This window comes from Coturnix japonica, chromosome Z (genome assembly GCF_054131305.1).
Source record: "Coturnix japonica strain WE chromosome Z, WE-NBRP24, whole genome shotgun sequence".
Taxonomy (NCBI): domain Eukaryota; kingdom Metazoa; phylum Chordata; class Aves; order Galliformes; family Phasianidae; genus Coturnix; species Coturnix japonica.
The window spans coordinates 26,069,620-26,141,708 of NC_140702.1; the positions used below are offsets into that span (position 1 = coordinate 26,069,620).

General features: G+C 43.6%; 1 protein-coding gene across 1 annotated transcript; it reads left to right on the forward strand.

Annotated features, from left to right (window-relative positions):
- The first annotated feature begins 23,999 nt into the window (after positions 1-23,999).
- Positions 24,000-36,415, forward strand: SLC25A46 (solute carrier family 25 member 46). Its single transcript, XM_015849461.3, has 8 exons — positions 24,000-24,321; positions 26,071-26,113; positions 28,611-28,668; positions 29,145-29,222; positions 29,893-29,993; positions 31,932-31,988; positions 32,420-32,477; positions 34,190-36,415. The coding sequence occupies exons 1-8, from the start codon at positions 24,069-24,071 to the stop codon at positions 34,766-34,768; spliced, it is 1,227 nt and encodes a 408-aa protein (XP_015704947.1). The 5' UTR covers positions 24,000-24,068; the 3' UTR covers positions 34,769-36,415.
- The last annotated feature ends 35,674 nt before the right edge of the window (positions 36,416-72,089 follow it).

Below are 72,089 nucleotides of genomic sequence, written 5' to 3' on the forward strand. Positions count from 1 at the left end.
CCAGTCAGCCAATTCTTGACCACTTCACTGTCCAGTCATCTATACCATATTTCCTCAGCTTTGTTATAATGATGTCATGGGGGACACTATCAAAAGCCTTACTGAAATCAAGGTGGATTACATCAACTGTTCTCCAGCCATCCAAAAAGCTAGTGAAATCTTCATAAAAGGCACCAGGTTGGTGAACAGCAAGTTCTTAACTTCAGAGGGATTCTAAGAAGGTTCATTTCGACCGTAAGCCAGCCTCCCTCTTTCAAAACCCTCTTTCAAAAGGAGAAGAACAAGTCAACAGACACTCAGAATGGGGTGAAATTTTTGTTGTTTATTTGTGTTAATTTCTGCCTGATTGAAAGGGAGAATGGAAAGGGGTACTGATGGATCGTTGGCCAAATAGGAGCCAGCAGATGGCATCCTGGCTCGTCTCGGGCATGGTGTGGCGGGCAGGACTAGGGAAGTGATCCTGCGCCCGTGCTGTTGTTGTGTGAGTAGCAGTCCCGGCTCTGTCCTGGAAGGAGAGACGATGCTCCCGTCCTCTCGAGAGCTTGGCTGCTGTTCATCGGGCTCTTTCCGGCGTGCCCAGGTCTCTGTTGTGGCGGGGAGCCCAGAGCTGGGCGCTGTGTCTCAGCGGGGCTGAGCGGAGGGGAACGGAGCGATGTCGTCGAGCAGCATGCTTGGAACGCTTCTCCTGGCGCGGTGCAGGGAAGTGCTGCCCGTCGAGCTGAGAAGAGCACAAGAGCCGTGCGGCGCCTCGGCCTTGTGCCCCGTCCCCGCGCTGTCCCCGGCTGAGCTCGGGCCGCCCGCTCAGCAGCAGGGCCCGTCGTGGCCGCGGGGCTCGTCGCGGCGCCGCTCGTGGTCCCCGGAGCCCCACTGCCGCTCTTGGACCTCCCTCAGCCAGTCCTCGGCTTCCTCGGCGTCCCGGCGGCGGCCGTTGGGCTCCGGCCGCCAGGAGAGGCCGCGGACGAGCCGGAGGGGGCGGCCGGAGGGGCTGCGCCGACGAGCTGGCGACACGCTGCGGGAGCGGGAGCGGGAGCGGGAGCGGGAGCGGGAGCGGTGCGGGGATCTTTCCCGCAGCCGTCGGCTCCTCCGGAGTCTTCTCCGCGGCCGGCGGGCGATGGCGGCCGCTGGGGCCGCTGGCGGCGGTGGCGGCGGTGGCGGGATGCTCACCGGAGCGCCGACGAGCTGGCGGCACAGCGGGCAGTCGACCCCGTCGGCGGGCCAGTGCTCGGCGCAGCTGGCGCACAAGGTGTGCCCGCAGGGGAAGACGCGGGTCGGGGCTTGCGGCGGGCCGAGGCACAGGGGGCACGTCGCCTCCTCGTGGGCCTCTGCCGGCCGCGCCTGTGCCTCCCGGCTCCCGCTGGCATCCGCCTCCTGGCTCATGGCCGCGGCTGCCCTGGCACGGAGGTGCTCGCACAAACCAACGGAGTCTCACCCACTGGAGGCTGCCTCCGGGCCTCGGCACCTCTCGCGTGCCGCGTGTGTGTCCCACCAGTGACGGGCACCCCGTGTGCCTCTGGCAGGACGTCCGGCGTTCCTTGAGCTGGATCCTCTCTCGGTGACTCTGGAATCAGCTCGCAGGACTCTCACTGGCAAGGCTGGCAAGCTCTCGACGTCTCGTGTTCCGGCAGGAAGACGCTGACGCCTCGAAAGTCCCCAGCAGGACTGAAGGTGGGCTGGGTGCTCGGCGGCACCTCTAGGCACCTGCCCTATTGTGAGGTCACAGGGCGACTGTGACTCTCGGCTGACATCACCAGGCACGCAGCTAGAGATGGACGTTTGCTTCCCGGCACTTGTGGCCATAACAGTTCTGCTGTCTGCTTGCCAGAGTCCACCCAAAGACTTTCACGGGGTTCGCTTAGTGCAAATAGAACAAACGCGGGTAAACTACATTTGAGTTCTGTCCATTTACTTTGACCCTTTACCACGGAAAGACACATTTGCTGTAGTCTGGTTGATCGGTTTCAGTATATTTCAGACGATCACAGAATCACAGTGGTTGGAAGGGGCCTCCAAGGACCATTGAGTCCAACCCCCCTGCCAAAGCAGGCTCCCTACACCAGGTCGCACAGGTAGGCGTCTGGGCGGGTCTTGAATATCTCCAGAGAAGGAGACTCCACAACCCGCCCTGGGCAGCCTGTCCCAGTGCTCCGTCGCCCTCACCGTAAAGAAGTTTTTGCGCGCATCCGTACGGAACTTCCTATGCTCCACTTTCTGGCCGTTTCCCCTTGTCCTGTCTCCACACGCTGCTGAAAAGTGCCTGGCCCCGCCACTTTGCCCCCACACCTCAGATATTTTAGACCTGGATCAGGTCCCCTCTCAGTCTTCTTTTCTCAAGGCTAAGCAGAGCCAGTTCACTTAGCCTTTCTTCTTAGGAGAGATGCTCCAGGCCCTTCAGCATCTTTGTGGCCCTCTGCTGGACTCTTTCCAAGAGATCCTTGTCTTTTTTGAACTGGGGAGCCCAGAGCTGGGCACGGTACTGCAGATGAGGCCTTACCAGGACAGGGCAGAGTAGAGAGGGAGGATCACCTCCCTCGACCTGCTGGTCACGCTCTTTTTAATGCACCTCAGAATGCCACTGGCCTTCTTGGCTACAAGGGCACGCTGCTGGCTCATCGACAATCTGTCGTCCACCAGGACACACAGGTCCCTCTCTGCAGAGCTCCTCTCCAGCAGGTCATCCCCCAGCCTGTACTGGTGCATGCAATTATTTCTCCCTAGGTACAAGACTCTACGCTTGCTTTTGTGAAACCTCATCCGGTTTCTTACCGCCCAGCTCTCCAGCCTGTCCAGGTCTCGCTGAATGGCAGCACAGCCTTCAGGCCTGTCAGCAAATCCTCCCAACTTCGTATCATCGGAAGACTTGCTGAGGGTGGCCACTATCCCCTCATCAAGGTCACCGATGAAAATGCTGAACAAGACCGGACCCAGCACCGACCCCTGGGGAGCTCCGCTGGTCACAGGTCTCCAACCGGGCTCTGCAACACCAGCGACAACCCTCTGCGCTCTGCTGGTCGGCCAGTTCTCAACCCACCTTGCTGTCCGCTCATCTATCCCACGCTTCCTCAGCTTTGTTATCAGGATGTCGTGGGAGACAGTATCAAATGCCTTCCTGAAATCAAGGCAGACTACATCCACTGCTCTCCCATCATCCACCCAGCCAGTGACAATGCCACACAAGGCTACCAGCTCGGTCAAGCATAACCTCGCCCTGGTGAACCCACGCTGGCTACTCCTGATAACATCCTTTCCTTCCAGTTGTCTGGAGAGGGCATCCAGCACAAGCGCTTCCATCACCTTTCCAGGGACAGAGCTGAGGCTGACTGGCCCGTAATTACCCGGATCTTCCTTCTTGCCTTTTCTGAAGACCGCAGTGACATTGACTAGGCCCCAGTCTGTCTTCAGGCACCTCCCCCGTTCTCCAAGACCTCCCAAAGATGACAGAGAGCGCTTCAGCAGAGGTGACTGCTCCCTCAGCACCCGTGGATGCACCCCGTTGGGTCCCACGGGTTGATAAACATCGGTGTTGCCTAGGCACTCACGGACCACCTCTTTCCTGACTGAAGAGCAGTCTTCCATTCCCCAGACCCTCTCGCTAACCTCTAGGGTCTGGGATTCCTGAGGGACAGCTTTTTCACTGAAGACAGAAGCAAAGAAGGCGTTCGGTATCTCCGCCTTCTCAGGATCCCCCGCGACCAGAACACCCGTCTCCCTCAGTAGGGGACCCGCACTCCCCCTGCCTTCCTTTTAACATACTTAGAAAGCCTTTTCTATTAGCCTTTATCACTTTTGCCTGATTCAGCTCCAGGTGGGCTTTAGCCTTCCTCGTCGCACCCCTGCAGGCCCTGACAACGCTTCTATATTCTTCCAAGTGCTCAGGCCCTTTTTCCACATTGCATCGACCTTCTTCTTCCCTCTGAGTCTGCACATGAGTTCCTTGCTCATCCACGAGGGTTTCCTGCCACCTTTTCTCAATTTCTTGCTCACAGGGACACACCGATCCTGAGCTTTGGAAGAAGAACTGTTTAAATGCTGACCAGCTCTCACAGGCCCCCTTGCCTTCTAACACCCGAGCTCGCGGGATGGCTCCAGGTAGGTCCTGGAAGAGATCAAAGCTGGCTCTCCTAAAGTCCAGGGTAGCAATCCTACCTTTTGCTTTGCTTCTTCCACTCAGGATCTTGAGCTCCACCACCTCACGGTCACTACAACCCAAGCTGCCCCCGACCTTTACTTCCTTCACAAGTCCTTCCTGGTTAGTGAGAATAAGGTCCAGTGACACCCCTCCCCTCGTTGGTACCTCCAACACCTGCAGCAGAAAGTGGTCTTCAACGCATTGCAAGAACCACTTGGACCGCGCGTGCCTGGCCGTGTTGCTCACCCAGCAAATATCTGGATAACTGAAGCCCCCCATAAGTCCAACTGTTGTGGCCAGTTCTCCTTTCTCATTCTTCAGAGCTGGTAAGCTCTCTTTGCCCCGTCTCTTCTGACCACTGCATTTCTAGAATTCCTTCTTGTTATTTTTCACATCCCTCGCCGAGTGCGGTTCCATCTGTGACTTTCCTTTCCTGATCCCATCTCTGCATGTCCAGGCAGCGCCTCTGTATTCTTCTGGACTGTCACGTCCTTGTTTCCACTGCCTGCGCATGTCCTTCTTGCCCCTCAGTCTGAGCGGCAGGCCCTCACCGAGCCAGGCCAGCTTCCTGCCTCCTCTACTTGTTTTCCTATATTGGAGGACCGAGGGCTCGTGCACTCTCAGAAAGGAGTCCTTAAGGAGTTGCCAGCTTTGCTGCACTCCTTTTGTCTCCAAGGACGGCTTCCCAAAGGATCTCACCCAGTAATCCCTTAAAAAGCCTTCAGTTTGCTCTCCTGAAGTTCAGGGTCCTGACTTTGCTTTTTGCTGGGCCTGCTGCCCTCAAGATCTCAAACTGCACCCCAGCGCGTGCTCTCTGCAGCCCGGGACAGCTCCAATCTTCACCTCTTTCATGAGCTCCTCCACACTGGTGAGCACCACGTCCAGAAACACGTCTCCTCCGGTCCTTCTGCCTAATACCTGCATCAGGAAGTTATCCCTAACGCACCCGGGAGTCGCTGGGATTGCTTGCAGCTTGCCTGAGTTCAGTATCCGTGGCTGACAGCCGTGACCCTGCCAAAAATCAGCCCGGGAAAGTCAACGGTCTGGTCAGTGAACAGCAAGTCCTGTTCTTAACTTCAGTGGGATTCTAAGTAGGTTCACAGCAACGGGGAAAGAGGTAGGGAAAGGTATTTCGACCGTAAGCCAGCCTCCCTCTTTCAAAACCCTCTTTCAAAAGGAGAAGAACAAGTCAACAGACACTCAGAATGGGGTGAAATTTTTGTTGTTTATTTTAGTTAATTTCTGCCTGATTGAAAGGGAGAATGGAAAGGGGTACTGATGGATCGTTGGCCAAATAGGAGCCAGCAGGTGGCATCCTGGCTCGTCTCGGGCATGGTGTGGCGGGCAGGACTAGGGAAGTGATCCTGCGCCCGTGCTGTTGTTGTGTGAGAAGCAGCCCCGGCTCTGTCCTGGAAGGAGAGACGATGCTCCCGTCCTCTCGAGAGCTTGGCTGCTGTTCATCGGGCTCTTTCCGGCGTGCCCAGGTCTCTGTTGTAGCGGGGAGCCCAGAGCTGGGCGCTGTGTCTCAGCGGGGCTGAGCGGAGGGGAACGGAGCGATGTCGTCGAGCAGCATGCTTGGAACGCTTCTCCTGGCGCGGTGCAGGGAAGTGCTGCCCGTCGAGCTGAGAAGAGCACAAGAGCCGTGCGGCGTCTCGGCCTTGTGCCCCGTCCCCGCGCTGTCCCCGGCTGAGCTCGGGCCGCCCACTCAGCAGCAGGGCCCGTCGTGGCCGCGGGGCTCGTCGTGGCGCCGCTCGTGGTCCCCGGAGCCCCACTGCCGCTCTTGGACCTCCCTCAGCCAGTCCTCGGCTTCCTCGGCGTCCCGGCGGCGGCCGTTGGGCTCCGGCCGCCAGGAGAGGCCGTGGACGAGCCGGAGGGGGCGGCCGGAGGGGCTGCGACGACGAGCTGGCGACACGCTGCGGGAGCGGGAGCGGTGCGGGGATCTTTCCCGCAGCCGTCGGCTCCTCCGGAGTCTTCTCCGCGGCCGGCGGGCGATGGCGGCCGCTGGGGCCGCTGGCGGCGGTGGCGGGATGCTCACCGGAGCGCCGACGAGCTGGCGGCACAGCGGGCAGTCGAACCCGTCGGCGGGCCAGTGCTCGGCGCAGCTGGCGCACAAGGTGTGCCCGCAGGGGAAGACGCGGGTCGGGGCTTGCGGCGGGCCGAGGCACAGGGGGCACGTCGCCTCCTCGTGGGCCTCTGCCGGCCGCGCCTGTGCCTCCCGGCTCCCGCTGGCATCCGCCTCCTGGCTCATGGCCGCGGCTGCCCTGGCACGGAGGTGCTCGCACAAACCAACGGAGTCTCACCCACTGGAGGCTGCCTCCGGGCCTCGGCACCTCTCGCGTGCCGCGTGTGTGTCCCACCAGTGACGGGCACCCCGTGTGCCTCTGGCAGGACGTCCGGCGTTCCTTGAGCTGGATCCTCTCTCGGTGACTCTGGAATCAGCTCGCAGGACTCTCACTGGCAAGGCTGGCAAGCTCTCGACGTCTCGTGTTCCGGCAGGAAGACGCTGACGCCTCGAAAGTCCCCAGCAGGACTGAAGGTGGGCTGGGTGCTCGGCACCTGCCCTATTGTGAGGTCACAGGGCGACTGTGACTCTCGGCTGACATCACCAGGCACGCAGCTAGAGATGGACGTTTGCTTCCCGGCACTTGTGGCCATAACAGTTCTGCTGTCTGCTTGCCAGAGTCCACCCAAAGACTTTCATGGGGTTCGCTTAGTGCAAATAGAACAAACGCGGGTAAACTACATTTGAGTTCTGCCCATTTACTTTGACCCTTTACCACGGAAAGACACATTTGCTGTAGTCTGGTTGATCGGTTTCAGTATATCAGACAATCACAGAATCACATAATGACCCAGGTAGGAAGGGACCTCAAGGATCATGTCTTTCCAACCCCCCTGCCTAGCAGGGCCACCAAAGATTTACTAGATCAGGTTTCTCAGGGCCCTGTCCAACCTGGTCTTGTAAATCTCCAAGGATGAGGCATCCACAGCCTCCCTTGGCAGCCTGTTCCAGGGCCTAACCATTCTCCTAACTTCCCCCTAACATCCAACCTAAATCTTCCCTCTTTTAACTTAAAACCATTTCCCCACCTCCTGCTATTGTCAGCCCTTTTGAAGAGTTTACTCCCCTCCTGGGAGTAAGTTCCCTCCAGGTATTGAAAGGCTGCAATGAGGTCACCCCGCAACCTTCTTTTCTCTAGGCTGAACAAATCCAACTCCCTCAGCCTTTTCTCATAGGGGAGGTGCTCCAGCCCCCTTATCATCTTCGTGGCCCTCCTCTGGACCCTTTCCAAAATCTCCATGTCTTTTTTGTACTGAGGGCTCCACACCTGGACACAGTACTCTAGATGGGGCCTCAGAAGAGCAGAGTAGAGAGGGATGATCACCTCCCTATACCTGCCAACCACCCCTCTCCTGATGGAGCCCAGGATCTCATTTGCTTTCTGTGCTGCCAGAGAGCACTGCTGGCTCATGTGGAGTCTTTTGTACATCAGGACCCCCAGGTCCTTCTCAGCTGAGCTGCTCTCAAGGACCACTCCTCCCAGCCTGTACAGGTGCCTGGGGTTCTTCCAGCCCAAGTGCAAAACCTTGCACTTTGCTGTGTTGAACCTCATTAGATTCACCCGAGCCCAGCTTTCCAGCCTGTCAAGGTCTCTCTGAATGGGAATCCGTTCCCTCTACCGTATTGACCGCACCACTCAGCTTGGTGTCGTCAGCAAACTTGTTGAGGGTGCACTCAATTCCCTCATCAATGTCATTAATAAAGATGTTAAAGAGCACCAGTCCCAAGACAGACCCTTGAGGGACACCGCTCGTTACCAGCCTCCTCCTGAACATAGAGCCATTGACCACCACCCTCTGTCTGCGGCCTTTCAACCAATTGCTTATCCATTGAGTTGTCCACCCATCAAATCCACTTCCCTCCAATTTGGAGATGAGGATGTGATGGGGGACCATGTCAAAGGCCTTGCTCAGGTCCAGGTAAATGACATCAGTCGCTTTCCCTTTGTCCACCAATGCCGTCACTCCATCATAGAAGGCCACAAGATTAGTTAAGCATGACCTTCCCCTGGTGAAGCCATGCTGGCTGTCTCGGATCACATGCTCGTTCTTTATGTGATCAAGCATGTTGTCCAGGAGGATCTGTTCCATAATCTTCCCAGGCACAGAGGTGAGACTCACCGGCCTGTAGTTACCCGGGTCCTCCCTGCTCCCCTTCTTGTATATGGGAGTGACGTGACCCTTCCTCCAATCATCTGAAACCTCACCTGACAGCCATGACTTCTCAAATATGATCGAGAGTGGCTCGGCAACCACCTCAGCCAGCTCCTTCAGGACCCTGGGATGCACGCCATCTGGCCGCATAGACTTGTACTCATTCAGTCTAAGGAGGCACTCTCGGACTTGCTCTACCCTTACAGTGGGGAGGGATTTCCCTCCTTGGTCCCCACGTAGAGGTTTGGAGATGCAGGGCTTAGGGATGTGAAAAAGACTTGAATCCTGGCCACCAGTGAAGACCGAGGTGAAGAACTCATTCAGCACCTCAGGTTTCTCTTCTTCTGTTGAAGCCAGTTTTCCTTTTAAACTTACCAAAGTAGGTACGCCCGTTTTGGCCTGTCTCTTCTGGCCAATGTACCTGTAGAAGGTTTTCTTATTGTTTTTCACGTCCCTTGCCAAGTTCAGTTCTGCCTGCACCTTGGCTTTCCTGATCCCACCTCTGCAAGTCCGGACGGCATCCCTGTATTCTTCCCAGGTGACACAGCCTTGTTTCCAGAGCTTGTACACCCCTTTCTTTGCCCTCAGTTTTCTCAGCAGGTCCTTGCTGAGCCATGCCTGTTTCCTACCTTGCCTGCCCACTTTCTTATTTAGGGGAATGGACACCTCTTGTGCTTCCAGGAGGGCATCCTTGAAGAGCAGCCAGCTTTCCTCAACATCCTTGTCTTTGAGGGCAGTGCACCAGGGGATCTTGGCCAGCAATCCATTGAGTAGCTTGAAGTCTGCTCTTCTAAAGTTCAGCATCCTGGTCCTGCTCTTTGCCAGGCCCACATTGCTTGAGATCACAAACTCAACCAGGGCATGGTCGCTGGAGCCAAGGCAGCCTCCAACCTTGACGCCTTTGATGATCTCCTCAGCGCTGGTGAGCAGCAGGTCCAGCAATGCTTCAACTCTGGTCGGTCTGTCCAAAACCTGAACCAGAAAGCTATCATCAATGGATTCCAAGAGCCTTCTGGAGCTCTTGCAACTCACCATGTGGTTTTTCCAACAGATGTCCGGATGGTTGAAGTCCCCCACCAGGACAAGAGCCTGTGAGCCAGACGCCTCACGCATCTGGAGCAAGAAAGCCTCGTCAACAGCCTCCCCTTGATCAGGTGGTCTGTAGTATAACCCTAATACCAGCTGACCTTTATTAGTCCCATCTCTAATCCTAACCCACAGGCTCTCAACCTGTTCCTGACTGTTTCTCATAGGGAGCTCCTCACAGTTTATCCAATCTGTGACATAGAGAGCAACTCCCCCACCCTTCCTACCTCGCCTATCTCTCCTAAAGAGACTATAGCCATCGATGGCAGTATCCCAATTGTGGGAGTCATCCCACCATGTTTCTGTGATAGCAACAATGTCATAACTTTTCGAGTGCATCACAGTTTCCAGTTCCTCCTGCTTGTTACTCAGTCTGCGTGCATTAGTACAAAGACACTTCAGCCCGGCTATCCATCTTGCCACCTTTATAAGGGATCCAGGATCCACTAGAACAGCAGCATCCCCAGCATCCCCCTACCCTACTCCCTCCCTTTGCACTATGCCGTCATTGCCCATGGAGTTTGGTACAATCCCTCAAATGACCCATTCAACCCCAGTAGCCCTTATTTTGCCCCCTTCCCCCTTCGTTCCTAGTTTAAAGACCTGTCGATGAGTCCTGCTAATTCTTCAGCTAATATCCTCTTACCCCTCAGGGACAGGCTGCTTACATCAGCAGCCATCATGCCAGGTGCAGTGTAGATTGCCCCATGGTCAAAAAAGCCAAAGTTCTTGCATCTGCACCAGCTCTTAAGCCATCTATTTAAGAGTTGGGTTTTTTGGATCCTCCCTGTACCTTTCCCTGACACCACGGGTGCAGAAGAAAAGACCACCTGCACCCCAGCTCCTTCAAGTATTCGCCCCATTCCCCTGAAGTCTTTCTTGGTAGACCTCAGGCTTTCCTTATCAACTTCCTCACCGCCAGCTTGAAGTATTAAAAGTGGGTAATAATCTGAAGGCCGAATCAACCTAAGAATTATCTTTGAAATGTCCTTGACCCATGTCCCAGGAAGGCAGCACACCCCTCTGCGGGTAGGGTCGGGCTGCCATATAGGGCCCTCTGTTCCTCACAGAAGGGAGTCACCTATGACAATCACCCTTCTGTCCTTACGGGTAGAAGCAGTCTTGAGGCTTGGGGGCGACCGCTTCGCCTGAGGCAACCTCATGGGTGAACCTGTCTCCACACTCTCACTTGTCCCCCCCGCAAATTCCAGGGCCTCAAACCTGTTACGCAGAGGCACCTGAGGAGCCGGGGATAGTTGGGATGGGGGATGCCCCTTCCACCAAGCAGGTACCCGTTTCCACTCCTCCTCCCTTCTCAAAGTGCTGCTAGGGGGAAGAGAGGGCAGGGGGCTCACTGCAGCGCTGTCAGCTGGCTGGTTTCCATTTACCACCTGTTTGTGAGGTGGCAGGGGCTGACATGCTCCATTAGGAGCCTCAGCCGTATGCTGAAAACCTGAGGCTGAGAGGGACTGACACCACCAGTCAATCTCCCTCTCACACTCTTTTATAGTCCTCAGCCTCTCCACTTCCTCCTTCAGGTCAACTACGAGGCTGAGCAAGTAGTTCACCTGGTCGCAGCAAACACAATCACTGCCTCCCTCACGGAGCACTGCAAGGGCCAGGCTCTGGCACTCAGTACAGCCAGAGACCTGCACACCAGCATCTCGGGTTGGGGGCTCAGTCTGAGTCTCCTCAGACATTTTGGCAGCAGCCTTCCTATAAGGCATGTGCAGGACCTCAGTCTGGGTCTCTGCAGCCTTCTTGGTTGCTGCCTCCAGTTTCTGAGAGCTTGGGACCCTCGTCTGGGCCTCCTCAGTATTTCTGGCAGCAGCCGTCCGCCGGGGAGCACCCATGTCAAAGCAGAAGACTTACCAGCACTGAAACAAGAAGTCAAGAGGTGCACGAGCCCTGCCCCCTCCTGACCGTCTCTGGTGGGCAGCGGCTAGTCGCTACCCTCCTTGTGCCCGTTTAGATCTCCCTCGGTAGCCGGGGAACGCCCACACGCTGCGTCAGCGGCTGCGTCAGCTCCCGCGAGAGCTGCGGAGCTCCTCCTCTACACGGGGGTTCCCTGCTTGAAGGAACCGCCCGAGTTCCCCCTTGAACCACGCGATCAGTCGGTGCTGATCGGTCCGGGACGGCTCCGAGTCAGGCGACTTCGGCAATCAAAAGGGCTTTTACCGAGTACTCCACACAATCACAGTGTGTAGTACAATCACAGAATCACAGCGGTTGGAAGGGGCCTCCAAGGACCATCGAGTCCAACCCCCCTGCCAAAGCAGGTTCCCTACACCAGGTCGCACAGGTAGGCGTCCGGACGGGTCTTGAACATCTCCAGAGAAGGAGACTCCACAACCCGCCCTGGGCAGCCTGCCCCAGTGCTCCGTCGCCCTCACCGTAAAGAAGTTCTTGTGCGCATCCATACAGAACTTCCTATGCTCCACTTTCTGTCCATTTCCCCTTGTCCTGTCTCCACACGCTGCTGAAAAGTGCCTGGCCTCGCCACTTTGCCCACGCACCTCAGATATTTGTAGAACTGGACCAGGTCCCCTCTCAGTCTTCTTTTCTCAAGGCTAAGCAGAGCCAGTTCACTTAGCCTTTCTTCTTAGGAGAGATGCTCCAGGCCCTTCCGCATCTTTGTGGCCCTCCGCTGGACTCTTTCCAGGAGATCCCTGTCATTTTTGTACTGGGGAGCCTAGAACTGGTCACGGGACTGCAGATGGATAAAGTATGATATTCAAGACTAATACAAAGTATTATAAGTGAATTTGTCATATGAAAGAGAAAAACTTACATATCAAACCAGAAGCTAATCTCAATACATTCCAGTGCTTAGCCATAATCTATCTTATATTTTTAATATCACAAGTTTTTAGTAAAGCTGGAAGTAGCCTGAAGGAAGAAAACTTCAGAATCTGTAACTGACAATGATAAGCTATCCATGTAGCAGACAAAGTCGGCCAATAGCCTGGATAACATGTATTGCACATACATCATTCAGTTGCTAATATAGTGTGAGATTAGATTGAAGGTGCCCTTGGTTTTGTCCAATCATATAAAAATATCAGCAGTCACATTTCAAAGTTTGGGAATTATTCACTATAATAATTATGTGGTTCTAATTTAAGCTGATTTCCTAAAGAACAGTTAATTTTTAGGTGTGATCTTAAGTATCAGTATAAAGAAAAGTATATTTGATCTGTGTTAGTGTACTGTGTTCATTACTATTAAAAAGCACAAAACATTTAGGCTCTGATACAGAACATGTTTTGATAAAATAACCTTTTGCATAGTGACATACTGTAGTAAAATAAAAGGGTTATTCAGATGTTTATTTTGTTAATTTTGGAATTATAAATATTGTAATATGTTTCAAGAGAGACACCTCCAGGGAAAAAAATTAAAAAAAAAAAAAAAAAAGAATGGAGATTTGGAGATTTAAGGATTTAATTCAAGCAAGAATATTAGGCTATTTTATTATAAATTGTAAGAATTCTAAACTTTCTGCATATAAGCTGAACTTTGGCAGGAAACAGGACTTTGGCTTGCACAGGAAAATGTCCACATGGGTTTTCAGTATCTCCAGAGAAGAAGAATCCTCAGCCTCTAGGCAGCCTGTGCCTGTGCTCCATACTCTGATTGTAAGGAAGTCTTTCCTTGTGTTACTATGGAATGTCCTGTGTTCCTGTTTCTGCCCACTGATCCCTGTGCAGTTGCTGGGCACCAATGAAAAGAGCCTGGACTCATTCACTTGAATCATGTCCTTTAGATACTTACAAGCATTGATAAGATCCCCTCTCAGCCTTCTCTTCTCCAGGCTGAACAGACCTGGGTCTCTCAGCCTTTCCTCACACAGAAGATATACCAGGCCCTTTATCATCTTTGTCACCCTCCTTTGGACTCTCTAGGAGTCTTTCTTGAACTAAGGAGTTCAGAACTGGACACAACACTCCACATGTGGCCTCACCAGGGCAGAGTAATAAATCAAATATAAAGGGCAGAGTAAAGGGGAAGGATCACCTCCTTTGACCTGCTGGTTTTAATGCACCCCAGGATTCTTCTTGGCCACAAGGGCACCCTGCTGTCCCATGGACAGCCTGTTGCTTACCAGGACACCCAGGTCCTTCAGTGCAAAGCTTCTTTTCAGCAAATCAGCCCCTAGCCTGTACTAATCCATGTAGTTATCCCTCTCCACTTGTAGAAGTCTTCATTTGCCCTTGTTGAATTTCATAAGGTTCCTCTCTGCTCTACTCTCCAGCCTGCCAGGTCTCACTGAATCCCCTTCTGGTGTGTCAGCCACCCCTCCCACCTTTGTGTCATCCGCAGACTTGCTGAGGGTGCACTCTATCCCTTCACAGAGTTCACTGATGAAACAGCAAGATGTCCTCAAAGAATGGAGGATGATATGTCATGAAAGTACTGTACTGAGCATGTGACTGTTCTCCTCTGAGAGGGGTTGAGTGGAATACACTGTGCTCCCACTGAATTCCCAGCCCTTAAAGCTGCGATTGCTGTGGTCAGGCACTGGCATCACAGCTCTGTTGCAGTTCCAGAAACCTGCAGAGCTGAGGCTTAGGATCCTGTGGGCCCATTCCAAGACCCTGCCCAGAGCCAAGGCTGCCTGGGGCTCTGTCCTGGGATTTTTGTGAGCAGTTTCTGCTCACAAAAGAGTAAGCTTAGGTTGGATATCAGAAAAAAACTCTTTACAGAAAGGGCTGTTAAGCGCTAGAATAGCCTCCCCGGGGAGGTCGTTGAGTCAGCATCCCTGAATGTGTTTAAAAATTGCTTGGATGTGGTGCTCAGGAACATGATTTAGTGGAGGGTTGTTAGAGTTAGGGTACTATGGTTAGGTTGTGGTTGGACTTGATGGTCTTTAAGATCTTTTCTAATCTGAGCAATTCTGGACACCTTTACCTTTCAGGACTGAATCCCAAAGGACCCTCCCTGTCACTGTCTTGAAGTGTTCAAAGTCTGCCCCCTGGATATCCAAAATAGCAGTTTTGCTCACCTTCCTCATGACTTACCAGTGAAGTTTTCAGAAAGCCTATCAGATAGCTTGTCCTCAAGTGCAATGAGACCCTTTGGCACAAGGAGAAATAACTTCAAAACTTCTAGATTCTATTTTAGAGAAAAAAAAAAAAAAAATTTATTTTTTTTTAAATTGATCCTATAATCAATTACAGCTGTATATCACATACATTTGCTAATAAGTATATTCCTGTGGCAAATCAGTATTTGCAAGCTGATATACTAAAGGCACTCTATAAGTGTAAATTCTTTATTGCAAAAAAGATTAATGATAGTTTCACATAATATTGCTGTATATTTCTCCTTTCGGATTTCAATCACTTTATTGTAAAAATCCATTACATCTGAAAACAAAATAATTTAAAGTGCAGAAGAGCAATCTTTCACAATAAACTCATAAAAGTATTTTAGATTTGCCTATGTGACTCTATGGGAATATATTTATTTTACGACTCTGAACAATTCCATTAATTTCAAGAGGTTCTCTCACAAAACTAAGAATAATTATTTCCTTAAGTAATTACATCAGAGTGCAGGTATACAGATGGATCAATCTGTTATCCTGAAGGACTTCATGAAGTTAGAGTGGATGGGATAACTCACCTTTTTCAGACTAGATTTCAATTCCTGCTATCCGAAAACATTCACATATTTATAAATATTTATGAACAGGTAATTACTCTGGCTTCAGAAAGACTGCAAGCCTGTGTAAATCTATGCAAATACATATTTACACAGAATCAGAAGCCTATGAAAGAAGCAGAGCACAAGTTTGTTCTACAATGACTCTGAAGGAACTACTGCAAGAGCTAGGTATCTGGTGTTAAGCAGTGGCAGGGAATGCTGACAAGTTGAATTTATAGAGCATTGTAAGTGATGTGACAAGATTAGAGAATTGTCAGATGGGAGTATTAGTAAAGTCTGAAGTTTCTTTCTGAAGTCATTCTATGTTACCTGGCAAATATCTTCTCATGGTAGCTGTGGTATTATTTAAAGTAATAGTGAGATAGCAATAACTGAAATTAGCAATAGCGAGTAATACAAGCAGCCAGTGGACTTCATTTGCCTTAGTCACTAGATGCAAGTTTCTTACTGTGATAATAGCATTTCAAGCTTATTTAACACAAAAAGCAGATAATATTCAGTTCTAAACTGATTAGGAAAATCAGACTGTTGAGGTAGGAAAATTAGAGGTAATCATGCTTGAAGACCATCCAGGGATCAGAGGCATAATGTGCAGCTCCAGTTTTGTGTGGGCTTAGCAGGATAGTGAAGACAGAAGAAAGCAAATGGATGGGCTGTTGCTACTCAACTGCAGCCACCAAAAGGAGACAGCATGCAGGAGGTCAGAGGCTTCCTACATCTGTTAAGGCATGGAAAGAGAACCAGATGCAGACCAATGCAAGCGTTACCTGTTTGGGTGTAAAGTCAGGAGGAATGAAGTGAGAGAAAACCTGAATACTAAACCCAGTTGTGATGAAACAGCTCACCCTCCCCAGCCTCTGCACAAAAAGGGCAGCAAGAGGGTTATGGTCTGGATTTTGTCTTAGCCATGCTGCATAGAGGTCCCTGTCCTGGCTGCATGTTCTGGGGACATAGATGATCACAAAAGCAGCCAGTGGTGCCGAAGCTGGTGGCACAAATATCACTGTTCTGTTGTACTTTGTGTCTCTGTGCTACTCTGCATTATATTCCACTAAAACTTGCCCAAATGAGAAAGCAAACACCTGCAGGAGACCCTGCAAGGCACCAGGTGTGACTTCCTTCCATAGTGTGTCCATAGCAGTAGTTGGAAGCTTTTCCGGGACCTGCAGGACAGTACAAAAACTGAGAAAGAGGATGTATAGAAGTTCGGAAGGGATTTCTTCTGCTTCTCTTTCATCTCCCAGGTGGGAAGCCATCCTCAGGGGTGAAGAAACAAAGAGGTCTCTCGCCGTAGAGACCTGCATTCCACCTATCATTACTTATGCAGACTCTAGAAATCTGAAAGGTGCCTGAAGTAAAAATGAATCTCAAGTCATGTATGAATCAAAGATTCCTACAGCAATTTTATTTATGTTGTGAGAAGAGGCAATGACAGTGGCACCAGGCATATTAAGCAGTTAGTTTCTCTTTGTCTTCAGTGTCCTCATCTGGACCAGTGTCCAAATCTATCATCTGAGCTTTGTAACCACAACAGCAGAAGGCCAATATTTTACAATTTCCCATGTCTCCAGTCTCTCTAAAACTGTTCTTTGCACATTACCTTTTATTTCAGTGTGCTATCCTTTGCGTGTTTCTGTTTTTGTGGGTTTTGTTTTGTTTCTCCTAGCTGCAAGCGTGCCTGTGACTAATTCAAAAAGAAAGGAAGACAGCAAAAATGTATCATTTGCTTTCTTTCATTCATTTGGACAGACAATAATAGGCTCCCAGCATTTCCATCATCGCATTTCAAACTGTAATTTCTCTTTTTCATTTTCAGTGACATTTGGTGTCAAGCCTATCACAAATTCACCACGGTGTTTTGAAGACAAAACTGTGATAATAATTTCAGAAGAGCATGACATCCATATAATATCATTAACTATGTATAATGTCACCAGCTGTGCTTGCCCATTGTTGTTGATACTTAACCTTTACTCTCCTTCTACAACTTGAAAGTACTCTTCAAATATATGTTACAGCACGATCAAACAAATTTAGATAAGGCTGACACAGACAGTTCCTTTGTTCGGCATTGATTTTTCTCTACTAGAAATGCTATTAAACTGAAGCAAAAGGCATTTTTAATGTGCACGGTTTTAGTACTTCTGTTGATTAAATTAAAAAGTCTATTCTAATCAGTGCAGGCCTCACTGTAAATAAATACGAAACACTGTACTGCTTCAGAATGTTTCTCATTACCTACATGCTGGAAAATGGAGAAATAGCAGTGTGCGAACGCCTTTGTCACATAAGTTATCCAACTTTCTTCTTTTTTTTACATTGAATTTGGAGAAAATGGTGTTTTTTTCATTATGCTTGAAGCTTCCTAAATGATATTTTGGAAAACTGGAGTGCATGCAAGTTCAAAGAGTGCCTACATCTTTTAGTGGTACTTCTATTACTGATCTATAGAGCATGTTCATATTCAGCTACTCTGAAAAGCTGTATTTGTGCCTTCAGTGTTATCACCAAAATTCATGACACTTCTGTTTCAAATTAAGCTCAAACTACAGTCACACAAGCAGTTATACCAGTGCAACTGAGATGCACCATAAATCGTGTCTGAGCCTGGAGATAGAGATGAATAGCTGGGGACTGGGTAAGCAGGACAGACCTTACATCAGTGCAGCCAGCAAGCAGAAATTATGTAATACAAATCCACATCTTGAATTTCAGTTTCTTAATAATATTATCCATCTAAATGACATAGAAAGTACAGATACTTTGAATAGTACGTTTCTTTCAGACTATCACAACTGACCTATCAGGCTAAAAGAAATAAATCATCATTTCACAGAGAATGGATCTTTTTATTGATGGGTTGAAAACACAAGATTCTCCATGTTTTTCCATGGGCCAAATTAAAATTTCCTGTCTCTATCATGTAACTATGTCTCGTTACAAAAGCTTGCTAAAATAGTGTGTTAATAGCTTGACGGAAAAACTATCTTCTCTAAATATTAGTTAATAATCACTACCTTATACCTTCAGTTGTGTGTAGCCTCCTTTCTAGGTGTCTCTGAGAATGTTAAAAGCTGCCTGAAAAAGTGACCAAAGCAGTAGGGCTACAGAACTGGAAGAGAGCTACATTAGGGATTGTAGGTGGAGGGCTGGGAAGAAGCAGCCATGAGCATGGACAAGCAAAATGTAACAATGCATGTCTCCACCAACAACAGCTTGCTTTGAGGAACTGCCAGCATCCTGCCTTGGGAGCAGCACAGCATTTTGGAGACATCATAGGCACAAGAGATGACAAAATATCACAGGGAAGCACAGAGATCCCAGGTACCAGTAACTGGGCAAGACCAGAATCTGGTTTTTGTGCTATGGAAAAGACACACATGGTAGTAGTTTAATATCAAGTAGTTTAATGTTAAGTATATGTTCCAGTCCTGCACATGCTAAGAACATGAAAGCACATGGTACCTATAGATGACCAATGTGGCAAGTTGTGCTTACGTGGAGCCTGAAGGCAGAAGATAATGAAGTCATTTATTTTAACACTGCAGGTAATCTTTCACTGCCTTATGTTGAGACTTTGAAAAGATTTAACCTCTGCCAGTTTGCCAGTTCCTAACATGGGAATAATCAGTTTTCAGTCTCAGCATGATGTTACAAGGATAGCTAGTTAACAGCTATAAAGCAGAAAGCATGGCATCACAGCTTGGTAGATTAATAGACCAAACACACAAATAAATTACTTGACTAAGTAGCATGGAAAAGCAGGATCTCTGAGGTATTTCACTCACCTTGGCAACTATACTGGGATGTTTTTCCTGCATGTATTACTAGCCTTCACTGACTGGAAGCTGACTGGAGAGGAGATACCTCTATCCTCAGCATTGCTACAGGATCATGCTACCAAATTAAATAAATAAATAAAACTGCTGTGAATATCTATGTTAGGGATATCAGAAGCATAACAACTTTCATACGCAAACCTCTCTGTGCACATGTATATTTTTCCTGCTTCCAGACCTCCATTAGATAAGGAAGCACTCTTCAGGTGAGGACATAAAATAGTGACACGTTAGGAACTGCAGCAGAGCAAAGCAGTCTCAGAAAACCTACGCCCTAATGAGCTCTGCAGCACCCACAGCAGCCCTTCATGGCAGTGTTTAGCACAACTTCCCCATGTTCCACTAGACATCCTAGAAGTGGTGACAGAAAACATAATCTGCTGGAGAGCTTAGGTGCCAGGGAATATGTTAGCAGTCCTTTCCAATTTCACCTGCTCAGCTGATGATATTGGCCTCAAGTACCCATCAGGCACAAGGATTAGCTTCATTTTGCATGGAGTGCAAATCACAGGAGATTACCAGTGACATCAGACTCCTGCCTTTGACCCTGAAGCTAGACTAATTCATTATCCTGTCATGGGCAAGTTTAACTCACAGATCTCTGCCCTTTGTTCTGTCATCTCCTCTGAGGAGAGGCTGAGGGAGCTGGGGCTGTTTAGTCTGGGGAAAAGGAGACTGAGGGGAGACCTTATTGCTCTCTTCCAGTATCTGAAAGGTGCTTACAGTGAGGGTGGGGCTGGTTTCTTATCACTGGTGACAGGTGACAGGACGAGGGGAAATGGCCTCAAGTTGTATCAAGGTAAGTTTAAGTTGGACATTTGGAAACACTTCTTTACAGAAAGGGAAGTTAAACACTGGAATAGACTCCCCAGGGAGGTGGTTGAGTTCCCGTCCCTGGATGTACTAAAAATCTAACTCCTACTGCACAAGGAGTGGGGTAAAGCTGAAGTAGATAGGAGCAGGGAATTGGTAGATTGTGTGATCAGAGCAAAATTCAGCAGCTGTGCAACCGCTGTAATGAATGCAGAGGGAGTTTGCAGCCTCTGACTGCAGAGTGTGGCAGGTGTGTGCAACACAGTGCTGCTGCTGTGTTGTGGGAGTGGAATCTGTTCTGGACTTCGCAGGAAAAAGCAGGCACCTGCCACTATACAACCTATATTCCATACCTGGAATCGGGCAACTCTGCATGTACCTACAGACTGGGGTGCAAGAGGCTGGAGAGCCCCATGGAAAGGGATCTGGGGGTTCTGGCTGATGGCAAGTTGAATCAGAGCCATCTGGAGGGGGTGCACACAACCAAGCACTGTCATTAGACAAGGAGAGGGGTTGTCCACTGTTTTCTGCACTTGTCTTTGAGGGACAAAACAGCAGAACATAGGAAATCAGGAGGTTCCTGAAGTGCGTTGATGATAATTTCCTTCTCGAAGTGATATAAGAGCCAGTGAATACAGGTGCTATGCCCTTCTTGTTATTTTTCACTTTCCTTGCCAAGTTCAGCTCCATCTGCACCTTGCTTCTCTGATTCTATCCCTGCACATCTGGGTTTCATATTTGTCTCTAAATTGAAGAGATGTGAAATTGGCAGAAGCATAGCTTATTGTATAAGCAATTAGCTGGATGGTCACATTCTGAGCTGTGGTCAATAGTTCAATGTTAAGGTGTGCTTGCAGCTCAGAAGGTCAACTGCATCTTAGGCTGCATCAAAAGAAGTGTGACTAGCAGGTTGAGGGAGGTGATTACAGTGGTCTTTTGGTGCTTAAAGGGGTTGTAGAAGAAAGATTGGGAGAAACCTTTTATCAAGGCATGCAGTGACAGGTAATGGTTTTAAACTAAAAGAGGGCACATTTAGATGTAAGGAGGAAATTACTGACTCATAAGTTGTTGAAACACTGGTACAGAATGCCCAGAGGAGCTGCGGATACTCCATCCCTGGAAGTGTTCTAAGGATATACCAAACAAAGAACACTTTATCTATGGTATGTCTGTAATTGTCTCAAACACTTGCAAGATAAGACCATGACAACAGATTAATGGCTGAAGATGTGGTCAGAAGAGGGATGTCTGTGGAAACAAGACAGACATGCTCTGTTCAAAATTCCATTTTGTTCCAGCAGTTGTTGACAGCACACTTGTTATCAGTGAACTAATCAACATTGGACTTGCTAATGATGAACATCACAAATCTAGCAGGCAAAAAAGGATGTTTGAGGAAAGTTTGCAGGAAGACTTCAAGACTTCAATACTTTGAAACTTCAGAACTTCTGAACCTCTCACAGATCAAGAACCCCACACACACTCTGGCTGGAACAACACTGGAACCCAGATGATCTCTTTTTCTGTCTCTCTCTCACACCCACTCCCTTCTCTCCCCCTGTCTCTCTCACTCTCCTTCCCCCTTCCCCTCATCTCCCCCGTTTTCTTTCTTTTCCTTCTTACAGTTGTTAAGTAATGTAAGGCTTATTTTGATTTCTTATAAAGTCACAAAGTTTAGCAACAAGGCTTAGACAGGTATATTTTAGGAGAGCCAATATTTTTAAGATAATTTTAGTACAGAGAGTCTCATTAAAACTGAAGATTGTGTTTGGACCTTGAATGTTGTTTCACCTTAATTTAACTGAGGAGATTTGCAGATCTGGTCACCTCTCTCTCCCTTCACAGGCAGGATATGAGAAAGGCCATGCTGGATGGAGTTTTGAACAATCTGATCTAATCAAAGATGTCTGTGCCCATAGAAGAGGGGTTAGGACTATATAATCATTAAGATTTCTTCCATTCCAAACCATTCTATGATTCTTTGATTCATTGACTTCTGTGCAGGAAGGCAGGTAGGAATGAAGGCAAAAAGGCAGGAAGGTGATCTCTGAATACCACCAAAAAACCCACACTTACTCTGGAACAAATAAGCAGCAGAAACTAGGTATTAGATATGTGTAGATAGAAAAGTTAATTTATGTTTTCTTATGCATAATGAACAAGACATACACAGAAGGCCTACATGTGAAATAGCAGTGGATTCTCATTGAATGATTAGCCTTTCTGCACGTAGCCTCCAAAAGTACAGATGCATGGCCTGTGAATGCACTGGCTAATAATAAGCTACTTAAGTGCACAAAGAGTTGACGATAAGCCCCTACCTGGGATGCATCTGTATATTTAGCATACAAGATTCTGAATGACACAGATTCCCCCTCCTTGAAGCAAAAGCTGGAAGGAGACTTAAGTTGAAGTGTGGAGGTCATATTTCCTACAAAGGTATCATCCTAATCACAGGGTGCCATTTTCTTTCAACGTTTATGACATTACAGAAATATTAGCTAAAGTAAAGTAAGGCAATGCCTTGGAAGTTTCCTTAAATATTCTTGTAGAGTCTGAAAAGGAAGAATCACTCTTCCAGAAAATTCTTTTTATGAGGAAGGAAAGATACAGTAGCTGGCAGGTGCACATAAAAATATTTGAAAGGATAGTGTTTATCCATGACATTTTCATTCCCTCTCACACGCATACAGGCACAATTAATCCTGCCTTACAAAAAAACAAGTCTGACTTCATACATGCAGTTTGCTACTTTTTTGGTGTTTGAAAGGATACAAAATACTGCATTTTTCTTTGGTATAAGACTCTTTCTTCCATATTCTGTGTGAATAAGTTTTGCCATTAGTCCTACTCAACAACTGATAAAACACTACCCTATTGTGCAGAGTGCAGTGTTTTTTCTGATACACTTTTCTGAGTGTTTTTTCTATTCCTGTAATTCCCAGAACCATCTCCTGCTAGATCATCACTTACCTTAAAGAGCTGCTCATACCAATATTTACTGACCAGAACTAGGCTGGACCTGTTTTAAACACACACACACACACACACACACACACACACACACAAATCCACTTTGTTTTTAAGATAGAAATTACCTCTAAACCTAAAACAAACTGCAGTGTTTTGGCTGTTGCCTCTTGGGAAAGTTGAGTCTTCACAGGATCAAAGCATCATGTTTGCAGCAGACCTGCATATAGTGGGAAAGTGTCATGGCCCAAAGGAAGGCAGCAAACCCACGCAGGCCTTCTCTTGCTGCAGGACAGAGGGACTGCAGCTCTCCAGGCAAGTTTCTCCCTACCCAAGCAAGGACACTGACCCTTCACCCAGTCATCAGGAACAGCTGAGGCTCCCTGGTAAAACAGAGCTAATGTTTAATGGCAGGAGAAGAAACCTGGCAAGGCAGAGATTTAGCACAGCATGACAGCAAAACACAGTGAGCATTCCTGTACTTAGATGTGAAAGGATTAATGCAGCTTAATCTGGTGTGCAAAGAGCTAACAGTGCAGGTCAGCCCAAGCCCCAGCTCTTGGTGCTCTTACAGAATTGCAAATTGCAGAGGTTGAAAGGGGCCTGTGGAAATCATGTAATTCCAAACCCCTGCTACAGCATGTTCCCTTCTGCAGGTTATATAGGAAAGCGCACATAACAGGTTTTGATCATCTCTAGAGAAGGAGACTCCACAGCCTCTCTAGGCAGCCTCATCCAGTATTCGATCACCCTCAAAGGAGTTTTCCCTCATGGGACTTCCTGCATTCCAGTTTGTTTGCATTGTCCCTCGTTCTGTCACTGTTCTGTCACTGTTCTGTCACTGAGCACTGCTGAACGTCGCCGGGTCCCACCCACTAACCTTCTGCCCTTCAGATATGTGCAAGCACCGGTGAGATCCCCTCTCAGTCTTCACCAGGCTGAACGATGCCGGGTCTCTCAACTCCAGACCCCGCGGCTCTCAGATGCTGGAGGGCAGAATAGGTGCCGGCTCACCCAGCCGGCTGGCAGCAGGCCGAGCGGCGTAACAGGCCGGTAACAACACCGGACAAGGCCCTACACCCTCACCCGCGCCACCTTTACAAGCGAGCGACCCCATCACCTCGCTGTCCTCAACGTTGCTCCTCCATTGCGGCAGGGGGCAGCAGCGCTCCTCTGCTCCCCGAGAACAGCCCAGCCCCGCAGGAAGAGGCGCTGGGACACCGTGCTGCCGGCCCCGCCTCTTCCCCCATCACATGGCGCTCCTTCGGCTGCAGCGGGGTGGGGTTGGTCGCTGGTGATCGGAAGTGGCGGTTGTGAGCGGGCTGAGCTGCTGCTCCTGACGGCCCGCCATGCACCCGCGGCGCCCCGAGGGCTTCGATGGCCTGGGCTACCGCGGGGGCGGCCGGGAGGAGCCGGGCCCCGGTGTCAGGCCCTTCGGCGGCGCCTCGGAGATGGGTCACTGGGTGACCACCCCGCCCGACATCCCCGGCAGCCGCAACCTGCACTGGGGGGAGAAGACTCCGCCGTACGGGGCCGGGACGCCGCTTGGGGCTGCAGGCCTCAACGAGGAGCCCAGCCTCGGGGCGGGCGGGCCTGGCGCCGGTAAGGGAGGGCCCAGCTGAGCGGCGCGGCCCGCTGCCCGTTCTCGCGGCCCTGTCCGCCTCTCCTTGTCGGGCAAGGGCGGGCAGGCGGTGGGACTGGGACTGGGCCTGGGCGTGCGCCGCGCGGGTGCGCTGCGCTGACCTCCGTGTGCCCGCCATGGGCCCAGGGCTGCCCGCAGCCAGGCTCCGTGCGTGTAGGACTGAGTGCCCCAGCGCAGCCTGCCACTCCGGGCTAAGCGGAGTGTGGTCGGTCGGCTCCTCTGTGCCCGTGTAAATGATACCCTGCAGGCGTGCTCCGCTTTCTGTAAGGGTAGGAGGTGGCGGTGGGTCGGATGGAGTGTTTTGTTGCTTAGTGTTGATGTTGCAGACTGTGTTCCGGTCGCTTTATTGTTTTGCTGAAGTGTACGAGGGTTGTTGCACCGACTGCGGGAGTGATAAGGGCTGTCATGCGTGGAAGTGAAGAGCTGGCGGCTGATTCGAGGCCTTTCTGTATGAGATAGTAGAGACCTTTAGAAGCAGAGTGTCTTTTTATGCCAGGTTGAGGTGAACTGTGAGAAACTTTCTATATCTAGGCTGTTGAGTGTAGGCTGCTTTAATTAAAAGATGATCTGGAGCAGTTTATATGCACTTAAGGATTCTGTGAACTGCTGGTTTAGTCGAAACTTAATTTGTTAATGGGTGAGTCTTTTTTTTCAACTTGCAATACTCTGGATTTTAGGGTTGTCTGTGTACAACCCCACTGATGGAAGTACTGTGTAACACTGCTTCTTCATAGATGTGCTGAACATACCTTTTCCTGTCCTATCTACTCCCAGTCATTATGTTGGTTCTGCATGTTAAAGAACTGATAAGGAGTTGCTGTATCATTGAGTCCAGCCTCTGTGAGTAGAGAGTGGCTTATTGTGCCTTGCAGTAGAGCTGCCGTGTCTCTGGATCTCCACTGGAACTATCTGTGGTTAAAGTCTGAATTCACCCAGCAGTTTGAACATTAAATTTCAGTTGCGTTTGTAGTTCTTCTTAAAGCTCTTCTTAAAACTAGTACTTTAGTGTGTAAATATATAGTAACAAATAGGTAATTGAACCCATTATTCTAGTGGCAGACTTGGTGTTTTTCAGTAACTACTTTTTTAGCAGAGGAGTGGGGTTACAAAACTGGTTTGAAAACCCATGATGTTGTTTTATTACCTTTTCCAAAGTTTCTCTTTTTACTGTTCTTGGTTTTCAAGTTAATTCTGCCATAAATAGCTAAATTTAAATTTCTGATTTGCTGTAAACTTGCCATGAATGAAGTTAGTCTTTTTAGATAAAAGCTTCAATTTTATCATATCATAGAATTACTCAGGTTGGAAAAGACCTTAAAGATCATCAAGTCCAACCACAGCCTAACCATAGTACCCTAACTCTAACAACCCCCTGCTAAATCATTTCTCTGAGCACCACAAATGAACTTCTTGTTCATTTTATATCCTTTTTTTTTTCCTGTAGTTGTTTTAAGTGTTGTTTCTGAAAGTGTGCACAAATTCAAGTGCAGTCCAAAGTACAGGTATTCTTGGATGAATCGTTTTTTTATATTTTCTCTTGCTGAATGGCCAAAAAAATGTGGTTTAGTAGCTGTGGCTTTTTGAGTCAAGTGCAGCATAAAATAATTTGGGACTGCTTGTTGCGTTTTGTTGTTTTGTTTTGTTTTTTCAAATGATCTGCTTGGCATTTCTCCCCTCTGTGCTATATAATCTATTTTTATTTCTTTCAGAGCAGTTGAACAGGTTTGCAGGCTTTGGAATTGGCCTTGCAAGGTAAGAATTCTGTATTACTTTCAAGCAGTTATGATATAGTAAAGCTATATTTGTTTTATGATCCTCACATACATTATCTGTGTTCTTTTTATGCCTATAGACTTATACAGTTGAAGTGCCTGTACAAACCTGCTATTTAAAAACCATTTAGGTTTCTGTTATTAAGTTTTTCTCATAATTATGCTGGGAGCAATAAATTTAAAACTTAATAGCAATCTGAGAATAGCACAGAAGTGTTTTCTTCATTCTATTAGCATACTTAAGTAATGTGAATATTTCCTAAGAATGAGCTTTAACATTCGTGTGTTTGAATCAGTAATGTTAACCTAACTAGTTGGTCTGATTTTATGATTTTGGTAATACTGACTATGAATAACATTTGTGAAAGTAGTGGATTTAAAGTGTTTAATACTGTTATAAGAACCTAAAATTGTCTAGTCTAGGTATTGTAATAAACTGGATTTTTTAATTTTTTTTTTTTTTAGAATTCATGCTCAGTCATGCTCAGTTGATGTGATTTTTCTTGGTCACTGTGCTGATCGATCTTACGAAAGGGTGGTAGCTGGCTTTCTTGTGTAGAAAAAAGTAATGAATAAAAGAAGGCTTATTCTTTGTGGAAAGTGAGATTTGCTGTACCTGCAAGTGAAACTTCTAAAAGTGCTTTTGTCTTCAGGAAATTAGAGTACATGTGTTAGTTGCCCAGTTAGCTCAGCATAAGAAACTGCATCTTACATTTTTGGGCAGCTGAGGTTCTTTTGAAGTACTTCTACTAAAAGAGAAAGACCTTCCAGCCTGATTTGTTCCTTCCCCTACTCTTGTCACCCTTGATAACTATCAGAACTTCTTTTAACTGATTTGAGGCAGTTAAAGTGAAAACAAATCAGGGAAAGTGCTGGATGACTTTGTGCTGTTTTGGTGAGGCAGGTTGATTTACCTGGGAGCTGACTCTGCAGGAGCCAGTTTGTCACCTAGAAGTAGTGCCAACAGTGGACTGGAGGGGGGAGGGATAAAGAAGAGGAAATAGGAGTGACCATTTCTGGCAAGTAAGGAGTTGCTTAAATTAGGTCATCTCATCTCATGACATTACCTGTCTCCTTTCTTTCACTGCTTCCCTTGCAGTGATTCAGTTTGCTCATTGCTCAGCCATGTTATTAATGTTGAGGTGCAAGGAAACTGCCAAACATGTTAAGAGTTGTTTAATTTCTTTTTAATGTGATGAAACTAATGAACTCAGGTGACAGCAGCAAAGAGTGGAGCCATATGGCAGGATCATGTTCATTTCCTTCAGCAGCATGAAGGTGTTAGCATGCTACTGTTTTCCTTTGGAACCATGTATTTCAAAGTTAATTGTTTTTTGCCAATTAATACTTGCTTATCCAGAGTAATATCCCTCCTGTTAAAAATCAGCTCCAAATGGCCGAGTTGGTAGTCACTGGTGTTACCTGGATTGCTTATGCAGAGACTGTAGGTCTTGATTTTCTATTCCTTATACCAGATTTGAACCACATGCAGATAAGTGTTCTTACCACTTGGATACCTTCAGATGACAAGCTTTCTATGTGGCTGTGACCAGAGATTTTATGTTGAATTGAGAGATTTTTCTTAGTCTGAGCACTGTTTCTCAGCTGAGGAAGGAGGATGCTTCTGATGAAAAACTGTGTGACTGAAATTCAAAAGTAGCTGTTATGACAATTCTCTACCTTTCCTATATAAGGTCATTTATAAATCCTGTGGTATACAGAATTAATGTGAAATTGGAAAGTAACCCGTTCAATATCCAGCCTCTGACTTGTTTTGTTTCCTCGTCTTAGGCAGAGGGAGGGTTTAAGAATTATGGTGCATTGCTTTGCCTTTTAAAAAGACTTATGTATATACAAGGGCTGCTCCAAAAGTAATGCCTCCGATTTTATTATCTTGGCCTGCAACAACAGAGGCAGATGGTGGTGGTATGGCAATGGAAAGTGAACCTTACAGTCATTGATATTCTTGAATGTTTATGAAGTCCAGACTGTAGATATGAGCACAGTGAGTGGTACATTTCAGCAGTGCTAGCAACTATGTGAAAGACAAGGCGTGTTCTGGACCACCATGCACAGCTTTTACGTATCAATTAACTCATCTGCTAATGATGGTGACTATATTGAAAAATAGCATTTTGTAACTGGGAATTTGTTCTGTCAAATAATGTTATTGTGCTTTTTGCATCTGTTATGGTTTCCATGGACATGAATTGGAGGTATTACTTTTGAAGCAACGTATGTACATATATGGGGTTTTTCATTGTGAATGTGTGTATTGGGTGTTTTTAATACTTACTCATTTGTAGTATTGGCATGCTACAAGGTAGCCCTTCAGAATGCCTTATCCATATGCAAGGTGATGCATTTTTTTTTCTAGTAATGATCTGATTTGATGCTGTTAGGGAATAATAACAAGCCTTCTTTTGTAAGTTTACAGCTGCTTTCAGTGCTTTGAATACACTTCTCTTTTTTTAAAGCTTATTTACAGAAAATGTGTTGGCCCATCCTTGCATTGTTCTGCGTCGTCAGTGTCAGGTATATCTTTTCTATTTTCTATGCTGTGATGTCGTTGTCATATTCTGTAGCTTATAAGGAAACTTTACAATTCTTATGTATATACTGCAGCATACATTGTTATATTTCTATTTCCAGTGTGCATTTTTTTTTCTGTTCTAAAATTTAACTTGAGCATTCTTTTTTTGTTTGGATAATGGAAAATAAACTACAGCAATTGAGATCCTCAGCATCTCTGAAGCATCTTTCAAACCCAAGTTACTAACACGATATTTTATTTTAAGTATTTTCCTCTCTGTGCTTCCTCATTGTTTACATTTGCACTATACATACACCTAAAAGTTAAGCTCGTTTTTCTGAATTTCAGTGAGAATATATTCATATATTGGTCACTTTAGATAACTTCTTAAGAGATGATACCTATTTTGGAAATGCTTTTTTCTTCAAAGTTGTAATTTGTGCTTTTATAAAACTGTAGTCATTTATATTTTTAACAGGTTAATTATCATGCTCGGAATTATCATCTCACTCCATTTACTATTGTCAATCTTATGTACAACATCAATAAGACACAGGTCAGTATTGGGGTCAGGTTACATCAAAGCAGTGAATGTTACCATAGCACATCTGTATACTGGCATCTTCATTTATTTGTGCAACTGATGGTAAAATGTGGTCATTGTAAGGAGTTGTTTATAATCACAGAAATGTTTCAGAAAGTAATGATTATTTTCTGATGAAGTGTATTATTTTGTGGGGGAGTCTTGTGTATTTTAGAAAATGAGGCCCTCAAAACAATTTTTTTTTTTTCCTGTTAGGATACTTAAAAATAATGAAGCTTTATTTGGATAGAGAGATGGAGTGTTAAGTAACTGCATCTGAAGACAGTGTTGTATGAATTTCCAGTTCTGTGTAGTCTTGTGGAGGAGAAGGAGGAGAATGGAAATTCTCATACTCAAATCAGAGAGCAGTAAAAACCAGTATATCTTAACATCCTGAGCATGTTTTGTCCAATGAAAATGTCATTACATTTGTGACACAGTGGCCTCTAAGGGTGTTTGATGCGTGTTTCTTTTGAGTTGAAAATTAGTTGTCTCCTGGTTTGATGGTCTTGAAGTTTAATTATAGGATTGTGATCCTATGCAGCTTGGTTTTGTTTAGGTTTTATGCAAATGAGTAACAGTGAAAATATTTTATGTTGCTTCAATATAACTGCATATATAACTGTGATATTTCAAAACACAGGGTCCAAGAGCTCTTTGGAAAGGAATGGGCAGCACTTTCATTGTTCAGGGCATAGCCCTGGGAACAGAAGGCATCGTCAGTGAATTCACACCTTTACCAAGGTATTGCGTGGATCTTTATTGCTTCTAACAAAATGTTGACATTTAAGTGTTAGTAATTTAAGGGTTTTTTTGAGAAATATGAATTAAGTCAGACATTGAGTAGATGGCTTCAGCACAGTGAGACTGTCTTGGCAAAGGTCACTGTGTGATTAAGTAGTAAGGGGCTTTCTGGATGCAGTATATGTATGTTTGCATTTTGGTCTACTATAAAAATAACACTGCACATTGTTTTGGAGTCACCAACCCTGGGAGTATTCAAGAAACATTTAGACGTTGTGATGAGGGACATGATTTAGTGAGAGCTATTGATGATAGGCAGATGGTTGGTCTGGATGATCTTGTAGGACTTTTCCAACCTTGCTGATTCTAAGATTCTCTAATCAAAAGTTAGCAAAAGTTACTGAGTAGTCACAGAGCACAAACTGAAGCCAGTGAAGTGATAAAGATCTTTCTTGGATAATGTGTTAAGGAAGTAGAAACATGTTTTGTGTTTAATGCTGTTTAAGTTTGAGTTGACCAAAGGGCTTAAGAATTGTCATAGCACTGAGAAGGCTGTGTGTTCCCATTTTTAATGTACATGCAGAAACCTAGTGCTTAAAGGACACAGCTTTAAATTTAAAAGTTTTGTGTGGGCTTAGTCAAAGTACCACTTTGATAACACTTATCAAATAGTGTTTATAACAGTTACATACGTACTAATAAAAGTCAGACTTTTGCAGGTTCTAGCAATTATCAAAGCATTAGTAAACAGGTTGCATGGGTTCATACTTAAGCCATTTGCTCAGCTTTCTCATTACTGAAATTCCAAGGCATGTACGCTTTACTCTGATTATGACTTCTTAGTGCTGCCTCCAAGCTTGTGCCACCACAGAATATAAGGAGTCACAGCTAAATTGGTGAAGAGATCCAGCAAAAATGATTGTCTTGTATATGTATTAGCCCATGCAGTTTTCTACTGGACACTTGAGTGGTAGTGTGCATCACTGAGCCATTGCAGGGAGGTGGAGGTTATTTCTTTTAGCAACAGTTCCACCATAAGTGGAATTAATTAGATCTTTAAAGAACAAAGGATGCAATGAAACGTCTTCAGTACTGTATTGCAGCATTCCCTCATTGTAGGAAGGGGGCTTGGAAATGCATGCTAACATTTGCGTGGCAAGTTGAATGTTGTTCTGTACTAGACAAACTCATTGCATATTTCATAGAATCACTGAAGTTGGAAAAGACCTCTGAGGTCATCAGGTCTGACTGGATGATAACTGAAGCTGAATGTTACAGTTTTTAAAATTCGAGTATTTCTGACATTTCTGATAGAAATATCTTAACATTGTAGGTATTTACCAAATTATGGCTGTTGAATGTCATATTGAGCTATTGTGAGATTTTAGTCAAACTGACTGTAGTTAACTTACTACTCATATCTTGAAATGTGTAACTAGAAAATTCTAACTTAATGGTGACTTTAAAAAAAGTAATCCCTTAATACACAGCACATGAATTTTGTTTCAGTGAGGTATGTTAGAGACTGGTCTTTTCTGACTCTATCAGAATATCATGTAGGTTTTTCAGAAAGAAACAGATGGACAAAAATAACTTCAAGAAATAGAATGAATGTAACTTAATTCAAAATGCAATAAAGAACATATTTTGGTAAGGAAAGTCTGAGATGCTGAAGTTTCCACTTCTTCCTGAAAATGACTTCCAGAGACTTACTAATAATTGAAAGTTTTTCTAAGCAACCTAGTAGGCCTGGTTAAGTTCTTAAAAGTTAACTGCGATGTATTAATTACACATGTGACTGAAAGATTTCCTGTAGTGGAAAGATGAATCTCTAGACTAACAGTAGAATGCCAGAATGAAAAGTTGATAAATGTGAAATAAATGCTTGAGAATAACTGTTGTGGGATTTACTGTATTATGTATAACTTTACTTTTTAGAGAGCTTTCACATAAATGGAACCTCAGACAGATAGGCGGACACCTTCTGCTCAAAGGGTAAATATGGCATTTATTGTTACTAATTATTTAGTAGTAGCTAGTAAATATATAGCAGTATAATCTGCAAGTATTGTTACTTGACAGGATGCTTGTGGTAGTTCTCAAACTCTGATTTATTTTTTCAACAATGTTGGTTGTGTTTCAGGAATGTTCTCTTTCTTCTGGATTCTTGTGTCTTTATAGAGACAGGATAATTTAAAAGATCGGTTTCTTTCATTAGATTTTAATATCTGAGACTTGATCTATCATGTGAGAGTAGAATTCCACAGAACTTCTGAACATCTTGACTTGTTAACATGTGTTTCAGTATTTGAGCTACTATTTTGCCTTATGCTTGATTTGGTAGATAACCATCTGCTTTCATATGCATATATGACTAAAATTGAAATCTTATCATGACTGTAATTGCATTTTGTTAATTTCCACAGGTTAACACATGTGATAGCAATGCCTTTTTATTCTGCAAGCCTGATTGAAACTGTACAGGTAATTTATATATATATCATTTTGAAGGTACTATTGTTTTCTTTATAAATTAGATTACTTAGAGAAGTGAATGTTTGGATTTGCATTCAGATTTGTTGCAGTAGTTGTATTGGTTTTGAGGCTGTATGTTTTATTAACTCCGGTAAAATGTATTTAATATGATGGTTATTTTGATTGTGCTGTCTTAAGTGGAAATCTAGTAAAGTAAAAAACACTTAGTGTTCCAACAGTCTGTATTATGGAAGAGCAAATTACACTTATGCGTTCTAGAAGACATATTCTAAACAAGTATTTTCCATATAAAGGATTTTAAAAGGCCTGGTAGGCAAGTATGACTTCTGGCCCCTTCATCATAATGATTACAAAGCTTTTTTGGTAATTCAGCTTTGATGGTCAGAATACCAAGGAATGCTTTTCTTTTTTAGTTATCAAAACAAATTTCAGGAAAGTTTTGAATGTCACTGAGGATACTTGTTCTGTAACAGTTCAGATTAAAGTATAATGCTTAAATTTCATTAAGTTGTTGCATTCAAACAATCAAGGTTTAACTACAGTACAGGATAACTCTTTTGGATATCTCTGTGTAATTAGTTGCTTTTACTATGAAAGTATATTTGCTGCTGCTGACACTCTTAACTGTAAAGTGAGTTCTCGTGAAGGTGATGCAGGCTAGTGGTAGCCCTGCTCATGGTCGTGATGTTGGAACATGGTGGTCTTTAAAGTTCCTTCCAGCCCAAGCTGTTCTGTGATGATTCTGTTAAGCAAGCAAAAACAAACAAAAGGCCAAAACAGTATTTCCCAGATCTTTTAAACAAGTGATCATCTGTGTAAATCTTTCTATATGAAAGTAATCCTACTGAGATCTGACAGAATTTTAGTCATGTTTAAATATTTTACTGAATAGATGTATCTGTGCTGTATTAAATGTATTATCCAGTTCTTGGAAGCATAATCACTGACTTTCAAACTAGAAACTAGGAAGTCATAAGATTTAGTGTTAGCCTTTGTCACTTATTTCTGCTCTATCCATTAATGCAGGGGACAACTTGGAGCAATTTTACATTATCCATGTGCTGTAAGAGAACAGTTACAAATTACAAGATATGAAGATTAAAGACTGTTGGTTTTTTTTTTCTAGAAATTTTATGTTATCTTTGATAAACCAAACCATTAACAGTTAGAAACACTTCATTGAAATAGCAGTGTTAAGCTGTAGTTGCTACAGCTTTTGTCTTTTACATTTCAAGCCAGTAGGTGGCGTGCTGTGACAAATTTAAGCACAGTTTGAAGTGACAGTAGCAACAAGGGGAAGAGATCTCAGAGCTTATAGTGTATTGCTTATTCTTAAGGACTGGATTAGCAAAATATTCTGAAGTATTCAAATTAGTTTCTCTTTTTGGCATACCCATACTAATATTTCCTATGACAGGCTGAAAGTTGTATTTCTTTGGTAATAACACACATTTCTTCATTTGATCTGCATTTCAGTTCCTTTGAGATGGGTTCACTTTTTTTCTTAAAAAAAAAAAAAAAAAAAAAGCAAATTGACTTGAATCTATTGAGTATGAATGAAGAACTTGAAATTTCAGTATAGCTGCTTAAACATAATAGTGTGCAAATACATATTTATCTTAAGATAAAACTCAGCAGGGGGTAGGTGTCAGTGTGGTTCTGAAATAGCGCAAGTCTTAACTAATCCATTGTGCTTGTAGAGTGAAATCATTCGAGATAATCCTGGCATTCTGGACTGCGTGAAAGAAGGAATCGGCAGAGTTGTAGGTATGGGAGTACCCCACAGCAAGCGCCTCCTTCCTCTGATGGTCTTGATTTTTCCAACTGCTCTACATGGAGTTCTTCACTACGTCATCAGTTCCATCGTCCAGAAGCTTGTTCTGCTTTTTCTGAAAAGAGAGAATTCCCACAGCCTTCAAACAGAGAGCTCCACTTCTGTGCAGAGCATGCTGGATGCGTATTTTCCAGAACTTATTGCTAGCTTTGCTGCTAGCCTTTGTGCTGATGTAATGCTCTACCCACTGGAAACAGTTTTACACCGCCTTCATATTCAAGGGACACGCACAATAATTGACAATACAGACCTTGGCTATGAAGTGCTTCCCATCAATACTCAGTATGAGGGAATGAGAGACTGCATTAATACTATAAAACGTGAAGAAGGAATGCTGGGTTTTTACAAAGGATTTGGATCTGTTGTGGTACAGTATACCTTGCATGTGGCTGTTTTACAGCTCACCAAAATCATTTACTCGACACTGCTTCAAAATGTTTCGTAATCTGTTCAGGTGTGGATTTATCACAGTGGACATGATACAGTTGTACCTTATTGTTAAAAATTAAGTCAAAAATGAAGTTGAAAGAATCCACTGTGGATTCTCCCTACATAGTAAAGCGTGTTTTAAAAATGCAAACTTCTAAATATCATTCAAAAGTACAATTTAAATTGAAAGTGATAAATATAATATGCAGTCATGCACAAGGGGATCAGATTTCAGATATGGCTGGAATGAGGATTTACTTTCCCTCTTACCAGTTAGCTGAACTAAGGAATAGATAGGAGTTTATAATCTCTGCTATATAAACATCACACTTGATAGTTTGGACTGCTAGGCAGTTTAAAGAGTTTTTTTTCTTAAGTTGTAAGAACTTTGGAGTGGGAGATGACTTTACTGGTCTTTTTAAAGTGTTTTCAGCTTCACTTTTAATGGACCTGCGAATAAAATGGAACTGTAAAAGTAAGTTAAATAGACACAAGTCACTGAAATTACAGGTCTGTAGACATTTTGCTGCAGTGTAGCAGAAGGTGAATCTTTTGCTGCATACAGGAATAACAAAAACTTGGGGATAAAATTTCACGGAATGTAGTATGTAGTTGTCTTATAGTTTGTTCACAAAGCTTACAGTATATAAAGCGTGTGAATAAAGCAAATTAGAAACCAGTGTGTGCATGTGTAAGAGCCATTCTTAGTAAACTTTCCACTGGTAACTTCAGTTCAGTTTCATTCTGCTACTTCGTCTAACAGTAGAATAAGCTTGCTAATACATGAAGTGTCGATGTTCAAAATACACTGAAAGCATAAGAGAGAAACTGGCTGTTTTCAGAGTTCATTTTGTTAGATTGAAGGAGTGCATACAAAATTAGCTACTTAAAGTTTAGCACTGATGTCTTTTGCTTAAGATCTCTGCTGGATTAGATGTTTTTGTGAAGCAGATCTAAGTCTATTCATGTGCAAATAACTACTGAAATGTAACGTTTTCCCCTCTTCCCCCAGTAAATCAAGGCTGGTCTGGAAATTAGTTTTTATCATTCTGAATAAAGTACTCCTTTATTTCATCAATAAATATGATGAAGTCTTGGGGGAGATAACAGGATGGTTTTAATATTTGGTTGCAAATAAAGCAAGCATGTGAAGAATCACTTCTAAATTACATGAATGGTTATTAACCTTCTTCACACTTTCTTGTGGCAAGTCTTTGAATACTGTAAATTGATGTTCATTTAATCTTCAAGCATTGTGTGGTCTGTGTTGTTAAGGAAAGTAGTCATGGCTAAATAATGAAGTGTTGCTATTCGTAAGCTCTGACTTGAAATCATTTGCAAGTCTGCGTTCTTATTAAAGAAACTTCCATGTGTTTTAAATATGTAAGTGCTGAAGTGGAAAGTGTAGTGAAGTTGGGAACTGGTTTCATTTGGAAATAATGTGAATTGCAAATCCAGTGTATAGAATGGAAGCAATCAAATAAAATGAGAATTCACTAAATATTTTGAAGTAATTTACTGGAGAGGCAGCCAAGAAAATACTGGTTTGTATGTTATTTTTTGTTGTATGTGCTCTCTAATAGTTGTTTCAGATTGCTCAAATTTCTGAAGTGCAATAATATGTTTAATTAAAACTACATGCAAGAGCATGGGTAAAACTCTATTCTTAGGTTTTTTTGTCTCTTATGTATTTTTTGTTTGTTTGTTTTTAAGTTTCTGTGAATATGAAGAGTGAACCATATCAGAATCATTCAATTTGGAAAGGATCCTGGAAAGGAACCTAGTCCAGGTTCCTGCCCTGTAATTAAGGGCATGTTGGAGATCAACACTGCAGATCGGTGTACAAAATTGGACAAGAATGTTTTTCTAGGAACAAAACGGTCATTTAAAGTCATGCCATCTATTTTGTGTAATCTTGCTGAGGGAAGGTAGGACTGTTCTGAGAACTCATGGTACATTGTGCTAGAACATTAACTTGTATCAAAGTATCAAACATGCTCTCATTGCCAACAGTTTACAGTTCTACTTCACTCTGCTGGAAAAGGGTGTATTGTTAAGAGGGATGAGAAGGTGCTGTCAACTTTCTGTGACTGTTTTGTAGTGGCAAAGCAGTTTGCTTTAGGCTATTAATTTTGGTTGCTTTACCTTCCAAAAAACTAATTCATTGCTTTGTCTGAAGTTGAGTTTTTAGCCATGCCAAAATGTGAATGAATTGTGAAGAGAGGTCATCTTTTTTAAGCTTTTTATCATAGTACTCTAAGTATATTTCGGTTTTCAATTGCATCTTTAATCCAGGTTTAAGAGAACCATATAGTTGTTTATCTCAAATGTGTAATCAGTCAGTGGCTTTAGCACAGTGTGTCACTGAAAACTACAAAATATTGCAATAGAAAGTGAGTTCAAGTTTCTGGAATATGAAAAAGCAGTGCATTCTCTTTGTACTGATACAAACTCAATTACTTTCTTATATATTGTTTTTTCTTCATTTTTTTTTTAAGTGCTTATTTCAAGACAGTGAATATTTCTGAAGTATGACTCAATATGGTGTTCCCTCTCAGAGGAGAATTATTTGGTTTCTTACCTATGTATACATTGTAAAGAGCAAGCTTTGATGTGAGGTAGCTGATGATAGATAAGGCAGGGAACTTTCAGAGGTTACACCATCTGGAAACCATCACAATTATCTGCCTGTGTTGTTTCACAAAGCTGCCTTTCCAATCAGAAATGTCTTTTGGGTGTTAGAACAGAGCTTTCAGGTCTAATAAAATGGTTTGGGTTGGAGCAGACCTTTAAGATCATCTAATTCCGACCCCACTGCAAGGGGGCCAATGTTGATATGAATACTACAAGTCATGGTGAAGTACTGTATTCTTCAGTATGATTTCAGGTTCATTCCTTTTAGCAGATCTACTTCATTGCACAAGTTGATCCAGCTCTGGATCCAGTCTGTAATACTTGAGATGTGAAATGTATTTTACAGATATATGCAGAACTTAAAGCTATTGAATTATATTCTTCTTTCAGCTCTTCTGGATCTAGCAGAAGCTTAATAAAAATACAAGAGTAGTATGTGAGCTACTGTACTTATTGCTGCTCGTTCTGTCTGAGCTGGTCCTTAAGCTGTCACTGTTTTATTCAGTCTTTCAGCTACTATATGATAACATAAATCAGGCTTGTCTTTGCATGAATATACAATTTCTTGGTTGCTATATATATATTTCTTGGTTGATCATTGTTGGTAGAATTAAGGGATAGTAGCAGTCTAAATATTTACCTTTTAATGAGCTCTGAGGAGGAGAGCTCACATAACAATTTAGTGGACTAAATGGTTTTTGATAAAAGTCTGGAGAGCAGTGTACAATGGCAGCAAAAATAATACAAACACAGGCAGGACTTTTGGAGAGCCTTACCCACAGTGTAACTTCATGTACGTAAACTGAGATGAAGTGAGGGCGGGGGAGAAGGCACTGAGAGAGGATTCTTGAAGCTGAGTGTGTGCTTACCAATATGAGCACCTTGGCAAGGATGTATGTGTCAACTTAATGCTGTATTAGAGAGGAGTATTTACTTCACAGGAAACAATTTTCTTAATGAGTTTATATTCATTTTCTAACGTTGCTCTTTCATTTTCTGGCTGCTTTTTATATTCCATTTCTGTGACTCTCTACTTAACAGCTCATCCTCTCTCTATTTCAGTTCATGCTTACATCTGTCTCCATCCTGTCTTTTCTTTTTGGTTTTATATCTGCCTTGTCTATCTGTACTGTTTATGTCTTGACAGTGATACCTTGATACCTCTGCTCCAAGAATTACCTTTCCTTTGTGCTTTCTTTGCTCTAAAATGCCATGCATGTACTGCACAAGCAAATAGCTGACAGCCACTCCAGGTATTCAAACGCATTTATGACATTGTCCATTGCATGTCATAGAGTAGGTGCCATAAACTACCAACAGAATATGCAAGCTGCACTTTACAGTGAGAAAGTAGTTTTTATTTAACACTGTTGAATTCGTGGGTTGAGGAATCTTAACACATCAGATGGATGAGCTTGAAAGTCACGTGGTTGGGTCTGTGCAAAATATGCTCTGTTGGTAGCTCTTGTTATAGTTTCTAGGAGTATTGTAGGTATTATTATTAGGTATTATGTAACATATAGAAATACAGTAACTGCATAGGGATAGGTGTACAAGTGGTCAGACTAAGACTTTGTTTCCCATTCTTTGTAGTTCATGACGCAGTTATCTGAATGGTGCCCAGTTTTATTACATACAGTGTTTCTCAGTGGTGGTTCTCAGCGTCGAAGCTGAAGAACCATTCATTAATAAAGGAACTAGAACTGGCACGTAGCTGGGACCTGTAGCTGGACTGGGTTTGTATCTGGGATTATAAAGACTTGATGTTGGTATGGAAATACTTCCAATGTCTTTAGGGGCAAAGATAGACGTTCTCATCTGCCAGAAGTTGTTACATTTTATTCTTAAAATCAACAGAAAGGTGAGAATGAGAAGTTAGTTTTTGTGTTAATGCACCTTCCAACAACAAGCATGTGGTGGGAAGGGATTAGAATGCTGTTGTTTTTTTTGACTCTAGTTGCTTTTTCAGGCCTGTGTGACTTGCATGTGAGGACATCCTTTGAATACTTAGTACTTATTTGAAAATCTCTGGGCTTACTGCAGCTTGCTGGGTGGTCGTAGGTGTCCTGTACTTTTGGCTTTGCTGGGCAGTGTTTTCTGTCTTCTGTGTATTTTTTCCACTTTTTCCTGCTGGAGTTCTGGCAAAGCACCTTAACAGCTGGATACTCTTCAAGTACCGGAAGCAATATCTGACGATTAGCAGAGCACTTTGTCCAGGCTCAGCTGCTGCTGGGGAATTACAAGGATGTTTACAGTAATGTAATCGTATTAGGTTATTAGGCTAAGCAGAGCCATGTTGTAATGCTGCTACTCTGCTAATTTTTTGTCAGTTCTATTTCTGTATAATCCTTAAATGAGTGGTTGCAATTAGGCTTGAAAGTGTTTATCCCCAGTGTTTGATTTGTAACATAGCCAGTAACAAATTTCCAGTGCTAATATTGAGTAATATCAAATATGTTGTTCTTGCAAAAATCTGGCAACAGGGTGATTCTTTATTGTGAAAAAGTATTTTGTGTTGTTTGATTACCTCCAAGCTCTTTACTGTTGCTGGAGAAGAAAACCTTTTCAACCTTTCATTCTAGATAAAACAAATAATTCACTGCTCGTACAGCTTGAATATTGTTTTCACTGTATTAGGTTCATGATACTGACTGGAAAGACATTCAATTAGCAGTGTTTCTTAAGTACTCAGTGTTACTTTACCATGGTCAAACCAAGCTTTATTTTAGCAACTTGTAAGCATTTTCAAATGTAAGATAAAGTGCATAAAATGTTTGCCTTCATGTGACTGGACTAACAAATACACTGATTTTATGTGAACCCTGCTGAGAAACTTAACAAAATACCAGATGAAATATGTGCTTTTATGATCTTGGTCTGAACACAGGCATGGTGGTGATAAATAGGGAGAGGAATTGGGCTGCTACCTTCAGTGTTCTTTAACACACAGATGATTTTAAATAGGCAGCTAGATCCGAAGTGTGCAACTCCAGTGCAGATTTTTATGGATAATCATTTTTCCTCAATCATGAAGTGGAAAGATATATTTCAGTCTCAGTTCCAGAATAGGTGAACTGGGCACTCAGTTGCATTTTAGAGATGTTGCCTGTGTCTGTCTGTCTGTTAAAACTGCATCTCATGTCCCTCTTCTCTGGTCCCTTACACACAGTTTGATTTTAACACGTCGGGACTGGCTCCTGTTTGCAATGTTATGTAGGTAGAGTGGAGAGCAGTGGTCACCACCACAGCAGATTGAAGAACAAGGATGAATCTCTGTATGGTTGTTTTGTGGTCATCATTTACATGATATCTGTGCACTCAGCTGCGTGGAGCAGATGCCTGGGAGGACACATTGCTGCTGCTTGTAGCTACAGACTCCTTTCATGTCTATTTGCTTCATTATGTTGATACTGGCCTCTAAAAGGAATTCTGGAGCACTGCTGTGCAATGCCTTCAGCTGAGCAGGTAATTTAATTTTCTTTCTGCCTTAAGTGCTATTTTATGTGGCTACTATTATAAAACACCACCAGCTTCAGAATGCAGTTGGAAGTACTATTTCTTAAAACCATACATCTCCTCATTATAAGCCCCTGCCAGTACTGGAAATCAGATCATGCTGTCACTTGGCCATGACCCCCAAGATCAGTATATGCTCATCTCCATCCAAAACAAGTATATTTCCAAGCACTGAACAATTTTGGAATGATACATACTTGGGATTTGCCTTTCCGCCACTAATCATAACAATGAACAAAATGTTAAGTAGTTAGGTACTACTCATAAACCTTTAAATGAAAGGAAGCGGGATGGAAGCCTAAAAAGAAAGATTTTTGTTGGTCCTTCCTCACTGGTATGGGGAGCAACAGCTGATCAGTGATGTGCGCTATGCAGAGTGCTCCTTGTTGGGAGACTTTTCTGGTGCCACAAGGAATACTCACCACCTGGCAGGTAACGTGATACTTTTCTAACTTGCAATTTCAGCAGAGGACAAAAGTGTCTGTGATATGTTGTGCAGTTTTTCTTCTTTTTATCCTTTCTACTGATAGAGGGGAAGGAGGTAGGATGTAGGAAACATTGGCATGATAGTCTATGTGAAACTCTGGAAGTTGCCGTTTCCAGTGTGGTGAACAGGAGTGTCATTTGTTTTTATTTGACAGCAGTATCACGCTGTCACAGAATCAAAAGAGGTTGACAGGGACCCCTGGAGATCATCTAGTACAATGCCAATGCTACAGCATGTCTCACTGGAAAGTATCCAGATGGGTTTTGAACATCTCTGGAGGAGACTCCACAGCCTTTCTGGGCAGCCTGTGCCAGCACTCTGTCACCCTCAAAGTAAAATGTTTTATTTTCATGTTCAGGTAGAAATTTGCATGTTCCAGTTTGTGCCTATTGCCCCTTGTTCTGCCACTAAGCATTCTGGTCCCATTCACTTGACTCCCACCCTTTAGATATTTATAAGCATTGATAAGACCCCTTCTCACTATTCTCTTCTCCACTGAGCAGTTCCAGGTCTCTTAGCCTTTCCTCCTAATTATTTTCATGTGTACCCCTGTATTCGTATATCTTGACAAACCTGAACCTTTGATTTGACTCACCAGAACTGAAAAGAAAGCAAAACTTAATCCTATCCAACAGCTGCTCCCTGTTGATACTTCCCAAGTGCATGTTCATTCACCTTCCTTTAGAGGACTTGGCAAGGTGATGTCTAGCTAGGAAACAGCAGTTACATTTCACTACTGCTTTTGAGTTGTTATTGCTGAACACAGTTGGACTTGGGCATCTACATCTTAATATTCCCAGTAGAGTGAGTCATGTATGCTCCATCTCTGCCACCTACGTTTACTGCACTCCTTGTGGAAACTACCGTCTCCCTGTCTGTTCATAAAGCAGGACACATGGGAGAAAAGGTTCCTTTCTCTGAAGGGAGCAAAATAAGGTGTAGGCTAGGAAGATAAACTTGTTTTGTACGATGGGCGGAAAAATGACACTGCCTCCAAAGAGAGCTTGTTTGCTGCTTGGCAGTAACTTTACTTGGGCAAGTTACTTAGGTTCATATGCACACCCAGTGTTTTCCAAAGTCTGACTACAAGACTGGTGGAGAGCTGCAACCCTCAAAAGCAGCAGTTCTTTTGCTAAGAACAGTGGATGAGAAAAATGCTGAAAAGCTGTCCATTATGTGAACACAGGCAATGATTGAGGCAGGAGGTTGTTTACAGTTCTGGAATTCATGTTAACACAAGGGAAAGACAGATTTAATTCCTGCCATTTTCTATATTTCATTGTTCAGTTTCTGAATCTTAATATTTTTGAATGCTTTGCTAAGAGTGGCTAAGTTGCATCTGTTGCACTGATCGAAACCAGTTTTAATACGCTGTGTGTGGGCCAGCAGGAATAACTAATGCTATGTTTTCATTGGGGCTGTGGTGCTCACATACCCATTCTCTGCAATTTTTCAGCATTCCTGTTCTTCAAGTCAAGAAGTCTAAAACTCGGTCACATAGAACTAATGCAGCATATGCGTGTTGTAAGAAAATGGGTTTTATTTTCAAAATGTTATACAGAAGTGCTAACGACTGCTAAAGAAAGCAGCTTTAACGATGTTTTTCTGAATATTTTACAAATAGAAACTAAGGCACTTAACCGTTTTGCTGTCATAAATGCAGCTACCTATCACTTCTTACAGTTTTCTACAAATACTAAAATGTGAGTTTTTGCCATTAAGAAAACATGTAAAAATACTTATAAAATGTGTCCGTACTTGCACATTCCCAGGTGCACCTACAGTCAAAGTTCACATCAAAAAGTACCAGTCCAGGTAATGCAGTAAATTACATACTCCCCATTTTAAATGGTGGCAGTTCCCTTTATTATATCAAATTCTACATTTTGTCCCCATATTGTCTCACTTATGTACTATTGAATAAGCAGGGAAAACGTTTTTCAGTCAGTCCTGTTCAGCTCACTACTGGTGTGAGGTTTTTTGGGGGAGGAAGGGACTGAGAGGTGGGGAAGGTTTTCTTTTTAAATTCAAATATAACTTGAATGAAACAAGGTTCAGCATTTAAAAGTATACTAGATATTTAAGGGTGCTTGTCTGTTTGTTGGATACACACATTAAAAAAAGATTTTTAGTATTCCAGCAAATTTACCAGACCTGTTTAATAGATTATTCACAAATATCTTAAGGTCAAGAATAAATACGGTTTTTCACAGGTGATTTACAAGAACTGTGGCGCAAGTACTTTAACAGTACTTTCTGATTGGCTTCTATTTAAAGTCCCGATTTGCTCACAGTTTATTCATGTTCATATATCATTTCCAATTCCTCTTACAGGGTGACTGGTGGCTTACAGGAAAATTAGCCTTGTCCAAGAAGATGACCACAGTGACTCTGCAAGCAGCATCTAAATACAAAGAATAAAAGAACCCTGGTTACAGCCAGCTCCAACAATGAGACGAGATTAATTCATTCATTTATAGTTTCACCCAGTTAAACACGTCAATAATTTTAATGGATCTTTAATTGATATTATGAATTTTAAAGAGTTATAGATTAACTGCAAAGCAAAGGTAAAGTCAAGTCTTCAAACTGACTTTAGACCCCTACGTGCTTGTTGGTTCTCACCTGCAACAGCTATTACTTCATTTCTGTATTTCTTCACTCCATTCTAGACTAAGGTGCTTCACAACTGCTCTTTATTGTGTCAGTGTTCTCTTTGCCAAAACCCAAAACTTACTACGTACAAGGATTATCCCTCGGCTACCTTAAAAAGGTTATTCAACTTACCCATCACAGGCACCACAAGTTGGTGTTTGTCCAGCTGTGGGTGGGATAGCTTTCTACAACAAATGTATGTCCAAGGATATTGAAACCTGATGTGACTCTTTATTTATTTATTTATTTATTTATTTATTTATTTATTTATTTATTTCAGCATGAAGATACTGTGGATGCTAGCAGATCAGTTTATGTACTGTTAACTTTCACAACTGCTAGAAGATATGTATTTTTGTCACAGGCTGCCATCCATTTACTGGACACGTACACCTCACATACACATGGAAGTAATAGCCTGTTATTAAAGATGTTGGGAAATTTTCTGACTTGTGCATTTGGCAAGTCTGAAACTGCATTTATCACAGAGTTATTAAGGTGGGAAAAGACCTTGAAGACTACTAGTACAGCCATCGACTTATTCCACAGCCTTCTCCAGACTAAACAATCCCATTTCCCTCAATTGCTCCCCATAAGACTCATGTTCTAAACCTTTGAAGAGCAGAAATGCCCTTCTCTGGACATACTCCGGGGCTTCAATGTCTTTTCTGTAGTGAGGAACAAGAACTAAACACAGTATTTAAGGTGCAGCCTCACCAGAGCTGAGTAGGGAAGAACAATCATCTCTATAATCAGTCTGGCTGCACAATTTCGCATACAAGCTAGGATGCCACTGGCCCCCTCCTGGACACCTGAGCGTATTACTGGCTCATGTTCAGCCCGCTGCCAAATGGAACCCTCAGATCCTTTTCCTCCATGCAGCCCAATGCCATAGTCTTCATTCTCCAATTTGTCCTCAGCATGTTCTAGGAAAAAAAGACTGATTGCTCTTCTAATAATTACTAATTCTCAGATCCTCCTTGACAAATTCACCACCAGAGTTTCCAGCAGAACAGAAAATTCAAGAAACGTGCTGAAGTCTTATTCATCTTAAATCACACCACATGCTTTTCAATTCAAATAGTACAGGCTTGTTTTTAATGAAAACACTTCATTTTCTAATGATTCATAATATTGAGAAGATTCATGGAATAACTTAGCCTCCTACAGGCACCTGGAGATCTTTTAATCCAGCCTCCCAATCCAAACAGTGTAAATGCTGATGTAAAATCACATTGCTCAGAACTCATCTCTGCTGAGTCTTGAAAAGCCCCAAGGACAGAGACAGCGCAGTATTTCTGGGTAACTTGTTCCAATGTTTGAGCATCCTCACAACAAGGTTATCTTCCCTCTATAAAGTGAAGACCAACATTTCTCATCTGCTATTAAAGTCTTCTAAAACATATTTAATTATTTCACTAAGAAGTGAGGGAGAATTTTAAAAGGTACAGTGCTTATAACATCATTCCAACTGTGGTTTCCACAACCTTCTGCACTTTAACCAAAGAATTGTCTCATAATAGAAAAACTGATTTTCCATGGGTGCTGAGGGAGCTGGCAGAGGTGACTGCTGAAGCGCTCTCTGTCCTCTTTGGGAGGTCTTGGAGAACGGGGGAGGTGCCTGAAGACAGACTGGGGCCTAGTCAATGTCACTGCGGTCTTCAGAAAAGGCAAGAAGGAAGATCCGGGTAATTACGGGCCAGTCAGCCTCAGCTCTGTCCCTGGAAAGGTGATGGAAGCGCTTGTGCTGGATGCCCTCTCCAGACAACTGGAAGGAAAGGATGTTATCAGGAGTAGCCAGCGTGGGTTCACCAGGGGGAGGTTATGCTTGACCGAGCTGGTAGCCTTGTGTGGCGTTGTCACTGGCTGGGTGGATGGCGGGAGAGCAGTGGATGTAGTCTGCCTTGATTTCAGGAAGGCATTTGATACTGTCTCCCACGACATCCTGATAACAAAGCTGAGGAAGCGTGGGATAGATGAGCGGACAGCAAGGTGGGTTGAGAACTGGCCGACCAGCAGAGCGCAGAGGGTCGTTGCTGGCGGTGCACTGTCCAGCTGGAGACCTGTGACTAGCGGTGCTTACCAGGGGTTGGTGCTGGGTCTGGTCTTGTTCAGCATCTTCATTGATGACCTTGACGAGGGGATAGTGGCCACCCTCAGCAAGTCTGCTGATAATACGAAAACTGGGAGGATTGGCTGACTGTCATGGTTTTACAGTTTTGTAATTTTGCTATCAGTATTCCACATCATAACATCATATAAATACTATGAGCTACCAGAAAATGAAATTTGCCGTATTCACAGATGGATCGTGTCGTATTGTAGGGAAGCATTGCAGATGGAAATCTGCTGTATGGAGCCCCACACGACAAGTTGCAGAGGCCACTGAAGGTAAAGGAGAATCAAGCCAATTTGCAGAGTTAAAGGCTGTTCAGCTGGCTTTAGATGTGGCTGAATGGGAGAGGTGGCCAATGCTTCATCTTTATACTGATTCATGGATGGTGGCAAATGCCTCATGGGGTTGTTGCAGCAGTGGGAAGATAACAACTGGCAACGAAGCCCAAAACCTGTTTGGGCTGTTGAACTGTAGAAAGACATTGCTGCCCGAATAAGGAATATTGTTGTAAAAGTGCGCCATGTAGATGCTCATGTGCCTAAAAGTAAGGCTACTGAAGAACATCAAAATAGCCATCAGGTTGATCGAGTTGCCAAAATTGAGGTGGCTCAAATAGACTTGGACTGGCAGCACAAGGGTGAACTATTTCTAGCTCGGTGAGCCCATGAGACTTCGGGTCATCAAGGAAAGGATTCAACATATAAGTGGGCCAGAGACCAAGGGGTGGACTTAACTATGGATGCTATTGCTCAGGTTATTCATGACTGTGAAACATGTGCCATAATTAAACAAGCCAAGAGGATGAAACCTATTTGGGGGAAAGGGCGATGGCAAAAGTATAAATATGGGGAGGCGTGGCAGGTTGATTATATCACCTTGCCACAATCTTGCAGTGGTGTTATGTACTCACCATGGTGGAGGTAACCACTGGGTGGCTTGAAACATAAGCAGTACCCCATGCTACTGCCTGAAACACCATATTAGGGCTGGAGAAGCAAGTCCTGTGGTGGCATGGCACTCCGGAAAGAATTGAATCAGATAATGGGACTCATTTCAAGAATTCCCTTGAAAATAATTGGGCCAAAAATCATGGCACTAAGTGGATTTACCATATTCTCTATCATGCACCAGCTTCTGGTAAGATTGAACGATTCAATGGGTTGTTGAAAACTATGTTGAAAGCATAGTTTTCAACAACCCATTGAAAGGTGGCGGAACATATAAAAACTGGAAGAACGATTTAGCAGAAGCCACCTGGTTGGTCAACCCTCAAGGTCCCTTCCAACCCGGGTCATTCTCTGATTCATTCTGTGATCTCGTAATCGTAATGGTCCTAACCAATCCAGCTCCCTACATACCATAGAGGGAGGTAAGATTCCTGTAGTACACATAAAGAGCGTGTTGGGAAAAGCAGTTTGGGTCCTTCCAGCATCTGGAAAGGGCAAACCTCTCTGGGGTACTGTTTTTGCCCAGGGACCTGGGTGCACGTGGTGGGTGATGGACAAAAATGGGAATGTCCAATGTGTACCACAAGGGAACTTGATGTTGGGGGAGTGTAGCCAATAATTTCTTGTATATATAAATAGAGCCTCAGAGATATTTGACAAATGTCCAATTAGGTACAGGACTTAAGATAGGTGGATTAATGTTAAGGAAACACTTTCTGTATACCTAAACTAGGCATTCTGTAAACAGGTTTTCCATCAGGGCTCTATATCGTGCACTGGCCATGCATGTGTAGAGCACACAGGGAAAGAAGTATAATTCAAAGGGAATCTGCCGTGGCGGCTGGGAGAGGATGAGTGCACCTTGATGTAGGGGACGCCCCACTAGTGCTGCTTTTCCCCTCCACCGCTGTCATGTTTCCTTTTTCCGGCAGTTATGCCATTTTTCTCAAAATATTCCAGAGAACATCACGGTCAGGGATAAGTCACGGGACCAGGACACTATATAATATCACTCCCAGGCTGGACTGATCTCTTTTTGAATTCTGGCATGCAGGAGAGCGTGTGGGAGCCTTCCAACCGTTTCGCCTAGAGTTACAGTAGGCATCTCGGTTTTGGGACTCATTCTCTATCCTATTTTGCTTGATTCGTTAACTATAATTTCAATTATATTGTATTACACTGTGTTATCCTGTATTTTGATATAGTATTTAGTAAATAAGTGTGCCTCGTTGCTGCTGTTTTCTTTGCTAATTAACTTTTTCCTTTTCCTTTTGGGCTAGTGGCCCTGCAGGGCCTACTTTGGGGATGAACTCGCCCTCCTCTCATGGACATAGGTAGATTTTCGGTTAACCCATGACACTGACATGCCTGAAAACAGTGCAGCCAATCAGCGAGACCTGGACAGGCTGGAGAGCTGAGCAGTAAGAAACTGGATGAGGTTTAACAAAAGCAAGCATAGAGTCTTGCACCTAGGGAGGAATAAGTGCATGCACCAGTACAGGCTGGGGGATGACCTGCTGGAGAGGAGCTCTGCAGAGAGGGACCTGGGTGTCCTGCTGGACGGCAGGTTGTCCATAGTGCCAGCAGTGTGCACTTGTAGCCTAGAAGTCCAGTGGCATTCTGGGATGCATTAAAAAGAGCGTGACCAGCAGGTCGAGGGAGGTGATTGTCCCCCTCTACTCTGCCCTGTCCTGGTAAGGCCTCATCTGCAGTACCGTGCCCAGCTCTGGGCTCCCCAGTAAAAAAAAATAACAGGGACAGGGATCTCTTGGAAAGAGTCCAGCGGAGGGCCACAAAGATGCTGAATGGCCTGGAGCATATCTCCTAAGAAGAAAGACTAAGTGAACTGGCTCTGCTTAGCCTTGAGAAAAGAAGACTGAGAGGGGACCTGGTCGAGGTCTACAAATATATGAGGTGTGGGAGCAAAGTGGCGGGGCCAGGCACTTTTCAGCAGTGTGTGGAGACAGGACAAGGGGAAACGGCCAGAAAGTGGAGAATAGGAAGTTCCGTACGGATGCGCGCAAGAACTTCTTTATGGTGAGGGTGACGGAGCACTGGGACAGGCTGCCCAGGGGGGGGTTGTGGAGTCTCCTTCTCTGGAGATATTCAAGACCCGCCCGGACGCCTACCTGTGCGACCTGGTGTAGGGAGCCTGCTTTGGCAGGGGGGTTGGACTCAATGGTCCTTGGAGGCCCCTTCCAACCGCTGTGATTCTGTGATCGTCTGAAATATACTGAAACCGATCAACCAGACTACAGCAAATGTGTCTTTCCGTGGTAAAGGGTCAAAGTAAATGGACAGAACTCAAATGTAGTTTACCCGCGTTTGTTCTATTTTCACTAAGCGAACCCCGTGAAAGTCCTTGGGTGGACTCTGGCAAGCAGACAACAGAACTGTTATGGCCACAAGTGCCGGGAAGCAAACGTCCATCTCTAGCTGCGTGCCTGGTGATGTCAGCCGAGAGTCACAGTCGCCCCGTGACCTCACAATAGGGCAGGTGCCCACCTTCAGTCCTGCTGGGGACTTTCGAGGCGTCAGCGTCTTCCTGCCGGAACACGAGACGTCGAGAGCTTGCCAGCCTTGCCAGTGAGAGTCCTGCGAGCTGATTCCAGAGTCACCGAGGGAGGATCCAGCTCAAGTCCTGCCAGAGGCACACGGGGTGCCCGTCACTGGTGGGACACACACGCGACGCGGCACGCGAGAGGTGCCGAGGCCCGGAGGCAGCCTCCAGCGGGTGAGACTCCGTTGGTTTGTGCGAGCACCTCCGTGCCAGGGCAGCCGCGGCCATGAGCCAGGAGGCGGATGCCAGCGGGAGCCGGGAGGCACAGGCGCGGCCGGCAGAGGCCCACGAGGAGGCGACGTGCCCCCTGTGCCTCGGCCCGCCGCAAGCCCCGACCCGCGTCTTCCCCTGCGGGCACACCTTGTGCGCCAGCTGCGCCGAGCACTGGCCCGCCGACGGGGTCGACTGCCCGCTGTGCCGCCAGCTCGTCGGCGCTCCGGTGAGCATCCCGCCACCGCCGCCACCGCCGCCAGCGGCCCCAGCGGCCGCCATCGCCCGCCGGCCGCGGAGAAGACTCCGGAGGAGCCGACGGCTGCGGGAAAGATCCCCGCACCGCTCCCGCTCCCGCTCCCGCTCCCGCTCCCGCAGCGTGTCGCCAGCTCGTCGGCGCAGCCCCTCCGGCCGCCCCCTCCGGCTCGTCCGCGGCCTCTCCTGGCGGCCGGAGCCCAACGGCCGCCGCCGGGACGCCGAGGAAGCCGAGGACTGGCTGAGGGAGGTCCAAGAGCGGCAGTGGGGCTCCGGGGACCACGAGCGGCGCCGCGACGAGCCCCGCGGCCACGACGGGCCCTGCTGCTGAGCGGGCGGCCCGAGCTCAGCCGGGGACAGCGCGGGGACGGGGCACAAGGCCGAGGCGCCGCACGGCTCTTGTGCTCTTCTCAGCTCGACGGGCAGCACTTCCCTGCACCGCGCCAGGAGAAGCGTTCCAAGCATGCTGCTCGACGACATCGCTCCGTTCCCCTCCGCTCAGCCCCGCTGAGACACAGCGCCCAGCTCTGGGCTCCCCGCCACAACAGATACAACAGAGACCTGGGCACGCCGGAAAGAGCCCGATGAACAGCAGCCAAGCTCTCGAGAGGACGGGAGCATCGTCTCTCCTTCCAGGACAGAGCCGGGACTGCTACTCACACAACAACAGCACGGGCGCAGGATCACATCCCTAGTCCTGCCCGCCACACCATGCCCGAGACGAGCCAGGATGCCATCTGCTGGCTCCTATTTGGCCAACGATCCATCAGTACCCCTTTCCATTCTCCCTTTCAATCAGGCAGAAATTAACACAAATAAACAACAAAAATTTCACCCCATTCTGAGTGTCTGTTGACTCGTTCTTCTCCTTTTGAAAGAGGGTTTTGAAAGAGGGAGGCTGGCTTACGGTCGAAATACCTTTCCCTAGGTTTTTATCCGTTGCTGTGAACCTACTTAGAATCCCACTGAAGTTAAGAACAGAACTTGCTGTTCACTGATCAGACCGTTGACTTTCCTGGGCTGATTTTTGGCAGGGTCACAGCTGTCAGCCATGAATATGATTTTGTGATTAGTCTGACTTCAATTATCAGACCCAAGTCAGAACATGAAACTTTATGAAGACATTAAATAATTCATCATAATAAGACACTTGACATGTGCATTACAGCTTTTAGTCTGAAGAATTTCTGGAGATCATACAAGATAGAAATGTTTGGGTTTTTTTGTTGTTAGCTATTTATTCAAGGGTAAAAAGAAATATAGAGTCATATTACAGTACTTTCAATTGAACAGTTTTATGGAATAGCACATTTACAATAACAATTAAATTACACTAGTATCTAAAGGCATGAGGGCTGGTCCAAAACGAATGCCTCCTATTTTATTATATTGGCCCATAACACCAGAGGTGGATGCTTGTGGTATTAGATGCTGAACCTTCCCACCAACATCTCATACAGCAGATGACAGTAGAGTATGACAAAGCGGTGTCTGAAATAGGTGTTTCACCTAATTCCTCTACAAACCAAAAAGAAAAAAGAAAAAAGGACACCCGCTGACATTCACACACTTACTGAACATTTACTGAGACCAAACAGTGCATGTGAGCACAATGATGCAGTGGGTGCTGCATTTCAGCCGTGATGGTATTGACAGGAATGAGCAGCCATGATCTGGACAGCCATTCACAGCTGTATGTATGTAAATACATCAGTGTATTTACAAACAACAGATGAGCAGAAATAACAAAGTAAAAAACTTGGAGGAATTCAATATCAGACAGGGTTGTATATTTTAGTACAAAGTATCAAGATCTTAATTGAAAATGGACTTCAAAATGCATAAACTGCACTTCTAAAGAGTTCACTCCCTGAAGATATTAAGCCTATAAAGTACTTATCCAAAAAAATAAGTGACCAGAGAAGTTTTGTATTGTGTGGTGCTAATTACTGTGGTTAATTTCACTTGTGAAAAATGTGGTTTTATGGCACCTGTGGGCTTGCATTGAATCTGCCATAGTGAAGAAATGATTCTGTAGTACACAGAAGCAAGTAAACTTCTTGTTGTTCTACTAAAGTTAAAATGTAACCAACAGTTTATAGCCTCCAAATATTGAAGGGTATTTCCATTCGGCTTTACTCATTTAGTATTTCCATTAACTTCTGCCTCAGATCCTCATTTACTGTCTGGGTAACCACAGTTTACCTAAGTTATTTAATTACCTGTGATTTTCTGAACATTTAATTGAAGCACATGGCAGCATATGACTCACACTTGAAAAAAAAAAAACAACAAAAAAAAAACTGGTTTAAGAACTAACAGCTGCAAGACTGAGAACAGTTTGCTTAATAACTACTAGGGTTTTTTTAGTTAGCATGTTACTATGCTTATTCATTAAAGAAATCTGCTTACGCATTGTGAAAACAATTAAGATAATTGTGAAAGATTAAGCCCCCCTACTTGAAAATTATCTGGATAATCTTCTGTTGGTTACAGGTGCGCCACTACACAGAGGTACAACTAGATGGCATTAAATGCACAGTACTCTTTTCACAAGGAAAGCTCTGTAAGACCTCAGAGCTGGCTACTGCTGAAATTTCAATGCTTTTTGGTTCCTGCTTATTTGAAAAAAGGAAAAAAAAAAAAAACCAAAAAACAGTTCTCATCATTTTAGATAAACTTAGTGAAACTTAATGAACTAGTCAACATGCCATTGCAGTAGTTAATAGTTCAAAATCCAGCAGAACTGTCTTTCAGCAGAAAGACAGTTTGCCAGCTTTACTGTAACATTTATTCTACATCACTGGCCTAACCTGCATTCTTTCTCACAGAGAAAATTCTTATCTCACAGATAGATAGATTATTTCTTTGCTCCATGTTCACTTTGATTGCATTCATCAATTCAAACCAAAAAAGCATTTCACTCAACATAACACCAAGTGTCAGACCCGCTCTGAGGAAGAAAGGAAGCTCAATGTAGAGAAAAAGCTCTTGGACTCATGGATTTCAGAGAACCATTTTTACTTCAGTGTCAGAAACATGACTCCAGTTTAACAAGTTCAACAAAGATTAACTACCTTGTATTAAATTAAGACTTGCACCAAGTTCCTATAAAGAATAAAAACAAAAAGCCACTCAATTTCAGAACACAAGAATGAGCTTACCTTCAAGTATAGCTCCAAGGTGGTATTTTCCACTACTGAAAGTGCGGTAAGGAAAATAAAAGTAAGCCCAACCCTAAAATAAATGCTGAGAAAGCCATCCAACACAGTTTGTCAACACTTTCTCCAAAGAAAGATGCAAACAGTGACACAGCTTTTTGTGTAATATCATTGTTTGCAGATACCGAGACAGTGAGAGAGCTGTTCAACTCATAGCACTTCTTAATTATTGAGATACTAAGAGTCATCAGGCCATTTTCTACAATATCTAAAAGAAAACAACAAAGTTAATTAGTAAGAAACACTTAATTTGATAGGGCTTAAAGGGTAAACTTACTCATCCACTGGAAGGATAACAATGAATACATTTACAAAGCTACTTTTAAGGCATTTATTAACTTTTAAATCCAAGTAAAGAGTAGATTCATATTCTGCCAACTTAAGCCAGCCACGCTGCACAGGATCCATTCAATTTTACTCTCTCCCATTGGTATTAAAGACTTAACACTCATGTATTATAACAGCAAAATATTATACCCCAAGGTTCCAGATTCAGTTTGAAGTACGAATTTCAAACATATTGCAGTTTCAAAAAAACATGGTACAAATCTAAAAGAAATTAATTACTTTAACTGACAGAAACATTCATCCACTGAATCTTTTTATTTTTTCTCTCAAACATGAGACCACATGGTGGGACAAGTAGTTAAGCTCCCATAAATTGTACAGACCCCAAAAGGTATTCTGTTACAAGCAAGATGAATAGCTGTACTTCTTAACATCACCAATTAAGATCACAACAGCCTACAACATGCCTGTAAGAAAATGTATACTGCAGGAAAAGGTTAGATCCTAAAGTCACAGCTGAAAATGAGACTAAGAATTCTAGAACCTCACAGATAACTGATGTCAAAAGCCCTACAGCTATCCCTCCAGTTTCTAACAATTCAAACACGATTCTCTGCTGTCATTCCATGAATAACACAGAAGGACTGATGGCTGAAGACACCAATGGAATGAAGATAAGTCAGTGCTTGTTGAAAACTATTAATAGGTGCCACTATAGAAAGGTGAACTTTGACATCTGCCTGGAGTCCACTACATATTGTAAAAGTTACCGTAAATCTTAAACAGGTGGATTCTTAAACAGTGGAATCCCCACAGTGCCTTCTGAAGAGCAGCAGCTAATGGCACAGTCTTCATTACTCTACTATTACCTTTTTATTAAGGATGGTACAGTTTCACCCGTCAGCCCCACCACGACACTTAAATTCATACAAGATTAACAGAAGTATCCAGGTGTCTCTGTGTCACAAATTCTTGAGCAGCTTTCTACTTGTCTCATAGAGGAGCAGAGAGCAAAGGACAAAGGTATCATGAAGGAATGAGTTGCAGGGCACTCTGAACACTTCTACAGCTTTAAGATATTTGTATAATGAAGATGAGCTACTCAACAAGTTGACTAACAAATTAGAAGACACTGTCTTTTGCTCCTAGTTTAGTTTAATTTACACTCTAAAAGCCATAAAACCTTGCAATTTCATTAGATATTCAGATTTCATCTGCAAAAATGCAGATGTAATGAATAGCAGCTTAATTTCTCCAGTATCTCATCATTTAGTGATTAACCACTAAGGTCTCTTCAGGAAAGAAGTAACCTGAGTGATCTCAGCTTCATCTCAACAAACAAGGCATCTCAGCCTTAACTAGGAGTGCAGAAATTACATTTTAACTATTCTCATCCAAAACTTTGCTGTCACTCTGCATGCCACTGCCGACTGTCCCACGGCACAAATACGGCGTGGCCATTCGGAGGAGCGCCACGCAGAGCCGCGCACCGGCCATTACCACCTGATGGTCTGCTCCTGTCCAGCAGCCCCTGCCCTAACGGGGCCACCTTGGGATCTCGCCAGCACTGACACCCCCACAGCAGAGCGCACGAAGCTCAGAGGTGCACAGGGAGCTGCACCCTGGCAAAACCTCCCTCTGCCCGACAGTGGTGTCCCAAACCATTGAGATTCGTTTCCCGTTACTTCTGTCTAGAGGAGGGGGTGTTTTTTCCTCAGCCTGTTGCCAAAATATATCCCTTGATCTGCTCAGACTGTCGGGCTTTTCGTAGTCACATAGACTGAGCCCCCTCCCAGCCTGTGGTTTTGGTTTTGTCATGGTAGGAAGATAACAGAAGGGAAGTGTTGGTGCCTAGGCCAGGCCAAAACTGAATGACCCAGCAAAAAAGGGGTGGCCAGCACAGAGGTGGATGTGATCATCCCCCCCTACTCAGCTCTTGTGAGATCCTATTTGGAGTACTGCATCCAGGCCTGGGGCCCCTAGCACAAGAAAGATGGATCAGGTGCAGAGGAGGTGATCACTAAGGTGATCAGAGGGCTGGAGCACCTCTCCTATGAGAAAAAGTTGAGGGAAATGGGCTTGTTTAGCTTGGAAAAGAGAAGGCTCCAGGAAGACCTCATTGTGGCCTTCCTGTACTTGAAGGGAGTGTATGAACAGCAGGGGGAATGGCTGTTTACAAGGGTGGATAGTGATAGGACAAGGGGAAATGGCTTCAAATTGAGACAGGGGAGATTTATGTTAGATATTAGGAGGAAGTTTTTCACTCAGAGGGTGGTGATGCACTGAAACAGGTTTCCCCGGGGCGTTGTGGATGCCCCATCCCTGTAGGCATTCAAGGCCAGGCTGGATGTGGCTGATCTGGTGGTTGATGATCCTGCACATAGCAGAGGGGTAGAAACTAGATGATCATTGTGTTCCTTTTCAACCCAGGCCATTCTGTGATTCAAGAAGAATGAACTCTCAAGAGGGTTTATGCCATGCTAGTAGAATATAGACATTAATAGAAAGATGCAGGAATAGGAAGGCAGAGAGAAAGGAATAAAATATGATGTATATTTTTTGCTGGCTATATTGCCTGAGAGGTACCATTACTCAGCAAGCAGTTTACAGAGAAATGAAGTAGATCCAGATAATTTTTATGAACTGTTTTAACATGAATTATCACCCAAGTCTGTGAAATAGATTTAAATTACTGAAATTCAAGGGTAAGTATCCACACAACTCACCTGAAAATGTCAATCTGTGACATTTTATAGGACCGTATGTAGAGTGCAGAGTTAAAAACAGTAATAGACTGCAAGAGTAATGATGAATGAGATGAATGATCTGCTGAAGTAGACAGAGGTTGCTCCAAAAAACTATGTGTATATGTGGTCATACAATTTATTCTTACTAAAACTAGTTGCGGTAGTAATGGTAGGTAGCCAAGCACTGCCACGCCACTCTCAATCCTTATAAGAGCAAGGGGAGAAAGTGCACTGAAAAAAAAGACTTATGGGTTGAGATAAGGACAGGAATGTCCCTCACCAGTTACTGTTACAGACAAAACATTTCAGCAAGAGCAAGATTAATGTAATTTATTGCCTACTGATAACAGACTAGAGCAGTGAGATCAAAAAGCGAACTAAAAGCACCATCCTGCCATCTGCTTCTCCTGTGTTCTCTCTGCAAGTAGCAGAGGGAAAATGGAAATAGAGGCAACACTCAGTCCCTAATGCTTTGTCTCTTCCACTCTTTCATGGTCACTCTGTCCCTGCTTCATGTGGGTCCTTCCCAAGGATGTCCTCTTTCCTGAATTCATCCTGCATCAGATTCCCCAGGCTGCAGCTCTCCAAGCACTGCTCCAACAAAGGTGTGGAGCAGTTGCTCCATACCTTTGGGAACACACTGCTACAGTATGTGTCTCTCTGGCAGCAGCTCCCCTAGTCTTATTGGTCCCCCACAAGTTCCTCTCAGGACACTTCAGTGGTGTGCAGTACCAGGACAAGAGGCAATGGGCACAACTGGAATGCAGGAGGTTCCTTTTAAACACCGGGAAGCCCTTTACTGTGTGGGTGCCTAAGCACCAATTTTACAGGGTCACCTGTGGAATTTGCTGGCATGTAAGTGACAGTGGTTCCACAAAACAAAAAAAAACCCAAAGGTAAAATTAAATGTTTCTCAACGTAGGTTATATTCATTGTGTCATTACATGTCGATTGTCTATTCTCTGTATTCACCTTTGGTTGAGTACTGTTACAAAACTTAAACACGTTTCTGCCCATTAGATACGTGCAACTCAGAAATCATGCCTCCCTGAAGTCAAATAGATACAATTTAGATACAATTCCCAGGCTGCAAAGATTCAGGGCTGTTGTCTTAAAGTTAAAATTTCTCAATGTAGTATTATTTTCTAAGTGAGAGAATGGTGCGGGCACTCCCTGCAAACACGGTTAATAAACCGTGCACTAAATATCCATTGGACAAACAAAAAGCTGATAAATTAGCTGACTGCTGAGCTAACCATACCCAGGTGTTCACGTGCGCTTGCGGATGTTCTGCCCATTCTTTTGCCAGTGTTATACATTTAAAGATGATAAAACCACACCCTCAACTGTAAAAATTCCTGTTGTTACAAGTTGTTTTTACACAACATCATTAAAGTTAAAAGCAGTAATGTGGTTATTACGAACATCAAAACACTCCTCGAGAACATTAATTCAGCATATGGATGTCCTTGGCTCTAAGTGCACTCCTCTATCGTCTGGGATGCCTGTGATACAAACAGGTAGAGCAGCTTAGTCACAGCTGGACTGGTGTGGTTAAAATGTTAAAATGTTGAAACTGTCCGTTGTGGGTTGATCCAATGGTCTTTCCCATGTGCGCTAGCGGCCACTCATGTGTAAGGTTTATGTTCTCATAAATTAATACGCTGCATCACAGGCCAAAACAATGAAGCTGCACCTCTCTCTGTTACAGGCTGCCCTTTGATGACTGCTTCCTTAAAGAGGTCATTGCCTCCTGAATGACCTTGTTTTAGGCACAGCCGCTCTAACAAATGTTTCCACTTTTCTTCCTTACCCTCTGCAGCTAAACTTGTTTGGCAGATAAATTAATTCACTTGATCATTCAGAAGATGGCCTGGTTGGTGTGCAGCAACCCATTCACCATAAAGGATTTCTGTTTTGTAACGTTTAATATTTCCTGCCGTTTTCCTCACTGCCACACCAGTACCTGCTTCGCCTTCCACTGATTCTGTTCCCCAATGGGAGATGCTCAGTGAATCATTCAAATACTGCCTATTAATCTGGGTAGATAAACATCAGCTCTTCAGTTTCAGATTCTCAAGTGATTATACTGCATGCAACTACCAGATCTTCTCCCTCTCCGTTACAATTCAGTCTCCCATATCAACATATAGGGCTGACACTGTAATTCCATACCTTTCCTTCCCTCCTGGAAGATGCATGGGTGAACAACACATTCTTCATATGAGGTTCAGAAGGAGGGGCTAGCTTAATAATGGAAAGAGGAAGAGATTCCAGTAATGACATGGTTCCTGCATGTGCAAGATGTTAGGCATTCTTTCTTCTTTATTATAGGTATTCCAATAGTGATCTAGTTGTGCATACCACTTCCATACTGTCTTGTATTGCATCACTCCCATTGGAGAATAGGATCTCCCTGCTAGCACTGTCGTTAGGATGTTAAAATGTCCTCTAAAAATGATGAATGGTTCCTTCTGGATTTTCATCTTTCTGTTATCACTGTGTTACTCACAGACCTGTCTCCCAAACTGAATACTATTTCTCTGCATCTTCAAAATTATGTGAATAAATAGCAGTGAGGCATGTTGAACCCTCAGGTCCCTGCTGCCATATATGTGTTGACAACCCACTGATTGCAAAGCCTTGTTCAATGTGGAGTGTATCTGTGAGGTGCAGGGATTCTAAAGCCTGGTATACTCTGACTAGTAACTGTAAGGCTTCCTTATGAATGGGAATCCATATCCAGCTTTGCTTTTCTTGTGTCAGACTATACTAAGGACAAACTATAATGGAAAAAACTGGAATCTGTTTACTCCAAAATACCAAAAAACCTAAGGCATGTTTTAATTCCTTATTTTCAGGCATCTTTACTCATTCCAGAGTGGTTCAAGTTTCAGTGGGAATATGCACACTTCCTCCTCTTGACCAAATACCCCAGAATTTTAATTCCAGATTTGTAAGTTGGACCTTCTCTACTGGAATTTGGACCCATAAGTTCTCCAGATGTATGACCATTTCTGCCTGAGTCTGCCTACTACTTCAGCATGAGACTCCCCAGTCAATGCATCATCAATATATTGGTATACCCTGTCTCCTTCTTTGAAGTGATCTGAGCAAGTTCTTGTGATGATGAATAATGAACAATAGTTGGTAAGTGGCAGTATCCCTGGAGGAGGTGCATGAAATTAAATTGTACATCCTCACAAATGAAGGCAAAGCATTCTCTGTCAGCTTCTCACAGGGTTGGTATGAAAAAAAGAATAAAGAAATGAATAAGTCTTTTGTATCAGTGGTTGTTAGAATGACGACCTTACTTCTGTATGATTACAGCCAATTTGTCCCTCTTAGATATCAAAGCTGTTAAGGGACCTATGTTTGCATTCAGCCAAATTAATGAATCAAAACTGTATTCTAGTACTCACAAATAGGGTATTCAACTTTTTAAATTTTTGTTAAAAAATCAATAGTTCCAAGTGTGAAAAAGAGAAATAATGTTGTCTTAAGGTGATATGAAAATACTGCACTGTAAATATAAAACTTTTCTGACAGGGAAATAATTATTTTGTGTTAGATCAAACCTTGCCACATATGCTGTACACACACTATCAAAATCCAACCATGAAAAGATTTTTATTACCACTGTTCTTGACTGATACCATATTAGAGAAGCAGACAGATGGGGTATGTAACTGCTGTTGATCCACAAATGGGAAGATGCTTATAGGGCCTCAAAGACACCTAATGCAATATAAGCACCTACTGAAATAAAATCATCTTCCTCTCTGAGAACTGCATTCAGACTGACAGTAAATTAAAAAAGGAAGTAACAAAAGGGAGGGAGAGAGAGAAGAAAAAAAAAAATGAAAGAAAGAAAAAAAAAGAAAGAAAAAAAGAAGAAGAAATTAGGAAAAATAAAATAACATCAGCAACTTGAACCATTTTACAATCTATATCAGGTATTCCAAAATGTACACAGGTCCACTGTCAGCTTCAGATAAGAGTCACCTGACAGGGTGCTCAAGCAGCTCTTGTTCATAGTTTGTATTTAGATAATGAAGATGACTGACTGACACCTTTGCAGGGGAGTAAGGAACTACAGCTGCTACCTTAAGAACATGTGGAAGAAAAAGACTCCTTGACCTCAGTCCAATCCCATCTAAGAATATAAAGTTTTTTTCAGAAGCAAGAGAAAAATCAAAGTCATGCATGTAGGCATTAGATTTATTTTTTTAAACCACTTCAGTGCACTAAAGTCAATTACGAGTAAACAGGAAAAATAACTTGGAAGAAACTGACAGGAAGTCGCTAGCTGTTTCTAATAAAGATGCTCTGAATATATTTTGTATTTAAACTTCAGAAGCAATCTGTTGCTAGTCTTAGAGCAGTTGCTTTACATAAACTGCTAAACATTGCTAGTACGGGATTTTCTTAACCAAGTGTCAACTCTTCACAGAAGCCTGAGAGGCATCAGATGCATCACATTACTACTCTGCTTTGTGACAGAGCAATGCAATTTCCTGAAATTACTGAAATTACTACTAAGTTTGTGTGGATTCTTATCAAAAAATCTTTCTTTGATAATAGCTAGAGTAGCTTACCATACTTTATCAGTAGGGCATAAATTCAAAAATACACATAAAAAATAAAATCAGTAAAAAATAATGGCTGTGGTCTCTATAAATTGGTGTGTTAAGATACACTGCTTAATCAATACAAATGTAGGGTTTTCTGTGGAATCCACCCTACGTAATAAAGGTTTTCCTTATGACTCACAGCCGAATGCTGTTCTCTTGTTCCTTCAGAGTTAAGTGGCTTTTAGGAGAAAACAGACTTTTACAAACCAAAAGAAAAGCAAAAGGCTGCTTTACTGCTTTTTTCAGCAATGACAGAAGTTCTTGTACTTGCAGTATCTAGGGCTAGCAGACTGACACACACACCATTTCCAGACTCTCACTCACAGAAAACTAATCAAAAGTTAGAGAGCACAGGACCTCATATCTGCCAAGAACTTCAGGTAATAATTACCACCAACATCAGACCAAAGTGGAGACCAGAGTGAAAAAGCTTAGGGGTATCAATGCTACAAACTCAAAAAATACATATATTCTGAGATCGTTTTCTGTCTGAGTACATCTCAGTGCAGAAAAATCCATAACTAAATTTACTGTGAGACACAAAATGTCAAGGAAAAGCAACACACATGTACTTTATTTCCATCTATAGTAGAAAATGAAAGTGTTACAAGGAAGTAGAGGTAAAAGAAACTCCGGAACTGATACTGTTGGAAAAGATCCACCTGCAAACAATCAAAAGTATCTACAGTGGTTCTTCTGAGACTGTAGCCTCCTTGAGGCTTAAAAGACTGGCTAGTTTCCCAAGACTATGACCAAACTGGTTCTGCTAAAAGCAGAATGCAGGCCATCTTCAGTGCTGAATTCAAAGGCAAGGGAAAAGCTGAGTTCTTCCATCAACAGTTTAAGTGGTGTTGGTTAAAAAGATCAAAATACTGTTGGTAGGTTTGCTAACTTATTAAACTATGAACATCTGAAAGACTTGAGAACAGAGTACAAGACAATTTAACGATTTCCAAGACTCACAAAAGCTATATCCTATCCTGTTCAGCTAGCAACTGTACTGAAGAAATTGCACTGTTAAATCTGCACCTAAAATGCTTAGTAGCTCAAGGTGATGAATGGATAACTTTTCCCACCCCAAAGTGACAGCAGTACTTACTTCAATAGCTTATATACAAGGTTAAAAGTATTATGAATATGCAGGAATTATAAATATTTATTTATGGTATAGTGCTAAGACAGTTTTGTGCCCTTATTTCATTTAGAAAAATTCAGATTTTTAACTTTGCTTTTGCCCAGCAGGCACCTGTCAAGGTAACTTTCAGCACTTCTTACCCTTGAACAGAGCTCTACTGCAGAGTATTTTTAGAATGCCTCCCTTTGTTATTTTGTCAGAAGCATTATCCAGATGATGATAAATCTACTTTTTATTATTGCTAGCAATATTCTCCATAGTTTTCAATATCTCAGGTGTTTCTCCTTCCTTCTCTCTCCCTCTTTTTATTTATTTATTTATTTATTAGTGTTTTGGTTTTTTTTTTTTGTTTTTTGTTTTGTTTTGTTTTGTTTTGTTTTTAAATTGAAGTCATGCTTAAATATATGATCAAGCTGCAGTTATTACAGGACTGGCACTCAGGACAAGAGGAAATGGCCTCAAATTGCACCAGGGAAAGTTTTGGTTGGATATTAGGAAGCACTTCTTTACAGAAAGGGTAGTTAGGTACTGGAATAGGGTCCCCAGGGAGGTGGTTGAATCGCCCTCAAACCCTGGATGTGTTTAAGAGCCATTGAGATGTGCTACTCAGAGATATGATTTAGCAGAGGGTTGTTAGAGTTAGGGTACTATGGTTAGGCTGCGGTTGGACCTGATGATCTTCAAGGTCTTTTCCAACCTGGGTAATTCTATGATTCTATGATTCAGCTCTCCTGTGTAAATATATCAGAACTTGGAGTTATAGGACACAAGCACAAATTTGCAGGAAGAATGCAGCACCTGGGACTAAAACAAGGATTAGGTTAAATGAACATCTGCACCTTGGATGTTTATACCAGTGAGAAAAGAGAAAAAAACAAAACAAAACAAAAAACAAAAAAACAGAACAAAAACAAAACAAAAACACAAACAAAACAAAACAACAACAACAACAAAAAAGGAAAGATAATGATTTCGATAAAGTTACAAATTTTAGTTTTCAGGCTCCTTTTATGATTCTTTCTTGCAGGCTTCCCTTTGGAAATACTGTGGTTTGGGTGTGGAAATAGTCTCTCCCTGGCAAGTGCATTTCCTTTCCTTCATTCATTATGAGTCAATTTGAACATATTGTAGTTGCTTGATTTTTTTACCTAGTCTCCACAGTGGGCTATTGTGAAACACAACAAATCCCTCACATCAGGCCCCGGCCTGCCTGTGTCTAGTAATGCCTTTTTCTTATCTGCTAAAATCTGCTTGGATTTAAATGGTGACTTACAGTGTCCAGATGTGTACTTAGCTGGTCAATTACTATTCCGGCAAACTATCCGCAGGAACTTTTCCCACAAATGTAATCAGCCAGCCATGTTGTCATGACTGACCATATTGAACTTTTTTTTCATATGTAGACATTTACTGGAGCACTCCTACCCAATACTGTGGACAGTGATTTTTGCTCTACAGTGTGATTCACTGACAATAAATATAAATGTGTCATAGGTCTTTCCTGAGGAAATTGCTTCATTATCCAGTTCTTTTCAAAAGATCATAAAATCCTTTTATATGTTTAGCGGTTCATTGACCTTTTCATAAATATCAGAACAAAAAGATACATTTGGTAGTTTAAGCAAAACACTTATGGTAAAGAACTGAGAATAAAAGCTTAAAGTGCATGTGTACAGACATCTGCTGAAAGACTTTCACTTCCAAAGTCTCTGAGCAAAGTTCAGATGCAAAGCCGAGAGGAAAAGCTGTGCTGTATATAGGTTTTAACTGCAACCTGAAAATAACAAACAAGTCTGGACTTAAACTTAATGCTAACACTAAATCCTGTGACCTTATCCTGGAACAGGAATGACACACAGTGTTTTTTCAAATTCTGGTGGTGATTAGAAGTGAATCAGTACATGACTATATTCATGTTGATATTGAATTACTACATAATTAAATTTCACAAAGAGATTAGGGCAGTGGCATAGCAAACAGTGATAACTTTTTTTATCTGATGAATTCAGTTGTACAGATGCTGCTGAGTTTTAAACATCCCTTTGCAGTTATGATGACAGAGTCAGCAGAGCTGACTAACAGTAGCTCACAGAGTGAGTCTCAATCTACTTCAAAGAAACAGACCTTTCTAGTTTTCACTTTTCATTCTTCCAGACATCTTAGGTTTTCCACTAATGAACATCTTTATATAGTTTTATAGTTTCTTTATATGGTGTCTCTCACATGGGGAAAAGAGACTGTTGCTCAGTGCTCATATACTAGAACAGTTCAGGCATTATAGAATCATAGAATCATAGAATCCTTAGAGCTGGAAGGGACCTTTAGAAGTCATCTGGTCCAACACTCCTGCAGTGAACAGGGTCATCTACAGTTAGATCAGACTGCACAGAAATACATCCAGGCTGTTCTTGAACATATCCAGTGATGGGGCATCTGCTACTGCTCTGGACATCCTGTTCCAGTGCTTCATTATACCTACTGCAAAAAACTTCCTCCAGGTACCCAATCTAGATTTCCCTTCTTTTAGTCTGAAACCATTTCTTTGTGTCCTATCAAAAACAGACCCTGCTAAGAGTCTGTCCCCTTTCTTATAGCCCCCCTTTGGATACTGAAAGGTTGCTATCAGGTCTCCCCGGAGCCTTCTCTTTCCAAGGCTGAACTGCCCCAGCTCTCTCAGCTTGTCCTTGTAGGGTGGTGCTCCTTCCCTTAGATATTCCCTTGGTCCACCTCTGGAGGCACAGCAGCAGCCCTTTTGAACCTGTCCTCCCTAAGAATGATTTTTAGCCAATGGGAAAATCCTACCGCAAACAGGCTCCCATCCACTGATAGAATCAGCTGTGTGCTTCTCCTCACTTCCCCCACATCCTGTGAACTGGCACAGAGCAGCTGCATTTGGACAACAACTTGCCGTTTAGTCTCCTGTAGGCAGGGTAGGGGTCTGGGCCACAGGACTGAGTGGACAACATGTGCGGACAACTTGCCCTCCACAGGGCACAAGCCTGCAGCTTGATAATAAGCTTTAAATAGCCTCAGGGAGGGCGGAAGCTAGATCTCATCAGGTGAGTAACCATTGTTGCTGCCCACTGAGAACAGGGAGGTTCAGTGAATGAGCACAGCCCACACACACATAACAGGTTTATTAAGCCATGTCAGTTGGTCGGCTGCCATAATCTACTGAATTAAGGAATGATTTTCCTTACTGTGTGTGACATGGCATATAAACTTTGCCTCAGTACTGACTTTTATCATGATAGAGGCCAGTTTGGATATTTCTGGGCCATATACCACCACGCTTTTCTCTGCCATATCCCATAGCCTCAACAGCCAGACTGGGACACTTTCTCTTAGCCTTTGCTGAAATTGTTGGTCTAAGTCCATCAATTCAGTGTCCATATACAGGTGTGCAGTAGCATGTATCGTGGTTTGGGAAGGAAGCCATTCTTCAGGAGGTATTCTCTGTATTCCTTGGATTTTCTTCTTTTTTTGAGTGACTACTGGCGGGATTTCTAGAGAATCCAGTTCCACCAGAGGCTCTAGTTCAGATTTTTTAGCATTTTCTTTTCCAACATTGTTAGAGCCATAGAGGTCCAATTGCTTAAGATCCCCTTCATTAATGACAGATAAGGCCCTGACTAGTTGTGTTGCATTAATTTCTGTAAGTTTACCCACTGTTACATCAATCTTACATTCTAGCTGTTTAATTTGATTGTATAATAGTTGATTTTTATCTTCAAGATGTTATTCCAAGAGATTTAAATTATTTAAGATCATTGACAGAGGCCAGGCTGTGGTGGATGCTTCAAGTGGTCTTTCTGTGTTTGGAAAAATATCAGTTCCTAGGGCTTCAAGTTATGCTATCATTCGATTTGGGGAGCTGGCAATGTCCCCCTCCATCCCTTAATGAGCCCCATATTTTTACTGTAGAAGACATTCCATGCCATAGAGAGCTTAGGAGTCCCAGGATGTCCCTGGGTAACTCCTTTTCCAGGGAACGGATTTCCCCACTCCAAACTAATTTCCTACACCCTTAAACAAAGCCATCTCTGAATTTGTATTGTCTAAGGTAGGTCATCCTACCTGGTTCACCAAATGTAAAGATAGGTCATAGCAGTTACAGTTGTTTTAAACTGGTTTTGAATTACCCAATAAAGGTACAAGGCACAATCCAACAACAAAAAAGGAATCTCTTACCCCATTCTGGGAATCAGGGCTCATCAAAATCTCTAAAGGAAAAGAGTCTCTAAGTAGAATTGCTTCCCATACAGCTGCCAGCCCTTAAATGAGGCTGCAAAAATGAATTTCTTATGCCTCCAGTCCCAGGGCTGACAACCTATTACTCTGTGACAAGGTCTCCCCTGCAAAAGCATGTGTCAGTCCTATCATATTTAAAACTCACAGTTAGTAATTCATCTTGCCGTACGTGGGCCTTGGGAGTTCCCCCTTAACAAAACATCAAGAATTCAACTAGGTTTCCAATGAAAGGAAACCTGAGTCACCCCAGCTCACGATACCAAACCACTGCATTATTTTGTGAAAAATGAGTGCTCCAGGAACTCCCCTAGAGATATGCTTTTGTCACAGTTTCATAGTGTTGCTGTCAGTATTCCACATCATAACATTATGTGCAGTATGGATCATTAAAAAGTTCATACTCCAGTTCTGTGGAATAACAACGTCCCGAGTACTCAGCTCTCAGAAGAAAACTACGTATCCCAAAGGACTATGTATCACGACCAGAGATAAGTCACAGGAGGAGATATATAATCTTGCTGCCAGGCTGGAGCTCTCTCTCGCAGATTCTTGGGGAGTGGGAAGCATTCCAGCTGTGTCGCCTGGAGTTCACAGTAGGCCTCTTGGTTTTCAGCGACTCTCTTTCTCTCTATTCTGTTTGATTTATTAGCCTCAATCATATTGTACTATATTGTGTTATCTTGTATTCCGATATCATATTTAGTAAAATAAGTTTTCCTCCTTAGATTGCCACCACTGTTCTCTTTTCCCATGCCCCTTTTGCCTTCCTTTTCAGGCCGGGGGCCCTATGGGGTGGCTGCCCCCTGTCATGGGCACAGGTAGATCTAGGTAACCCGTGACAGCTTTAAGCAAAAAGATGACTGCATGTAAGTGTTAATAGTCTCCCCTGTGCATGTGGGCTGAGCAAGGGAAGTCTGGCAGAAGCTACCAGTCGTGGCTGTCTTCTTCTGCTGCAAAACAAACCCTGAGAAGTGTTTGGTGTTTCTGTTTTTTCATGGAGCCCAATTTTCCCTGAAATTCTGAAGCTGTGGTTCTAGCTGGCTAGGTAATATTTATATAAAAGGCAGTGCATGTCCATTGATCTATTCACCTCTGAGATGCAATTTTGCAACCTTCATGTACAGTCAGTTTCAGAGTTCTACAAACTCTGTGCAGCCTGTGCTAGTTTTTGACTATCCTGACAGTAAAAAAGGGGAAAAAAAAGGTTTTTTTGTTTGTTTGTTTGTTTGTTTGTTGGGTTTTGTTTTGTTTTGTGTGGGGTTTTTTTGGTATGTTTTATGGTTTTGGGTTTTGTTTGTTTGTTTGTTTTGTGTGTGTATGTATGTGTGTATGTGCCAGAATATTATGTTGTCATTCAGATCCATTGTACCTCTCATCTGAGTGGACAGCACTGTGAAGATTCTGGCTCCCTGTAAAACACCAAGAAAGTATTAAAAACTCTAATCTCAGTAGAATTCAAGAGAAAACAATCTAAGGGAAAAAAAAAAAAAAAAAAAAGGTATTTCTTCACATTCATAATTTTGACAGAAGAATCCCATCTAAGATACTTAGTGTGCAAGAAAATATCAAATCAGATTAAGATCAAATCAGATTATTGAGAAAAATATTCCCTAAGAGTCTAAATTATGGAAAAAAGACAAGTTTTCTGAGCACTAAAAATGTTTTATTCAAGCCAAATACAAGTCAGAACATTCAAAACTAAGTGCGCAAATATGACGCATGTACAGAATTGCAAAGACCCTTTTCCTGTAAATGGTGTGTATATGCCTTTGTTTTTTACTCCTATTTACATTTCCAGGCAGTAGTATCTCCATAGAAAACACGGGGAAACACAAAGATACATCCCTTTACTCTCTTGAGGTTGTATCAAAGAATTCCAGACTGCAGTAACATGACATTTTCCGCTGGAAGATGACCTCCTTCTCTTTGAAGATTTTTATCTGATTGCACTCTCCCTTTTAACTCAGTTCCTACCTGTGCACTGAATCACAGGTTGACTTTCTTCTCCCTGTCTCTTCCTGCTCCATCTAAATTTTGTATTATTTCTTCAGAGGCTTCTTGTGGATGATCAACCATCACCTTTAATTAAAATCACTCACACTGCCTTCTGAAGCTCTCCGCAATACCTGTTTCTCACAGCTGGAGACTTTATACATCACTTAGGACAGTGGCTATGCTATGGTTTTCTCTACCAACAGTCACTCTGTATTTCGTAATGCCAGTTCCCCCCTACACACACATTCAAGACCTTCAGCCTAACTGATGTAGCATGGTGCCATTTGGAGCTACCTGAACTGGCTAGTATTTTTGTTTGTGATGGAGACAGTCTGACGAAAGACCTGCAGGATATGTTGAAAGATTAGTGCACATAAATATCGTTTGCTGGAACCTGCATTTCAGAGAAGCACAGGTCTGCTTTTTTCTTTGGTCTGCATGGTTTGTCTATCTTTCCCTCTGACTGACCCATGATCTAAGAGAAAAAAATATATATATGACACAGCTATGTCTCACATTTAAACTTTACTTTTAAACAGTGACTCATCAGTGTGACAAATAGCAAAAGGTTTTCACAGTGTATTAACATATATAGTCGAACAAATTTTGAGCAAAATATGCCTATGGTTTCCTTTGAGTATAATTTAGAGTGTGCTGTTCTTCCTCTGCATGTGTTTACACTGGAATTTTGCTTGGGTTGGAATGTTGCTTTTTCGTTCAAGGCAAGTCCTTTTTTTCCTGAGTTGTATGCTTATTCCTAATTGCCAAGAACTGTCAGATTGAAAGAAAGACTGAGGCCTTGCTCATTCTTCGTTGCATCCTCTGCATTCAGAATATGCATGGCTTACTTGCATTGACACAGCATTAAGCAGCTCATCTAAATTGCCTGACCACAATGATGGCTGTAGGTCAGAAGGCCCTACTGGAAAGTGCATCACAGAACAAACTGCACAGAATTACAGACTACCTGCTTTAAGAAGCTTCTAACTTTTCCCAAAACCTGAAATTCAAATATAACTATTTGCCCTAACTACAGTTGCCAATTGCATAATGCCCAGCAAGGCATCTTACTATGACATAGTCATGTTCCTAGGCATGTATAGCTTCTACCTGCTCTGCCCCACATCTCTCACTTTCTCTTCGACCTATTGCTTTCCTAATAGCTACCCTAGGTTTCCTTCACTCCTACCTACTAAGTCTGCCTGTGAAGTCCTTTTTCTGACTCCTGAATCTGGTTTGTTATCGCTTACTGATAGTTCAGGCTGACAGCGATGAAGCCACTGAGTGAAGCCTGAAGGCAGTCAAAAGGGGCTTCAGGGCACTGGGACATCTAGTTGGTGGAGAAGGACTATGGATGGTGTTTTCCTCTATCCCTTCAGTGGCAGCAAAGGATACTGAGAAGACCAGGAAATCTCATAAATACATGGCTAAGAGGCTGGTGCAATCCCCGGAATTTTGTTCTCTTTGACCATGGGGTGGTATACCAGGTACCTGGCCTGATGGCTGCAGATAAGTCTCCCCTGTCTCAAAGGGGAAAATAGATGCTAGCCCTAGAAGCTGGTAGGGCTCATTGAAACACCCGCTGTTCATAGAGAAGGACCTGCTGGTTAAAGAACTGACTGGAGTGCTAGGTTCAGATAGTAGTGGTGAGTGGAGTTTAAATCCAGCTAGTGGTCACATATGGCGTTCCCCAGGGGTAGGAACTGGGGCCCATCCCATTTGATGTGTTTATTGATATGCTTATTGACCTGGACAGGGGGCTTGAGCACCCCTTCAGTGAGTTTGCAGATGACACCAAGCTGGGAAAAAGTGTCAATCTGCCTGGGGTAGGAAGGCTCTTCAATCAATCTGGAAAAGCCGGATCACTGGGCTGATGCCCAGGGGATGAAGTTCCACAATACCAAGTGCCAGGTCCTGCACTTTGTCCACAGAAATCCAAGGCAATGTTAGAGGCTAGGGGCAGAGTGGCTGGAAGACTATGAGAAAAAAATGGACCTGAGAGTGTTGATTGACACTTTGCTAGATACAGCCCAGCAGGCTGGGTTCTTCCTCCCTCTGTCTCTTACCAGGCTTCCTGACAGGGGAAGGGAGGCAGGGATCAGAAGGGCTTTTCACTCACTTTCAGGTCAGGTGTGAAAGCAAGGGAGGAAGTTGGATGTTGCTAAGCTGCCAAGACACTGGGCTCTCCAGTGTAGTTGTGGAATAACACCCACAGCATCCCAGTCTTTTACACCAATCACTAGGCTGAAATAGCATGGACAAGCTTTTGAAAGGAACAAACCACCACAACACGTTGATGAAACCCATATGAAGCTGTTGTTTAATCTTCTGACACAGGAAAACAACCCAGACTCAGCTATGAATTTCTTTTGATGTGCTGTGGGAAAAAAAAAAAAAAAAAAAAAAAAAAAAAGACTCAGAAAAACCTGTTACTTTTGAACAATGGATGTGCTGGGTTACTGTTAGCTTTTTCATCATTAAAAGAGAAGTTTGTCAGGAAATAAAGTGAGTTTTGTATTTGTCAGTTTTCATACCAGGCATTGAAATAGTTCCCTATTGGAGTGTGACATTTAGCTTAACAGGAATTGAATTCAATTTAAATTGAAATAATGGTAAAAACTGGTCTGGGAGTTGACTTACCTAGCAAGAAAAGATCCCCAGGTGCCCTTCTGAAACATGACGCTGGTGCCATGGGGTTCTGTGCTGCACCCAGATGGCAATTTGTATCTACTTTTATGGTACTTCTTGATGAGATGTTAAATTGTACTGAGTAATTGTTTCATCAGTGGTATGAGTCATTGTTAAGAGTTTAAAACTTTCATATCATCCTGCTTTCAGCTGGGGCAGAGTTGATTTTTTCTTCATAGTGTCTGGCATGATGCTGAGTTTTGGCTTTGGAAGAAAAACAATGTTGATAATACTCTAGTGTTTTACTAGTTGCTGAGCAGTGCCACACAGAACCAAGGGCATTTCAGCTTCTTGTACTGACAGTGAGGGTGCTGGGGGAAGCAGGCAGACAGAGCCAGGACAGCTGACCTAAACAGGATAAGGTAATATTCCATAACTTATGATATCATGTGGGAAAAGCAATTAAAAATCCCACATGGTATCATGTGGGAAAAGCAATTAAATCCTTTAGTCGACCTTTGTAGGGCATATTCTCCAAGCCCTTCACAAGTTTTGTTGCCTTTCTTTGGATCTGCTCAAGCACCAGTGTCCTTTCTGCAGTGGGATGCCCAAAACTGAACTCAGTACTCAAGGTGGGGCCTCACCAGTGCCAAGTACAGGGGCAGGATTATTTCCCTAGTCCTATTCATCACGCCATTCCTGATACAATCCTGGATGCCCCTGGCCTTCTTGGCCACTTAGGCACACTGCTGGCTCATATTCAGCCAACTGTCCCTCACTACACATCAGGCAGTTTTCCAGCCACTCCTCCCCAAGTTTCAGTAGAGCCAAGTGTCGGGTCCTGCATTCTGCTCACAGCCACCTGTCGTTGTTATCAAAAGTGTTCAGCCAGTCCAGCCTCCTTGCCCATCAGTACATCTTCTGTGACTTGGGGATGGTCAGCTCCTACACCTTTAAAGCAGCTTCTTTAAAGTATTCCTAGCCTTCCTTGGCTCCTATGCCCTCCAAAACTGCCTCCCAAGGGTCACTCTCAATAGTGGTCCTAAAGAGAAATCAGT

What these genes read in the sequence shown, in the direction of transcription:
- SLC25A46 (XM_015849461.3), top strand. Translation starts at nt 24,069, where the DNA reads ATGCACCCGCGGCGCCCCGAGGGCTTCGATGGCCTGGGCTACCGCGGG. An exon ending in TTCTGCGTCGTCAGTGTCAG is followed by an intron (nt 28,669 to 29,144) that starts GTATATCTTTTC and finishes TATTTTTAACAG; the next exon opens with GTTAATTATCATGCTCGGAA. An exon ending in GGACACCTTCTGCTCAAAGG is followed by an intron (nt 31,989 to 32,419) that starts GTAAATATGGCA and finishes TAATTTCCACAG; the next exon opens with GTTAACACATGTGATAGCAA.